Source organism: Triturus cristatus, chromosome 4_1 (genome assembly GCF_964204655.1).
Source record: "Triturus cristatus chromosome 4_1, aTriCri1.1, whole genome shotgun sequence".
Classification (NCBI taxonomy): Eukaryota; Metazoa; Chordata; class Amphibia; order Caudata; family Salamandridae; genus Triturus; species Triturus cristatus.
Window position 1 is genome coordinate 124753948 of NC_140585.1, and position 72089 is coordinate 124826036.

Genomic DNA, 72089 nt, shown 5'->3' on the forward strand with positions numbered 1-72089 from the left:
TTGGTGCACAGTTCCCAGCAGGGCCTTGTGTACCCCACAACAGAGCCCGGTGTCAGATATCTTGTCAGTCCATTTCCACTCCCTGTGAGGTGAGCATGGTTCAGTGTGAGCTTGCTGGGCCATGTAGGTGGGTGGGGATTGTCTGTGACTGCAACTCCCATCATGCTCTTGGCTACACCCCCCTTCCTAGCATGCCCATACTTCCTTCCTTTTGACTTTGCTTCCCTGTGAGGGAGTGTGGCAGCAATGGCAAGATGGCTGACAGTGCAGTCCTGTTGTTTGTTGGTGCACAGTTCCCAGCAGGGCCTTGTGCTCCCCACAACAGAGCCCAGTGTCAGACATCTTCTCAGTCCATTTCCACTCCCTGTGAGGTGAGCATGGTTCAGTGTGAGCCTGTTGGGCCATGTAGGTGGGTGGGGATTGTCTGTGACTGTAAATCCCATCATGCTCTTGGCGACACCCCCTTCCCAGCATGCCCATACTTCCTTACTTTTGACTCTGCTGCCCTGTGAGGGAGTGTGACGGCAATGGCAAGATGGCTGACAGTGCAGTCCTCTTGTTTGTTTGTGCACAGTTCCTAGCAGGGCCTTGTGCTCCCGACAACAGAGCCCAGTGTCAGACATCTTGTCAGTCCATTTCTACTCCCTGTGAGGTGAGCATGGTTCAGTGTGAGCTTGCTGGGCCATGTAGGTGTGTGGGGATTGTCAGAGACTGCAAATCCCATCATGCTCTTGGCTACACTCCCCTTCACAGCATGCCCATACTTCCTTTCTTTTGACTCTGCTTCCCAGTGAGGGAGTGTGACAGCAATGGCAAGATGGCTGACAGTACAGTCTTGGTGTTTGTTTGGCTACAAGTCCAAAACGGGCCCCTGTGCTTCACACAGCAGAACCCAGTGTGGTGTATCTTTGGGTGATATTTCAATACAGTGTGAGTCAATGCATTATCCCAGGTGAGTTGTGTGGAGTTTGTGTTGAGGGGTGTGTGTGACGAAACATGCTGGTAAGTATGGTCAGAGCTGTCAGTCCTCCTTCCCACCAGGCCAGACATCCCACCATGAAAAGTGCTTACATTGCAGGTCGTGCAAGTTGGCTGTCAGGATGTCAGGCAGTGGTGTCTTGCTTCTGATTTGAGGGCCTTGTGCTCCCCACAGCAGGACCCAGTGTCAGCCATCTCGTCAGTTATTTTCCACTCTCTGTGATGTGAGCATGGTTCAGAGAGGCCTTGATGGGCCAATTGGGAGGGGGAGCATTATCTGTGACTAAAAACCCCATCATGCTTTTGGATACACTCACTTCACCAGCATACCCACTATTCCTTCCTGTCAGTCAGCTTCACTGTGAGGTGGTGTGTTTGTGGTGGCAAAGTGTCTGACAGTGTTTATTTATGTTGGAAGGCGGGCCTCGGGGGGTCGGAGAGACCACCCAGAGGGGCCCCCACACTGCACGAAGTAGCCGAGCGCTGCTGAGAAGCCTCCGGGGAGAGGTCCTTCTCCTATAACGTACTAGCACAGTAACACCACCACACAGGACTCAAGGGGATTCAGCAAGACGAGCAGTTCTTTATCAGTACTTATGAAGTTACGATTATCAATATTTACAAGGGGGGGATCGAGGGATCCACAAGAGTCTCAAAGTCTTTGGTAGGGACGGGGTAGCGGGACAGTCTTTAGCAGCCGCTTGGTACGAGGGTACCTGGAGCCCAGTTCTTATCCCCACGCTGGAGGGCCTCCAGATCTCGGAGGGGTCGAGCCGCGACGGCGTCAGCAGGGCTCTGGTGTTCAGTCCGTGGAGTTCGAGCCGCGACCAGGTCAGCAGGGCTCTTACGGTGTCTTGGTTCAGCTCGAGCCGCGACGACGTCAGCAGGGCTCCGAGGGAGGTTTCAGCGAGGTTGGGCCGCAACAGCGTCAGCAGGGCTCCGATGTTCCGTGAGGCTTCGTGACCTCAATAAGGTGGAGCCGCGACGCAGTCAGCAGGGCTCGTGGTAGAGTTTCAAGCAAGAGTTCTTCTCCGTTGGGTCGGCCGCGATTCAATCAGCAGGGCTCTCGACTCCGGGATACAACTGCTGTCCTGTTGCAGGGTCGCCCCAGATATAGGTCTGGAGCCCTTTGATGTCCGGACCCTTGCGCCCGGGGGGGGCGGAGAGGCCAGGCTGGGAGAGGCCAGACGCCCAGCGGGAGAGGCGCCAGGCCCAGGAGAGCTGTGGGGCAATCGCACCTAGGTGTGGGAGGACGGTTGTGGGTCCCATCGATACTGCCCTCCGCCGGGAGTGGGGAAGTGTTCACGTGGTACCCCCTGGCCAGTTGTTGGTGCCTTGATGTCGGGGCTTGCTGGGGCCGAGGCCGGGTTGAGCGGGGTCAAGTAGGCTGGCGCGCAGAGTTACGTACAATCCAAAATGGAGGAGCCCCGAGGTGCAGGGGACCTCGTGCGGCTTGGCGAGGGGGAACAGGACCACGCCACGAGGCCGGCTCCAACAATTTAGATTTGTGCCACTGCCTTGCTCTATGTGTTGGTAGGTTTGTACATGTCATGACACAGTTACAAGTCACTATGAGATGGCAGGTATTGTGTTTTTCTGATAATCATGTTGGGATGATTATCTATTGGTTACTGTGGTTTTGCTAACGGTGCATGGTTTCACTGTCCCCTTGACAGTGATGTGTGTGTATTGCCACACAATATTGAGTATATTGGTTGTGTACTCACCAGGCTCTGGTATGTCTGATAGACCATGGACGCTCTCTAGTGGTAGGATGTCCCACACCTTCTCCTTCCAGGACCTGAAGTATACTGGTTTGGCAAGAGGGCCACCACCAGTGCGCTGACTCAAGGCGTGGTCCTTCTTGATGAGCTTCTTGACCCTCCTGCGCACATCATACGCCTGTTCTGGATGTCAGCCTTTGTGCGCAACATTGGTGCTTGTGCCTTGACCTTGTCCACAATCCTCGCCCACATCTTTGTTTTCTGTGACATGGGGGTCCTTTGGACCAATGTACCAAACAAATGTGGCTCTACTCTGATGATTTCATCTACCAGGACTTCTAACTCACTATCTGTGAACTTTGGATTCTTCTTTGGGGGTGTGGTGATTGGTGGTGGTGAGTGATGTGTGTGTGAGGGTGCAAGTGAGGGTGGGTGAGTGTCAGTTTTGCTAGGTGTATGTGTGAGTGCTTTTGGAGAGGTGCTAATGGTGTGAAGGTTGTGTGTGTCTGTGGTTGCTCTAAAAAATATTTTATAGAGATCACGTAGTGTGGTGACTAGATTTCAGCGAACTGGCATTTCTGATGGATTGAGTAGATAAGTCCACCAAGCCCTAAATAGTGAGCACGTAGTCAGGTGGTGCACCGACACTCCAACTTTATTTTAGCAAATAAGAGCACGATATAGGCACAATAGCATTAGAGACTTACAAATGTACATAAAGTATAGATGTTTTATTGTCTCTCTGAATTTTCTATAGAAAATCTACTGGAGTTGGAGTACAAATACGTACAGGTGGGTGCATTAGGCCTCACGTTTGGGTTGCATGTAGCACATACACTGACACACTGCAGGGACCTTAAAGATAAGGAACAGAAATATATCGCCCTGACGAAGGCCCTCAGACTCGACCGGGCTACCTACATGGGCCGAAACATGTTGGCACACAGTTGAGGGTACATTTGAATGGAATTACGTTCAAAATAACCCCAATATAAAGTTTTTAATGATACCAAGAGTACCCTAGAATAAAGGATTAAATAGGGGTATACTCGTAGGTACTTTTAATTCAAATCTGGTTCCCTGCTTAACCAGTTACTCATTTATCTAAGCACTCCCATTACATCTTTGGTTGAGTTCGCCCAGAGAGTACCATCTACTCTGGGTGTGGAGTATTTGCCTATGATGAAGCATGTCACTATTATGTGAGTGAGGCTTTTACTTCAATATCTTTGATATTCCACCTGACGAGTAGGTATTGGAATAACACTTCATTACATCTGAAGATCGTGTGATTCTATCTTTCTAACAACAGTTGCTGATTGTGAAAAAAAAATGTCTGTGGTTGCTGTCTGTTGGTGTTCTCAGCTGGCTGTTCTCTTGAATTTGTAAAGGATCATGGTAGTGATTTGTGGCCTTTATATAGGTGGAGTTGTGGGTGTGTCTTTGTTCCAAGTTTTTTTTTCTCAATATTTATTGACTTTGTCATCGCTTGTTTGGTCCTTTTTTAAATATTTTTTCCTTTGGGTTTTTTAGGCATGAAGGAGACGTTCTTCTGACCGAGACGGACGCTGATGTTGGCTCATGCGGGCTTCTCCGTGTTTTTCACGCTGACTATCTTCTGTGTTTCATACGCGTCAGTCGCGGAGATCTCTATTGCTTCAGGTCCCTGTTTTCTCTGCGTGTTGGTCATGCGGCTTGGGCTCCTTGCAAGTCGGTCTGGTTTTACACGCATTGCATCGTACTGCGTGGGTCGGACATCGCGGGTATGTGTTGGTCTGGTTCATTCCTGGTGTGTGTCGGTCGGTGCGAATCACGTCCCGTTTCCATGCGAATCACTGGTTTGCCTACGGCTCGGTCGTACGGCTTGTATTCCATAAGTGTTGGTTGTAATTCATACGCGTTGCATCGTACTGCACGGGTCATACGGCGCCGGTCCGTGTCGGTCGGTCTCCGTTCCCGGTCCATGTCGGTCGGTACGTTTTACAGCCGGAATCGGAATCAGCCCCTTAATAGAGCACCTTTTTAAACTAGAACTCTGAGCCCTGAAATTTCACTGACAAATGTCCTGGGTGGACAAGTGTCTCACAAGAAGAATATATCAAATAAATGATAACCACATTATGTCTAAGAGGGACAAGCCTGCTTCAAAGAACTGCCTGTAATCAGCAGGTCACATACCAACCCGAAAATCACCCTCAGCGGCACCTTCATTTACAGACCCCTACGTCTTTTTCCACCATTCAGCGATTCTATCATCGACTTCATCGCGCCCCACAGTCTTGCCTCCACACATTAGATCCTACTCAGTGACCTCAGCTTTCACCTGGATAAGATACCTCATCCCTCCTGGAGAATCTTGCCACCGTCGGATTCAAACAAATGATCACCTCCCCAACCTACTCGGTAGGACACACACTCAACTCCATCTTCTCCGCCAGTGACAACATCACCTTCAGCCACCCCTTCGAGCTCATTTGGACAGGCCACCTCTGCGTCCACTTCTCCTTCACCAAACACACCGTACACCACCACGCCCACAACTAACATCGCAGAAGTTGGAACAAGGTCACAGAAGAACAGCTCACCACCTCCCTCAGCAAAACCGCTCCACCGACATCCACGGACACTAATACCACAGCATGCAACCTCTACCAATGTATTTCCAGCTGTGCCAACACACTGGCGCACCTAAAGACAGACAAGACTCCTAGAAAACCAGCTAGTTCGCTTCCCCTTCAGTGAGTCTAGATGCACCGATAGACGCGCGAGAAGAGATGGAGGAGCTGCAAGACCCAGGAAGACCAGTCAGCCTGCAAAACCGCTGTCACTGCACACCACCCCCTCATTAGAACAACAAAGAAAGCGGCCCTATGAGAAAGGATCAACGCCAATGCACTTAAAGCAAAGAACTTTTCACCTTGGTCAAAAAATTCGCCAAACCCAGCACAGAGACAGCAGACATCCCACCCTCACAAGACCTCTGCAACAAGCTCGGCACCATTTTCCACCGCAAGCTTAAGGAGATATTCAACAGCCTTGATACCCAAGACCCTCCTACCCCACCCGTAACCACTCCACCGGACATCAGACCCCAGCAGACACTACTCTGCTGGACTCCCTTCACCGCTGATGACACCCTCAAAATCATGAAGAGCATCCACTCCAGAGCACCCTTGTACCCATGCCCACACCACATCTTCAACCTCTACCGCACCCAAACTCTACGGCATCATCAAATGCTCCATCAACTCCGCCACCATTCCAGAAGACTGGAAACACGCAGAGATCAACTCTTTGTTGAAGAAACCCTCTGCTGACCCGACAGACCTCAAAAACTGCAGACTCATTTCTCTGCTCCCCTTCCCAGCCATTTCATCGAGAAGGCCATCATCGCCCAACTTTCTGAGTTCATGGAAGCGAACCACATCCTGGCCCTCTCCCAATCTGGCTTTCGAAAGAACCACAGAACCGAGACTGCCTTCCTCACCACCACAGATGATGTCTGCACCATCCTCGACAGAGGTGAAACTGTAGCCCTTATCCTCTTGGACCTCTCAGTCGGCTTCACTACCGTTTCCCACCGCACCCTATGCACAAGACTCCATGACGCCGGCATCTGTGACAAAGCCCTAGAATGGATCTGCTCCTTTCTGACTGGATGAACACAGAGTCACACTGCCACAGTTCCACTCGGAGCCCACAGGGATCAGCTGGGGAGTGCCGCAGGGCTCCTCCCTGAGCTCCACTCTCTTCATCATATACATGGCCCGCTTGCTTCCATCATCAGGACCCATGGACTCAACATCGTCTCCTACGTCAAGGACCCCAAGCTGATTCTCTCCCTCACCAATGAGTCCACAGTTGCCAAGAACAACTTCAACGAAAGGATGAAGGCTGTCGGCACCTGGATGAAAAACAGCTGCCATAAGCTCAACTCAAAGAAGACCAAAGTCCTCATCCTGGGCTCCAGCCCCTCCACCTGGGATGAGTTCTGGTGACCCGGAGCACTTGGAACCCCCCCCACAACCCAGACCATACATGAAACCTCAGCATCATACTGGACTCCTCGCTCTCCATGAACAGCCAGGTCCATGCCATCTCATAATACTGCTTCCACAAGCTTACACCTGTTCCGAAAGATCTTCATGTGGATCCTCACAGAGTCCAGAAAGATGGTCACCCATGCATTCAACAGCGGCAGAATCGACTAATTCAACACACTCTATGCCGGCATCAACCAGAAACTCCTCAAGAAGCTGCAGAACATTCAGAACGCCTCTGTCAGACTCTTTCTCAATATCTCCCACCGCAGCCACATCACCGGGCATCTCAGCAAAAGAATCACCTTCAAGCTCCTTACACAAGCCTACAAAGCCCTACATGATGTGGGACCTGTGTACCTTATCCACCACCTCTCATTGCATGCACCCACAAGAGACCTCCTCTCTGCCCAACTGGCCTGGCCACCATACCACGTATCAGCAAGACCACGTCTGAAGGAAGATCCTTCTCATACCTCGCAGCACAGAACTGGTACACCCTGCCTCTACACCTCAGGCATTCACCGTCTCAATTCAGGAAGGACTTCAAGAATTGAAGAAAAGAAGTGCCTTTGACGGATCAAAAGTCCTCCCCCTCTAGCGCCTTGAGTGAGTAGTCACGCTTTCAAAACACTTGGCTGATTAAAGATGGGGCAGTGTCAGCATACTTTTCAGCTCTCCTTGGGTAGCAAGCTGCTCACAGGTTCCTACCTGCAATCATAAGCAGTTCAGTGAGATTTTCTCTTGGTGCAACCAACTGCCTGTTCCCAGCAAGTCATCAAAGTTTGAATCCTTGCAGGATAGTCCTGTCGTTTCTTCTTATGTGGTCAATAAAATGAGTACTATTGAGGTAGGTGGCAAATGAAAGAAGTAATGCAGTTTGCAATGTTTGCTATAAAAGCCAATTATTAGTTCACGTAATACATACAACACTCTAATTCACATATAATGTGTTTCATATGCACATGATATTTTCTTTGCATGTAATGGAAAGAGATGCAATCGCCACTGCTGAAATCCCCCACTTAATTCATTGACAGTCGTTGGCAGACCCTTTGGGTGAGTGGGCATAAACAATTGTTGAGCATAAGGATCCCCAGACTGCATCCTGGTTCAGGTGGATCATCCCACTAGGTACCCAGAAGCAATTCCTCTGAGGACGATAACTGCACCTGCAGTGGCAAAGGCCCTGATGGGAATTTGTACCTGGGTGGGTTACTCAAGAAAGTTGTGTCTGGCAGGGGCACAAACTTCATGTCTGCATGCATGCGGTCCATGTGGAAGAAGTGTGGAGTAACCTACAAGTTCTCCACTCTTTACCATCCACAAACAAATGAGCTGTTTGAGGGATTCAACAAGCCCCTGAAAGACTTGATTAGAGGCCTACCTGAGGGTTTGAGAAATAGGTGGGACATCCTCTAACCTTGCCTGTTGTTTGCCTACCATGCGGTACCACAGAAGGGAGTGGCTTCAGTCTCTTTGAGTTTCTGTACAGGAGCTCTAAGTCTTGTGAAGGAGGGGCGGAAGAAAGCTCACAGGAAGACTCCCCAGGATGTAGTTAGCTACATGCTGGCCTTCAACAGCTAGATGGCTAAATTGTGGAAGCAAGCTTCTGACAACTTAGAAACCAGTCAGACTGTGATGAAAGAATGGAATGACCAAAATTCTAACCACTGAGGAATTGCCTGGGCAGAAAGTTTGGGTGATGGAATCTGTGGAATTCAGGGCCCTCCAGGACTGTTGGACTTGGCCCTTCGAGGTGAATGGAGAGAAGGATGAGTCTACCTAACAGGTGGACCTCAAGACCCCCAGGCAGCACCACAGGGTGATTCACATCAATAGCCTCAAACCTGACTTTGAGAGGTCTGCGATCACCATGAGGTTGGTGACAGATGGAGAAGTGGAAGAGGAGAATGAACATCTCCCTCGAGGGATGGGCCTGTGGAGGGAGTAATCCTTTCCCCCACTCTAACTCCTGAGCAGCAGAGGGACTGTCATCGAGTATTGGGACAGTACTCTTCTCTGTCCTTCCTGGACTACCCACCTGTGTACCCATGATGTGGGTATAGGGGACAACCTCCCTGTTAAGAATAAATCTTACAGGTTGTCGGATAAGGTGATGGCTAGCATCAAAAGTGAAGTTTCTAAAATGCTGGAATTGGGGGTGGTAGAAACTTCCAGTAGCTCCTGGTCTAGTCCTATGTTTCTGGTACCAAAAGCTGCCCCACCAGGCACTGCAAATGAACTGCGGTTCTGTGTGGATCATAGAGGGCTGAGCTCTGTGACAAAGACTGATGCTTATTCCATCCGAGTTACTAATACCAATTTTGTGTGATGCCCTTTTGACTCAAGAATGTCCCTGCCACCTTCCAGAGGTTGGTGAGCCAGATACTTGCTGATATGGAGGCCTTCTCAGCTGCCTATCTGGGTGAGAAAGCTGTCTTCAGTAGCAGTTGGAAGGACCACCATTTTCACATTCAGGAAGTGCTTAAGGCTCTGCAAAAGGCAGGCCTGACTATCAAGGCCAGTAAGCTACAGAGAGGGCAAGGGTCTGTGGTGTACTTGGGGCACCTGGTGGGCAGGGAAAAGGTACAGCCCCTCCAGGCCAATATAAAGACTATCATGGCCTGTGAGCTTCCGAAAACCCAGACGTAAGTCAGAGCATTCTTGGGTCTCACTTGGTACTACAGGAGGTTTGTTAAGAGATATGGCACCATCGTTGCCCCCTTGACAGCACTGACTTCTAAGAAGCAGCAAAGAAATGTGATTTGGACAGAGGCACGCCAAACTGCTTTTGACTCCCTGAAGGAGGCCATCTGCACAGCTCCTGTGCTCAAGGCCCCTGTCTTCTCCAAGGAGTTTATCATTCAAACAGATGCCTCAGAACATGGCATAGGGGCAGTGTTAGCACACCTAAATGAAGAAGGCCAGGACCAACCTGCAGTGGAGGTACATCAGCTATGGCGGAGGAACCTTGCCCTACTGCTCAAAAGGAAAAATAAAATGATAATAGCGTATTGTTACTATCATTTTATTTTTCCTATTGCAGTCAGTGGCTGGGTGGGGCGGGGCTGGCCAGAGCAGTGGGTGAGTGTTTTGTTCACATGAAATGTTTGGCCAGTCTCTTTGGCAAGTCAAACAGCTCATGTGCACTTTGCATGTTCCACACCAGGCTGCATTATGCAGCCTGTCAAGGAATATGAACAGGCTCGCTGTCCCCGTCTGAGCGCCGAACCACAGTGCTCAGACCAAACACAAAGCTGCATTGCAGCGTTGTGATTGGCTCAGGGAAACCTGTGTGCATGGGTGCTTCCTGCTCCCTGTCGGAATTGCAGGAAGAAGTAGGGCCGGTTCTACCATTGGGCAAGACTAGGCGGTCGCCTATGGTGGCAAAGGGCTAGGGCAGCAAAAGGGGGAAACATTTTTTAATTTGAAGGCAGCAGTTCCTGTATGTGAGTGCAAGCGCACCTGCTTGTACATGCTGCGCCGCGCACCCTAGCATAGTGGTGTGTGGAGCGGGCTGGCAGTACCAGTGTGCAGGTCCCCAGGGCCGTCGATCTTGTAGCGTGGGAAAGCGCTACCAATGACGGCCCAGAGAATCATTTTTGGCCAGTCCCCAAGCGGTGCTTTACGCAGCAGCCAGTGACGGTGACTACTCGCACCACCCTCTCTCTCCGTGCGCGGGGGACAGACTGTGTGTGTCGCTGCTCTGGTGCCTAGGAAATAAAATAACCGAGTCACGTAATTGGATTTTAATTCACGAATTTCATTTGTTTTTAAGCAGGGCAAACAGGTGGCTAATAGCACGTCACACATAAAACAAATATATGGCTTATTTTTTCCATCACGTCAATCTGAAATTCGTTGTTGGTTTTTTTACCCCAAAATAAAGGTTCGGTCTTATTATGGACTGGAAATAGTGAAAAAAAGACCATAGCCATAATTTCTTTTCTAACCTGCAATAAAAACAAGTTCACATTGTGCTCTGCTGAGGACAAGGACTAAACACATCTCACATGAACCCAGAGGTACTCCTAGGGCTTGCTGGCTTGCCACCTGTTTCTGAAGTCTCGGGGTTATAAAAGACTTCCTACATTTCTGCTGATGTTGCTGGACTCTGCCATCAGTGAGTCCTACCCTTGTCTGAGATACCCCTTCCAGTCCTGGACTTCAGAGAAAGGTTTCTGTAGTTTTTTCTACATTGACATTGACTCGGCAGCGGCTTTGTGTTGATCGGAACTGACGCATTGCCTTTCGATGCCAATGCAGCACCTGCTTGATGAAAGCGATTCTACAGTTGATGCACTTAGAAGATGACGGACAGCGCAGGTCAATGATAACACAGTGCCTGCATTATACAGGTGTTTGTCGACGAATCTTCCATCGACCGCGTGCTTCTGCTCCAACGCTCATGTCCATCCACAGGACCGACGATTACGTGGCTCATCTTCGACACCGCAACTCAAGTCCTTCACAAGGATGCTTTGCTCTACTCAAGGTAGTTTTCAGCAGGACCTATCTAAGGGGCCAATTAGGATGGTGGAAGGATCACCACCACCGGGCCGGCGGTGGCGGTCCTTCCGCCGTCACACAGCGATATTCCCACTAGCAGGCACCGGCCGCCATATTACAATGCTGGCGTCAGCCAGGTGAAGGCTGGATTCGGGGGCCCGAGGCGGGACACCTCTGTGTTGGGGTGTTGTACTGGGGGGGTACCCATGGTACCCCACTGCATTTCCATGCACTAAGTGGCAGGCACCGTAAGGTGCCGGCCACATGGTGCAGAGAAATGCAGTGCATGCCATATTAACATTGCGTACGGTGCTGCAGCCAGCAGCACCGTCCGCAATGTTAAGTGCCCTGGATGCACCCGCCACTCTAGCGGGCGCATCCTAATTGCAGTGGTAGGACTGCCACATGTCTGGCGGGCGGTGCCGAACACCGCAACAATGGCGGGCGGACTCTGCCCGCCATCGTAATGAGCCCCTAAGTCCTGTAGCCAGCCTGCCCTCCACCCTCCGGCATGAACGTTGGATTTTCCCTGGTCTAGCGCGGCCTCAAGTAACCTTTTAGCGCTATTTAATTTCTGAGAACTTTTTGGGGTTTATTCTTTAAAAATTCATGACTGTGGTTCTACTTGTTGGATTTTTGTCATTTTGGTCTTAATTTTCTCATACAAATATTCTTTAGTTTTCTAAACCTGTGTAGAGTCTTTTCATGGTATTTTAATTGTGTTACTGTGTGTGTTTGTGTGTTGCACATATACTTTGCACGTTGCCTCTTTAGATAAGCCTGCTTGCTCTGTGCCAAGGATCACTTAATAATATCGAGTACATAAATATCCCCATACACAAATATCGATACAGAAATATCGATAATCAAAATATCGACATCTTATCTTTAAAATGTAAAATACAAAAATATCGAAAAAATAATATAGATGTTAAAAATATCGATGTTCAAAATATTGTTTTTTCATATATAAAAAATAATGTTAAATACATTAAATGCTAAAATGAACTTTAAAAAAATTATTCAGATGTAATGTACATTTTAACAAATATAACAAATACATTTAATTTAAAAAATGTAAACGTAAATATATAAAATGTAATACAGAGCAAATCCTGGATCGCCACCATCTTCCAACGGCGCACAAACACAGGTGCGGACCACTTCAAGGGATGTTTCCAAAATGCAGTGTTTTATTTAAATCGCAGATACACGGCAACCAATCAGGCCTGACCAGTGCCTCAGCATGACGCGTTTCGACCGAAACAAATCGGTCTTGTTCACATATAAAATGTAATATATAAATGTATATTTTCTGTAAAATAATTCATAAACTAATAACTTTTATTTATTTTAAAATATTATAAATATATAAAAATTAACAAATAATTATATATTAATACATACACCTATACCATAAAATCTCATTAAAAACATTATGGGGTCCATTAGGATGTAGGGCGGTTGGACCACCACTGCGCTGGCGGTGCGTAAAAATGCCTTTTTCCACCCGCTAGCAGCGGACATCACACCTGCCATATTAGTATGGTCAAACATAGGCCAATTTCCGACTGCCGTGGTGCGACGCGCACCGCCATCAAAGTGCGCCCGCCATCGCGGAGCTGGGAGCCAATGCAGACCCTCCGCCGTGCCCCAGTCCCCAAATTAGGGTGACTCAAGCAAGCAGACGCACAGCAGCGGAGACACCACCAACCAGAGATGGCGGAAACTCGACAGCGGAGTGCGAAACCAGAGTCCCGATCCACACCACCCGGACACGACTGCAATGGACCCAGCTCTACACATCTTTCCGGTGCTGTACCTGCTAAATCACCAGGAACTCATGGACCGCCGCGGATGACGCCGCAGGTACACAATAACACAACACACAACACACAACTCACGGCCTGACACAGGGTCCAAATCCACATCAGACACCCTAGGGGGGACAGGGACACATCCCCAAGGGCACCAACACATCACCCACCTGCCACAAATTCACCCGGCTGCATCCTGGACACACAGCTACCGCCACCATGCAGCAATGTCCCGGTCACGTCACCATAGCGGCGAACAGAGCAAATACATGCGCAATGCAGAAGGCAGGGCCAGTGCCAGGCATGGGCAGGGCATAAAGACCACAGGGCCACACCCACACACTAGCACATCCCATGAAGGCACATTCCATGTGTCCTCCCTGTGTACCCCATGCACAACAACAAGCCAGGGCAATACATACCCTGCACCACACAACAAACAATCATGGAGACACACAATGCAAATGGACACACAGCCTGCATAGTCATACATACATATCATAGACTGACACACACACACATACACACCCCACGTGCCACCAGCAATGGAGCACAACAAATAGGGAAACCAAAGTGGGCTGCACACAAATGGAAGGCAATGGAGACACACAAAAAACATGTGTACATCACGTCAACACAAGGAACAGAGCACAACACCCTTACACCATCAAAGCACACATGGCTGGCACAGTCAGTGAAATCAAACCAAACCACAGACAGCTCAGTGCAACAACACAGGGAGACAGCAAGGCAAACCATGTATAGGCACAAGGATGAAAGGATGAAAGGAAGGCCCTGAAGTCAAACTGGGAACAGCCACACATCCATACAACTACTTCACAGGAGTACACCAGCAGCACTACACACAGGGACCATCTACACACCTCAGGACTGACAAACACAAGTAAGAATCTATACACATACCCCCCATACCCTCCTCACACCAGCAGCATACAACAGCAGTGCCAAACACACTGAAGGCTGGCAATTCTTGACAGGCAATACACACACAAACAACCACACACCCTGGGCTCAGCCACAAAGATCACACAGACACACACACAGGGATGCCACCACAAATGTGGAAACAAATACAACAGACAAACACATAACCCAACTGAAACACACACAGAGCCACAACAACAACAACAGACATGCCCTGTGCAGCTAAACTGGGGAAAGGCAATGGGAGCACAGACACAACAAGAGTGAACAACCTCATCACTCAGGAACAATGCACATACAACATTCCACAACACACACAAGAAGTGCACCATCACAGCCACAGCAAACAAACAACAGATGCACAGGCAGAACAATCACATAGCAAACATAGCACAACATCAGGGGATGCATACCAGGCAATCACAAGGCAACATACACACAGCACAGCAAGCAAAACAAGCTGTGTGTGCACACCAAGCATACAAGGCACGCACATCAGTGACAGAACAGCAACCCACACAACACCGTACAGCACAGCACAAAGACAACAGCACACCCAGGAAGTGAAGCAGTAACACAAACAACACACATACATCCAACACAACAACCAATAGATGCACAAGTTTGGGACACAAAGGTGGAAACAACTTGACCACAGGACTGGGCAGCACACACAGTTGAACTGCATAGCAGCAACCATGACTGACAAACAGCACCAGAATATCACACATGACCCATTGGGGAAATGCACTGAGTGACACATTGACCCTGGACAAAGAACTGCACCACAAAGCACAGTGGCACAAATGAAGTTATGGGGAGGCACACACACATATAAACCAAGGGAACAGTTCACACCAAAGTGAAGTGTACTGCATGTCAGTAGGGGACATGGCAGGAGTGTACCATACACAAAGAGAGGGAGTGCAGACCCACAATGGGTAGGCAGCTGAAGCACAGATAGGGGATGGCATGACAACACACATAACATGCCACACTGGAGGCAAGAAGGCACCATGGGACAGCAAGGCATGAGAAAACACAACCACAATGGCAGTGTGGAGCAGAAGGTCTGCACAGACGCCACAAACAGCCACCAGACACAGGGATGTGCAACAAAACACCACACTGAATTGCCAGTAACACCCTCTGCATACTCACAAGTGACAAAAACAACAAGTAGGAGTCAGACAGAACTGCAAGGCCACACCAACACACTGCACAGTGCACAACATACAACTCACACATGGGCATACAACCACATCCACAGGGATGAACAATCAAAACAACAGGCACACAACTCCTGGGTGACACATGTGTGTAGTTGACATTGCATAGGCATGCACACATCAACACTCCCCACAAACTCACCCCCTTCACACTGCACAATACCTGGCCATCCAAGAGCACGCATGGAAAGTAAGCCATGGGACTAGGATGACTGGCCATCACAAGATGAACACACACATACACCACTGGGCACACATATAGGAAGAACACACACATGATGACCCTGGACAGCCTGCCTGCAATACTGTGTGCAGAAACCCACCCTGTGCTGGCAGTGCCCCCCAACCTGACATGTCTACAATAGAGCCAACATTAACTAATCAAGTAAATGACCACTGCCAATCATTCGAAATTGACACCATTGCCACCACAAGCATCTGGGCCAAGAAGAACTGAAGACCCTGTCACCCCTGAAAAAAAGAGAGCAAGTGAGCCCAAACATTGACCATGTTGAAGTGCCACACAGACCATGTGGCACAGTAAACCATTTACACACAGCAAAATAACTTTATTCAGTAAGGACACTGACAAAATAGACAACTGGAGCAACTGTCTTTATTCACAAATTGCACAGATACGCACCATGAGAAGAAAAGAGTAAGGCACAAAATGCAGAGCATGTCCATGAGAAGCTGCACAGGCAAAGGCAAAACAGCAGTGAACAACAAGGCCAGTGGCCAGGGCAGAGTGCAGAGTACGTCCATGAGAAGCTGCACAGGCAAGGGCAAAACAGCAGTGAACAACAATGCCAGTGGCCAGGGCACAGTGCAGAGTATGTCCATGAGAAGCGGCACAGGCAAGGGCAAAACAGCAGGGCCAGTGGCCAGGGCAGAGTGCAGAGCATGTCCATGAGAAGCTGCAAAGGCAAGGGCAAAACAGCAGTGAACAACAAGGCCAGTTGCCAGGGTAGAGTGCAGAGCATGTCCATGAGAAACTGCAAAGGCAAGGGCAAAACAGCAGTGACCAACAAAGCCAGTTGCCAGGGCAGAGTGCAGAGCATGTCCATGAGAAGCTGCACAGGCTAGGGCAAAACAGCAGTGAACAACAAGGCCATCGGCCAGGGCAGAGTGCAGAGCGTGTCCATGAGAAGCTGCACAGGGAAGGGTCCAACACAGCAGTGAACGGCAAGGCCAGTGGGCATGACAAACTGCAGACTGAGTCCATGAGAAGCTGCACAGGGAATGTGTGCGACTGTACCTTTCCATGGCCAGCAACACAGTCATGGGGCAACAATGTGCAGCACAGGCCCTCCTGTGTGAGACACAGGTGTGTGAGGGTGACTACCACTAAGACTTGGCTCTCAGGTGGACTGGGAGCTATCTGCGCCTCAGGGACTGTCGGGGCAGTTAAAGGGGGAGAGAGCGGAACAGCTGAGGTAGAGCGATCTGTGTCTTTGCAAGCTGGAGGGCTGTTGTTGGTATAGTGGCACATGGAGGTAGAGTCATGCAGACAGGAGTCACGGTGTGGCTGGGAGATTGTGGAGGGGTGCCCTTCCACTTCTTGGGGATCCTAAATGGCTTGACTGACTGTGGATCAATGGGAAGTGGTGTGGGCACAACAGGCACACTCACCACCACTGCTGCAGCAGGTGCAGGCGCTGGCAGCCACTCTGGTGATGTGCTGGACCCAGCGGAACGCTTTGCCTCTGCCCCCTTCCCCTGTTTACTAGGTGTCACCCCTACAGTCCCCTCCGGCCCCTGCTTCACTGGGCTTGGAATGGGAGTCGAGGTGATTGGAGATACTGTCTTTGAGCCCTTCCTAGGTGTACCCTTGGCATGCACCACCTCTTTGGTGGGCACAGACACTGTACGATTATCTTTGCGCAATGTTTTAGGGGCTGGAGAGTCCTTGGATGGGGATGACACTGAGGCATGTGTGCCTGAGGTCTGCTGCTTTGCTAATTGTCCACTGGTGTCGCCTGATGGACTTTTCGCCCTGTGCTCTGGGGTGCCTTTGGTCTTCTGTGGGGATGGTGTCTGCGCCCTGGACCGCTTGGGTTGCTGCTGCTGTGTGCTCCGTGTGCTGTATCGTGCCTTTGATGTATGTGGACCGTGGTCACTATCATCAGACGTGGCCAATGCCTGGGTGGTGGACAAAGGGACTGGAGCTGGACTGTGAGAATGTGCCTGTTGCAGGGCAGACATCACTGTTGATGACAAAGCCTGGACTGTCCGGTGCAGCTCACCCACTTCGGAATGTATGCCCTCCATGAAAGCAACCACCTGGGCCAATTTCTTGTCGTGGTCAATGAAGGCATTTAGGAGAGCTGTCTGGCCTACACACAGCTGGTGCAAAAGGTCCACAGACTCAGCACTGATGCAAGCAGGGGGGACCTGGGCAGGGGCAGCGGTACCAGGGGTGAAGGACACTCATCCCCTCTTACTGAGGCGGACACGGGCAGCACCAGAGGAAGTGGCTGGGAGGGTGGGCAATGGCTGCTTTGTGGTGGAAGTCGATGCAGAGTCCCCGTTTCCTGTGCCCTCCAACATGGATGCATCCCCGCTGGTATCGGATGATGTGGTGCTTTGCGTCTCAGGCTGGGACAACTCCAGAAGACTCCTGCCCCCCTCTGATGTGCAGGTGGCATCTGTGTCACTGGGCTCCTGGGCAGCTGTGGTGCTAGTTTCACCCCCAGTGGTATCCGTCTCCTGTCCCTCCGTAACCACAGGTGATGCTGCATGGGAGAGAGAGATGTAGGGTCAGGTAAGTGGCAAAAACAGAATAAACATATGCAAGAAATGCATGACAAAAGTTGAGCAAATCTACATGTTGCACACCACCCTGTGCAATCACATCGTGCAAACTCACTACATAGACTCAAGCAGTGTATGGAAACTGGAAACTCAGGCATGAGTGAGCCATGTGATGACCACACAGCACAACACCCTGCTTGTGTCTCTGTTCAAACAGACACACAACTAGTTCTGAGCACACCTAGGGACATGATGGGGGCACACAACTTGTTGCCAATGACAGAACTGGATGTAACAGGAGGGGACAACACAGACCCAGACTACAACATGACAGTCCACAATAGACATTAGCCCATGCCACCCACCATATCGTACCTTGGGGACAATAGAATACTGCACATTGCTGTAAGATATCTAGCCCTCCCCAATATTGGTGCATGCAATGGACGCATTGATGTACGGACAGTCAGATTGGGCACTCTGCCGTTCCCTCCCATGGGATTCCCAAGACTACACCAATGCAGAAGAAACCTGAAAAGCACAACTCAGAATGTAATGTGAAGGCACAGCTTCCAAATCTACTTTGTAAGTACAGGTAGGGCAAATGCATGCCACAGGCACCCAGGCCAGCAGCCACTTACATGCCGTAGCATCACACTACCAACATCACAGAGGCCAGCGCTGGCACAGGCTCTGTACATGCAGCCACTCCTATCCAAAGTCAGACTACCCAAATGCTCACCCCTGGCTGGCTGCTGATGCTCCTTCAAACGTGCATCCAGCTCAGGCTGTGTCACCACAAAGATGTGCCCCATTAGTGGTGTCATGCTGCGCTGTGCTAGACGCCCAGTGCGAGGAAGCAGCCCCAGGGTCCAGCCGGCTGATGTCATCCCATCTCTTGTGGCAGTGGGTGCGCCGTCGGTTTGAGACCACACAGGGCTTGCACCTTCGCTGCAATGGCCCTCCACACGGCCTTACGCTGGTGTACCTTGTGCTGCAGGCATGGGAGACAAGAGAGAGAAATGATCAGGTACACAGTGCCATGTACCGACATCTTTCAGTATAGCAGCAAGATACAACAAAATCACATATCCAACGATAGATTAATCAGAGACTATAGTACAGCCCACTTGTGACCCCTGCATGGGAAAAGCTGATGTTAAAGCATGCAGGTGTGAGGGGGAACACAGTCCCTGCACATCTCACACACATGCAGGATGCCAGCACTGAAACCTTCCTGCCTACATCTCCAGTTAATTGTTGGGTTGAGCAACACATACATCACATATCAACCTGTGTTTGGGGGTTGACCCACTGTGTCCAAGACTGTGCAGCCCTCAATGTTCCTGCCCTGTGAATAGATAACTGTGTCATGGATGTCACATTGAGGACATGATCTCACAAATACAAAATGTCCTTCACAAGGGCGGTTGTGTGCAATCTACAGTGCTGAGATGGCCCACAGCTGGAGTGCAATGTGAAAAGACTGATGTCATACTCTGTAAGTGAAGTGATGTGTCCTTGTCTTTGTAGATGGGGACTGTGCTGTCCAGCTGGGCTCACACTGAGATGGACTACAGGGGCACACACAGCCATCCAGCCAAGCAATAACTGTCCTGACTACAGCATGAACAACCTTCTGTGTCACTGTATGGCTGACAACACAACACAGGTTACTCATACTAACATGTGCAGGGAGGGAAAGCTGTGGCATTGGGTACACACACCCTCCCACTGGAGACAGCATGTCAGGCAGTGCACGACACTACCCCACACTCCCAGGCACATACTGCATCAGTCCACTAGTCACTACATGTGTGGCCCAACACTGGTTAAGACTCACCACGACATTTGGGGCACCATATAGCCTTGGGTACTGTGTGAGCACCTCGTCCACCAGGAACTCCAGCTCCTCGCTCGTGAAGGGACTGGCACGGATCTTCCCTGTCCTTGCCATCACTGTGGACGTGAGACAACAGCAGAGGATTTTGGTGGCAAGTGTCCCCAGGCAGCAGTCCCTGGAGGCAGCAGCAGGTGAGGGGTGTCAGGCAGCAGTCCCTGTAGGCAGCAGCAGGTGAGGGGTGTCAGGCAGCAGTCCCTGGAGGCAGCAGCAGGTGAGGGGTCTTAGGCAGCAGGCTCTGTGAGCAGTGGCAATGTGAGGCTCATTCCCACATATATAGTCCCCTGGGGTCGTTTCAAAGGTGCCAAGCTACAGCAATTGGTGGTCCATGTCTGCCTCTTTCAAATGCATCCAATGACCGACTCCGCGGTGGCGGAGCACACCTACAGCGACCTTCAAAATTGCATCATGCCACCGCTATCGAGCTTTGCATTGGCTCTAAGGCGAGCTCCATGGCGGTGTAACACTGCTGGGGCCCGGGGTGCGCTACCGCGAAGGTGCATCTTTCAAATGCAGCCAATGACCGCCTCCGGGGTGGAGGAGCACGCCTACCGCAATCTTCAAAATTGCATCATGCCACCGCTATCGAGCTTCGCATTGGCTCTAGGGCGAGTTCCATGGCGGTGTAACACTGCTGGGGCCCGGGGTGCGCTACCGCGATTTTAGTGGCGGAGCATGCCAACCGCCATTTCCACATGTCTCCATGCCTATGACTAACCCTGGGCGCGACACTACGCTTCGCCCACGTAGTGTACGTAGCGCTGCCTGCTTCGCAGTTTTCGAAGTAGGCGAAGCAGGCAGCGCCTACGCACACGCGAGGGCGAAGCGTAGCTGCCTGCCGCCCACCACCCGCCTCCCGCCCGCCCTACTTTTAAAAGCTAAAATAAATTTGTAATAAAGCAAATTAAAGGCACTTAACTGACGCGCGGCATCTCCCGGGGCTCCCTCTTCCTGGTTTTCAATTTTCCTGACAAATGCGCATGCGCGGATGCCCGCGCATGCGCATTTCTCGCAAGAAATGCGCATTCGCGGGCCTCCACGCATGCGCATTTGTCAGGAAAATTGAAAACCAGGAAGAGGGAGCCCCGGGAGACGCCGCGCGTCAGGTAAGTGCCTTTAATTTGCTTTATTACAAATTAATTTTATCTTTTAAAAGTAGGGTGGGTGGGTGGCGGGTGGCGCGTAGTGGGGCTACGCGAAGCGCGTAGTGTGCGTAGATTCGGGCACACTACGTGCTGCTTCACGTAGCCCCACTACGCCCACTACGCCCACCCTTACCTATGACTACTGCACTGGTGTGAATGGGGATGCTGGTGACACACCGCCGGTGCCAGGCGGTAGCTACCGCGATATGGGTGCCATGCATTGACACGAGGCACCTCCATTCTGGCGGCAGAGCATGCCAAATGCCATTTCCACATGTCTCCATGCCTATGACTACTGCACTGGTGTGAATGGGGGTGCTGGTGACACATCGCCGGTGCCATGCAATGGTTTGTGTGTGTGTAATGTACATTTGTCTGTACCCACTCACATCTCACTTGAGGAATTGATGTTGGTGTAGGCAGGACAGTATAGTCCTGGACTGTACAATGTGTACACATGCCAATGTGTTGAGGTCCAGTGACAATCACAGCAATGCTCGTTTCGATAAATGTTGATCTAATTAGCATTGACTCGCATGTCTCCTCATGAACACATTCATCATTCCAGCGCCTACTGTGGTCATTGTGTGGTGGATGTGTGGCAGGTTGTAATGACGCATCAAGGTGTAACCGGTACAGCAGCTAGGTAGGAGACAGTGGTTTTGATTAGTTACACATATGCTGGATGCTAGACTCCCAGGCGTGCACATGTGTACTGTGGTCATATCCCTATGTGCATTCACATAGCCAAAGGTGGTGTTTGAGGTACTTGTCTTGTGTAAGTTGACACGTGTGCCCTTTGTGTAGCTGAAGGTGTCCCTCCATGTAAGCTGGTCTGTTAGTCACTCTAGATGTCAGTCATTGTTGTTGTTGTGTAATCCAGAACGTGATATGCTGTGCACATCTCTTGGTGTATTGTATTGACATGTGTCCACTATCATCTCCAATAGGAGGAGGCCAAATTTGATTTGTCACTTGACTGTGCTGGAGGACATGGAGGATGTTGCGATCATACGCAAATTGCGCCTGTACAGACTCACCCTGAATAACCTTTGTGATCTGTTGGAACCCCACCTGCAGCCACGCAGGACATATGCAACAGTTTTCACCCCTACTTATAAGGCGATGGCAGCCCTGCATTTTTTGCCACAGGATCGTTCTAGGAGACTGTGGCCAGCGCTGGTGGGATGTCACAACCGATGTTCAGCATGGTGCTGCGTGATGTACTGTCCGCCATGATGCTATACAAGGACAGATACATTCATTTCCCCAGGGGTGCTGAATTGCCAGCTGTGAAGTGAGACTTCTATCCCCGTGGACACATCCCCAATGTTGTTGAGGCCATTGATTGCACCCATGTTGCTCTTGTGCCACCACAGGCAAGTGAGCACCTTTACCGCAATCGCAAGCATTACCACTCCATCAATGTGCAGGTAGTGTGCCTTGCAGATATGACCATCTCGCACGTGTGTGCCAAATTCCCAGGCTCGGCCCACAACCCCTACAACCTGAGGAACAGCATAGTGCCCCAGTTGATGGCTAATCTTCTTCTAGAGCGTGCATGGTTTGTGGGTGAGTATGCCTAGTCGTGTGGCGTGCTGTGTGTGTGACCTGCTCCCCTGAGACTCTGCAACATTGTAATGTCTATTTGTGTTTGTCATACCTAGGTGACTCTGCATATCCCAACTGTCCCTGGTTGCTGAGCCCACTGCAGAATCCCAGGTCCCCGGCTGAAGTCCGCTACAATGAGGCCCATGGGAGGACACGTCGTGTGGTGGAGCGCACTTTTGGCCTGCTCAAGTCACTTTTCCAGTGCCTGGACAAGACCGGAGGTGCACTGGCATACTCGCCCGGGAAGGTGTTTCAGATTGTTGCATGCTGCATGCTCCACAACCTAGCCATTCACAGGGAGATTCCCCTGCTCCTAGATGATGGTGAGGACCCAAGGCCCCAGCCTCCAAAACCAAGCCGTTTCCAGTGATGAGGACAGTGGAGAGGAGGAAGGTGTTGACCTGCGTGAATAGCTCATCAGCCGCTACTTCACTTGACGGTGGGTGACAATATGCAACATACCCATTGTCTGATGAGATTGCTGTTGTCGTTAAGGGGCATGTGAGAATTGTAGCATCAGCCAGTTGTAGACTCAGTGGTGGTTGGAAATGTTTCTAGGACATGTCATTTGGGATAATCAATGGGACGTGTATGTTGACACTTGGGGGCCATTGTGACATGTGCATGTTGGGTTATCCTGGTGTTAGAGCTTGTGTGATGTCTGTGATGCCACACCCAGACCAGTGACAGTTGTTCTGTTGTGTTTCCCTAGGTGCCTTCGACTTCTCCTTGCCTACATACAGACCATGGTCCTGGTACATTGTGATCATGTTGAAGACTGTACACCCTGCAATAAAGACGGAGCAGACATAACATGTGTCTGAGGATATTTTATTTACTATGGTGAGATGCAAGGGGGTGTACATTTTTGCACGGGGGAGTGAGTTGGCAGTCATGGTAGATGAGATGGTCGAGTAGTCACCACATTGCTGTGGTGACCCAGTCCAACAGGCAGATGCCATTCACAAGGCAGTGTGGGGAAGGACAGTTCAAAGAGTCAATGCAGTGGTGGAGAGGGTTGCCATCATGGCTGGCTCCGTGACTTGCGTCTGGCAAGTGCTTGGCCTCCAGATACTCCCAGGGTCTTCTTGGGATGGCCCCTTCGTCGTTGGCAGGGGGGGCCCTGCTACAGGGTCAGTGGGGTCTGAGGAATCACCCTTCTCTGTGGGCGCAGGGAAGGAAGGTGAACTGTCATTGTGCAGCCCACCAGAGGGAGGCAGATGTGTTGTCTGGGGCGCATGCCTGTCCCTCAGTACCGCCACTTGCTGGCCCAAGAGGTCCACGATTTGTCCCATGCGGCTGTCGATGGACCTCACCAGCAGGATGAGCTCATGCAACAGATCGTCCGACCGGCCCGTTCGTCCCTGGGCCTTTTTGTATGCGCCCAGGACCCTGGTGATGTGTTCCAGGGAGTGGGTCCCAGCCTCCTGGTGTCCTTGGGTGACCCTGCCCCTCCCACCTGCCCTGCTGTCACGGACTTGTTGCCTCACCACTGTGGGCACCCGCATCCTCTCCCTTCCCTCCTCCATGGGTGGTGTGTGCGGGGCATCATCTGGGACAGGGAGGGTGTTGTAGGCAGCACTGGTAGTGGTGGTGGTGGTGGTGGCAGTGGCCGCACAGGCCATGACAGCAGGGGTCTGCTGTGGAATTGTTGTTGCCGCAGATGTGGTGGGGGGGACGCTGGGGTCCTGGGACCAGATGGGCTGGCCTCGAGCTCATCGTCCATGGAATCCTGGGAGTCAACATCCGAGAGTCCTTGTACCGGGGGTGGCGACTGGCTCTGCAGGTCGCTGGTGTTGTCCTCGGCAGTGAGTTCTTGGTCACCTGTGGGTCAGATGTGAAATGGTCATTGCAGTGCACCCAGCAAGCTTTGGGTTAGCTGTGTGTCAATCACTTTTTGTACACTGCACAATTGACATATTATCACATTGTTGACTGTGTGCAGTACTGTGCTCTCTGACATGATACAGTGGTACAAGCATTACTTGTCCATGGTGCGAGGTGTCAAGGCATACTATGAGACCCATATCCAATTGAGGTTTACTGGGACTTGTTGCCATCTAGGGCCTGGCACAACATGTGTTTAATTGTGGACTCATGGTTTAGTTGTCTGACCTAGCAGACGTCACTTCTGGCCATGGACTGGCCATTGTCATCTCCCGCATCCCTTTGTCCTGTCATGTGCATATCTTGATTTGTGCCACCACACATGCTTTCATATTTTGAGAATGGTCCTTGTTGCACTTGCCCCATGGTGATGCACATGTAACTAGTTGCTGTGCATGAATGTGCCAAGGCTTTCTTCTACTTGTACATTGGTGTGTCACACTTTGGTGGTTGTGACAGTTTCCTTGGCTTACAACCCCCAGACACACTCATTGTGAAGATGGCTACCTACCTGTAAGTTTGTTTGGTGTACTGCAATGGCATCCAACTGCTCCTGGGTAGGGTGGGGGAGGGATCCATTGTGCTCCGGTGTGAGACAGGGGCATGGTGGGAGTAGTAGTGCAGCCCTCCCAGACACAAACACCCTCCCAGGGAAGATGGCTACCTACCTGTAAGTTTGTTTGGTGTACTGCAATGGCTTCCAACTGCTCCTGGGTGGGGTGGGGGGAGGGATCCATCCTGCTCAGGTGTGCTACAGGGGGCATGGTGGGAGTAGTAGTGCAGGCCCCCCACCTCCAGACACCCTCATTGTGAAGATGGCTACCTACCTGTAAGTTTGTTTGGTGTACTGCAATGGCTTCCAACTGCTCCTGGGAGGGGTGGGGGAGGGATCCATTCTGCTCAGGTGTGGGCCAGGGGTCCTGGTGGTTGTTGTAGTGTTGTTTGCCTGTACGCATGCCCCCATGGTTATGTTGTTAGCTATGTTTGGGGTGAATGGGAGTGGGTGAATGTTGTATCTGTGAGCCATGTTTTTGTGAGTGTGTGGTGCAGATGGATGGTGTGTGTCCTAGGTGGTGTAGCTTTGTAGTTGTGCAAGGCAGTACATATCAGGGTGGCGGTAGTCATTTGTTTGTACTTACCAGCCTCCACTCCCCCAGCTACTCCTCTGAGACTCTCTGGATGCAGTATGGCAAGCACCTTCTCCTCCCATTGTGTGAATGTTTTTTGTGGAATGGGAGGGCCACCGCCAGTCCTCTGAGCCAGCTCACGGTTCTTGCTCCTCCTCTCCTTGACCACCCTATTCAGATCATGCCACCGCTTCATGATCTCCTTTTTTGATCTTGGGGTGGTCCCTACTGCATTGACCCTTTGGACTATCCTAGCCCACATTTGTGTCCTTGTGGCTAATGGTGTCTGTTGGACCAGGGTACCAAAAAGCTGTGGTTCCACTCTGACTATCTCATCTACCATGACCTTCAACTCACTCTCAGTGAATTTGGGCATTTTCTGTGTGTCCATGGTGTGTGGTGTGCAAAGTGATTGTGGGGCAGAAGTGTGAGTGGCGAACACCACTGCACTGCCCCAAACCCTGAAACATCACCTCCAGCAAGACCCCCTACACTGCTCAAAAACGACTGCCCTAAAGCCTGAAACACCACCCGCAGCAAGACCCCCTACACTGCCCGAACACCGCTGCTCTGACCTAAACCCTGAAACACCACCACCAGCACGACCCCCTACACTGCCCGAACACCCCTGCACTGCCCTAATCCCTGAAACACCACCCCCAGCACGACCCCCTACACTGCGCGAACACCAATGCACTGCCCTAAACTCTGAAACACTACCCCCAGCAAGACCCCCTACACTGCCCGAACACCACTGCCCTAAACTCTGAAACACCACCCCCTGAAAGACCCCCTACACTGCCCGAACACCACTACACTGCCCTAAACCCTGAAACAGCACCCCCAGCACGACCCCCTACACTGACCAAACACCACTGCTCTGCCCAAAACCCTAAAACACTTGCCCCAGCACGACCCTCTACACTGCCCGAACACCACTGTACTGCCCTGAACCCTGAAACAAAAGCCCCAGCACGACCCGCTACACTGCCCGAACACCACTGCACTGCCCTAAACCCTGAAACACCACTCCCAGCAAGACCCCCTACACTGCCCGAACACCACTGCACTGCCCTAAACCCTAAAACACCACCCCCATCACAACCCCTATACTGCGCGAACACCACTTCACTGCCCTAAACCCTGAAACACCAGCTCCAGCATGACCCCCTACCCTGCCCGAACACCACTGCTCTGACCTAAACCCTGAAACACCAGCCCCAGCACGACCCCCTGCACTGCCCGAACACCACTGAACTGACCTAAACCCTGAAACACCAGCTCCGGCACGACCCCCTACACTGCCCGAACACCACTGCACTGCCCTAAACACTGAAACACCACCCCCAGCACGACCCCCTACACTGCCCGAACACCACTGCACTGCCCTAAACCCTCAAACACTACCCCCAACAAGACCCCTATAGTTCCCGAACTCCACTGCACTGCCCAAAACACTGAAATATCACCCCCAGCAAGACCCCCTACAATGCCCGAACACAACTGCCCTAAACCCTGAAACACCACACCCAGCAAGACCCCCTACACTGCCTGAACACCACTGCACTGCCCTAAACCCTGAAACACCACCCCCAGCACGACCCCCTACACTGCCCGTACACCACTGCACTGCCTTAAACCCTGAAACACTAACCCCAGCATGACCCCCTACACTACCCAAACACCACTGCCCTAAACCCTGAAACACCACCCCCAGCAAGATCCCCTACACTGCCCGAACACCACTGCACTGCCCTAAACCATGAAACACCACCCCCAGCAAGACTCCCTACACTGCCCGAACACCACTGCACTGCCCTAAACCCTGAAACACCAGCCCCACCACGACCCCCTACACTGCCCAAACACCACTGCACTGCCCTGAACCCTGAAATACCAGCCCCAGCATGGCCCCCTACACTGCCCGAACACGACTGCACTGCCCTGAACCCTGAAACACCAGCCCCAGCACGACCCCCTACACTGCCCGAACAGCACTGCACTGCCCTAAACCCTAAAACACCACCCCAGCACGACCCCCTACACTTCCCGAACACCACTGCACTGCCCTAAACCCTAAAACACCACCCCAGCACGATCCCCCACACTGCCCGAACACCACTGCACTGCCCTAAACCCTAAAACACCACCCCCAGCATGACCGCTACACTACCCAAAGACCACTGCACTACCATAAACCCTAAACACTACCCCCAGCACGACCCCCTACACTACCCAAAGACCACTGCACTAAACCCTAAAACACGACCCCCTAAACTACACAAACACCGCTGCACTACCCTAAACCCTAAAATACTACCACCAGCACGACCACCTACACTACACAAACACCACTGCACTCCCCTAAACCCTAAAATAATACCCACAGCCTGACCCCCTACACTACACAAACACCACTGCACTCCCCTAAACCCTAAAACACTGCGCCTACACTACACAAGCACCACTGCACTAACCTAAACCCTAAAACACTACCCCAGCAGTACCCCCTACACTACCCAAACACCACTGCAATACCCTAAACCCTAAACCACTACCCCCAGCACGACCCCCTACACTACCCAAACACCACTGCACTGCCCTAAACCCTGAAACACCAGCCCCAGCACGACCCCCTACACTGCCCGAACACCACTGCACTGCCTTAAACCCTGAAACACCAGCCCCAGCATGACCCCGTACACTGCCCGAATACCACTGCACTACCCTAAACCCTAGAAAAGTAACAACCACCCCATGCAGAATCCCCCTTACCTCTCACTCCTCGTGGTTCCTCTCTCCTCATGGTTCCTGCTTCATGTCATCTCTGAGGGGCGGTGCACGTCGTTGTGAGGAAACGGAACAGCCTCTGTTTCCTTACAATGACGTGGACCGTCTACATTTTTTTTGAACTCATGGTCATTTACCATACATACCTTTACAACAAAATTTGTTGTAAAGGCATGCGTGGTAAATGACCATTTGTTCTAAAAAAATGTGTAGTAATGACGTCGCGATGTACAACGCATGTGTGGTAATGCATGCGTTGTAATGGTATCGCGAAGTAAAAAAGTCGTTGTAACGGCTGTTTACCGATCGAAGCTGGCCCCTGTTCTTCAGTGAGTCATTTATTTGATAAATTAGGAGGAAGGAATGTGTTTTTTTACCGAAAAGTGCATTCCCGGCTGTTGTATTGTGAAAGTGTCCACATGGTCTGGTTTCACTTCCATTGAGAGAGTGGAAGAGTCTGTTTGGATCTAAAGGGTTTCTGCTGTTGGACGGGGCCGGCGCCACACGTCATCAGAAAACATAGCTAATGGAAAGCGTTGTCCTCGAAGTGTGGAGCAGTGCCATGAGAGGTCAACGAGTGTGCGTCCCACCGCAGTATGACCGTACCCCGTGACCCATGTGCCGCCTCCAGTGTACGGAAGGCAGAAGTGGCATCCATCGCAGGTCCTCTTGAAGACAGCTGTATCATTAATTCTACATTTTGGAACTAGGGCATTTTAACCTTGTTGTTCCTGCCAGATACAAAGAGAAGATCCTGTGTTATTCAGTGCCCTTGTTACCTTTTCTGTGGGTAGTGGTGCTTGTCACTTCTCTACCCCGCCGGTGCACACGACTGGGCTCCCCACCTCGTGTGCCATCTGCAGGGCCTCTGTCCTCGGATCACTGGTTTTGGTTTCTGGAGTGGCAACATAAACAGTTGCTTCCAAAGGACTAGCCTGAACACTTAGGTGAATATCCCCTGCGCCAGCATTCTGCGGAAATTCTTTCCTAGTTCTCCATGTCATAATGGCTCTGCTCGCGACACCGTATGACGTCATAGGAGCCATAAGATGACCTCGTCGGTGTGCTGATGTCAGTTCCACCCATTTTTTCCGTGCCACCGAGGTATACAGGTGGACCGACACATTTTCACATGTATACATAGTATACTAAATATATATATATATATTATCTACTGGCGGTCGCCAGTAGATAGTTATAGTTAGGACCGAGTTCCCATAGAAAATCTGAAAATTCTATTTTGAATAACTTTGGTGGCGGTTGACTTATCTTCGTGAAATTTTCAAAACTAATAGGGCGCTCCGCTCAGCTCCTACCCTGAAAGTCTCGGGGTGATTTGTCAAGCGGGGGCCGAGAAAAAAGGGGGGTCCAAAAACGCGTTTTCCCCATGCATTTTCCCATAGGACCTTTAGTCGAAGGTACAGCCCGACCGGCTGAACAGAATTACTTGAAATTTGGCAAAGAGGTAGTCCTCAGGTCAGGCATGTGCCTTTTGCATATATGGTGTAAATCCGTTCAGTAGTTCCTGAGAAAATCAAAACTAAAATCACATATATATCTGGGCGGAGCCTAACCACACATCTCATCGTGAGATCTGATTGGCTGTCAGCACTTCCTCCAAGAAGTGTTGGCAGCCATCTTGGGACCAATATACATAATAGCACCTCATTAAAAAGCATTGCAGTTAATAGAAGGTTTTAAGACTTTAGTTACATTATAAATCATTTGTTGATGGTACCATACTCATTTTAGGAATTGTGGTTTGTTCTAAGGTGATTTTACCATGTGAAAAAGCCTTCTGCTGTGATATCATGAATCATGTTTGAGAGAAAACTATTTTCTCATGCTTTTCCCACAGAAGTTTGGAAGGTGATCTATAAGCTAAACTGAGAGCATATTTTCTGTAAATTCACATTATCTTTCTCAGTCATGTGAGAATGAAGTCTGACATTCTCAGTAAAACATGTACATCCAACAAGGGCAGAGACTGTCAGTTGATTCCTTTGTGTTCTACTGCAGCTTCCCAGAGTGTTCTAAAGAACAACTAGAGCGCTAACAGTCCTACTTATGACAAACGTATAGCACACCTGAAGCCATCTTGGTTGGCATAAAGTGGTAACTCTTAAAACATTTAATTTAAAAAGGAACAAAATGAGGGGGTTCATTTTGCCATAGAAAGTATGATTAGTGCTGCAGAAAGAAAAATTAGGGCACATTTTGAGTGACTTCTCGAATACTCTTCTATTTCATTAAAAAATTCTCACATGCAGACTGAAACATGCACTTTCAATACCAGCAGCAGACTTCCCTGGTGAGCAGTAGCTTTACTACAGTGATCTAATAAGCAACTATAGTGCTAACATTCTGAATTTATGGCAAATGTGTGACACATCTGAATGCCTTCTTGATGGAATCAAAGTAAAAAACTGAAAGTATTACCTACTGAGGAGACTGTAGTAAATGAGGAAATTAGGAAACATCATAACAAATAAGTCTCCCAAAATGGCCACCAGAGACAAAAGAGCCCGAATGTAGCCCAAATATCACCCAGATGTAGCCCAAGTATAGCCCAATGACAGAATGTCCCAGAGTTCTAACGAACAACTAGAGCGCTAACAGTCTTACTTATGACAAAAGTATGGCACACCTGAAGCCATCTTGATTGGAATAAAGTGGTAACACTTAAAATATTAAATTTACAAAGGAACAAAATGAGGGGGTTCATTTTGCCATAGAAATTATGATTAGTGCTGTAGAAAGAAAAATTAGGGCACATTTTGACTTCTCAAATCCTCTTCTATTTCATAAAAAAATTCTGACATGCAGACTGAAACATGCACCTTGAATACCAGCAGCAGACTTCCCTGGTGAGCAGTAGCTTTACTACAGTGATCTAATGAGCAACTAGAGTGCTAACATTCTGAATTTATGGCAAATGTGTGACACATCTGAATGCCTTCTTGATGGAATCAAAGTAAAAAACTGAAAGTATTACCTACTGAGGAGACTGAAGTAAATGAGGAAATTAGGAAACATCATAACAAATAAGTCTCCCAAAATGGCCACCAGAGACAAAAGAGCCCGAATGTAGCCCAAATATCACCCAGATGTAGCCCAAGTATAGCCCAATGACAGAATGTCCCAGAGTTCTAACGAACAACTAGAGCGCTAACAGTCTTACTTATGACAAAAGTATGGCACACCTGAAGCCATCTTGATTGGAATAAAGTGGTAACACTTAAAATATTAAATTTACAAAGGAACAAAATGAGGGGGTTCATTTTGCCATAGAAATTATGATTAGTGCTGTAGAAAGAAAAATTAGGGCACATTTTGACTTCTCAAATCCTCTTCTATTTCATAAAAAAATTCTGACATGCAGACTGAAACATGCACCTTGAATACCAGCAGCAGACTTCCCTGGTGAGCAGTAGCTTTACTACAGTGATCTAATGAGCAACTAGAGTGCTAACATTCAGAATTTAAAGCAAATGTGTGACACATCTGAATGCCTTCTTGATGGAACCAAAGTAAAAAACTGAAAGTATTTCCTACTGAGGAGACTGCAGGAAATTAGGAAACTTCATAACAAATAAATCTCCCAAGATGGCCACCAGAGACAAAAGAGCCCAAATGTAGCCCAAATATCACCCAGATGTAGCCCAAGTATAGCCCAATGACAGAATGTCCCAGAGTGTTCTAACGAACAACTAGAGCGGTAACAGTCTTACTTATGACAAAAGTATGGCACACCTGAAGCCATCTTGATTGGAAAAAACTGGTAACACTTAAAACATTTAATTTACAAATGAACACAATGAGGGGGTTCATTTTGCCATAGAAATAATGATTAGTGCTGAAGAAAGAAAAATTAGGGCACATTTTGAGTGACTTCTCAAATCCTCTTCTATTTCATTAAAAACTTCTGATATGCAGACTGAAACATGCACTTTTAATACCAGCAGCAGACTTCCGTGGTGAGCAGTAGCTTTACTACAGTGATCTAATGAGCAACTAGAGTGCTAACATTCAGAATTTATGGCAAATGTGTGACATATCTGAATACCTTCTTGATGGAATCAAAGTAAAAAACTGAAAGCATTTCCTACTGAGGAGACTGCAGTAAATGGGGAAATTAGGAAACTTCATAAAAAATAAATCTCCCAAGATGGCCACCAGAGACAAAAGAGCCCAAATGCAGCACAAATATCACCCAGCTGTAGCCCACATGTAGCCCAATGACAGAAGTGTGCAAAACACTTATTTTTTGAATATGAATATTTGCAGTTTTATATAGTGCAGACTTGTCAGGTATTGGAGTGCTCTACATGAGCATTGGTTACATCACACAAGACCAAATTCATTTTGGTTGTAGACATGGGGAGATTAAGTGATTTGACCAGAATCACAGAATGTTGAGCTGAAGCAGAAACTCCAACCTGGTTCCCCAGTTGCAAAGTCTGCAGCTCTGGAAGAAACACCACATCCTCTCCCCTAGGTGCAACATTTAATCAAGTGGTCAACTGGATAAAAAAAACATAAAGAATACAAATAGTGTAAAAGTTCTTTGTCGCTATTTGAAAACTCAGAAAATATGTCCTTATTTTTGTTTTTTAGAGCACTAACCAGAATTTTGATGCAAATAAGACCCTCTCATATATGTAATTTCTAAAGGAAATACTCTAGGTATTACAGTTTTGATTACATCAAGATGACGTCAGGCGTTCCACACTTTTGTAATAAATATAGAATTTTAGCAATCTAGTTGTTCATTGGGATACTGTTGAGAGGCAGAGGCCAGGGGCACGGACTCTGAAAATTGAAGGCAGGTAGGAGAGTGCAGATGCAACAATTTGACCACACTGGGCAGGCAGGAAGGGCAATGGCAGCACAACAGACTATGGAGGGCAGTGGAAAGGGGGGCAGGGGCAACAAACCAACAATACAGGACTGGCAAGAGAGGCTGTGGCAATATAATACACCATTGTGGGCAGAAGGAAGAGGCAGTGGTAGTACAACCATACATGCCAACAGACCCGTTTCAGCCAGGAAACGTCCAATGTTTTTAGGCTCAAATGGGCTTTATTTGATCTCTCTCCTGTCTACAATCTCCTCTTTTTCAATGTAACTCAAAGGGGAAATTCAATACCCCAGTTTTTTTTCAAAATCTCCCTCTTACCAAGTTCAGATATTCGCAAGTATGGTACATTGGATCATGGTAGGCAGGAGGAATTGGGGAAGGGACATGGACTTGGATAACAGAGGACAGGAGGGACATGGAGAGGTGCACCAAACTGACCCTACAGGGCAGGCATCAGGGTTTGCAGCAGCACAATACACCACACAGCGCATGCGGGACAGGAGTGCAGCACAACAATCCATAGAAAGCAATAGGGAGGGGACAGGACCATGCACATGGACAACAGAGAACAAAGGGGAAAGAGGCAATGGTAGCTAGCTGACCATAATGGGCAGACAGGAGAGAAAGCTGCAGCATAACAGACCATAAAGGGCAGGAGGGACGGATCAGGGGCATTACAATACAGACAAGCCAGGAGGGAGGGAATAGGGGTCTGCACATGGAAACAGAGGGCTGGGGGCAAGGGGGCAAGGCAGGAGCAGCAAGATGACCATGGAGGTCAGGCAGGTTGGGCACTAGAAACAAAACACACCATGGAGAGCAACAATGAGACTATGATGGCATACACACAGACCATGGAGGGAAGGTGTGAGGGGGTCGGGGCAGCTAGCTGATCACACAGGGAAGGTAGGAGGAGCCATGGCAGCACAGAAGACCATGCATGGCAAGCAGGAGGGTTAGTGGCAGCACAATGGCTATGATGGGCAAGAAGGAGGGTGCAGGGGCATGCACAAAGGACCATGGAGGATAGAAGGGAGCGTCAGGACCTGGGCACAGACAAGAGAGTTCAGGGTAAGGGGCCTCACAACAGACCGCGCGGGCAGGCAGGAGGAGCAGTTGCAGCACAACAGACCAGGGAGGGCAGAAGGGTGTGGCAGTAAAATGGACCATGGAGGACAGGAGGAAGGGGATAGGGGTATGGCATGTGGACAGGCAGGGTGGAGGTGGCAGGGACAGGTTACAGTCATCTGACAATGCTAGGCAGGTGGGAGGGGAGTGGCAGCTCAACAGAACACTCAGAGTAGATAGGAGTGGCAGGTCCATGGAACATGGTGGGCAAAAAGGATGGAGCAGGGGCATGCACAAAGACATCGGAGGGCAGGGGGAAGGAGAATAGGGGCAGCAAGCTAAGCACAGAGGCTAATCATAAGGTCAATGATGGGCCATAGAATTGGGCAATGGAGGGCAGGAGGAGTGGACTGGTACATCATGCTAAATGGAGGGCAGTGGCAGTGCTCCAGCGCGGAGTGCAAAATCCCTCCCTACCGTTGCGGACCAAAAGATCTCACACACGCACACTATCCATACATTCGCTGGTGGGGCCCATAACACCAACACACACTCACCATCAGTCCGTACGAGAGGCGATTATCCTTCCAAGTGCTGGATAATGAGGGAGGAAGATACCACTTTACCCTAATGAGCAACAAACCTACAAACCCTTCTTATACTCATTAGGCCCTAGATTCTACATTTGGTATTCCCCTCATGACCGGGATGGATCTGCTAGTTGTAGATTTAAGTGAATTTCTAATACTCTAATTAACCTTTTCATTAACACATTTCAATGAATAAACAACCCAACTCATTTCTGTAGATGTTCAAATCCAAATTTATATTAATATTGCAGATTAAATCATTCATTTGATCAAGTTGCCATTCATATTTACCTATTCTGGCTAAAGTCGTCCTCTATGTCAAATCTGGCAATCTCACAAATCTATGCCCATCAATTTAGCAGGTTAAGTTCATCAGGATTTTGGGCATTAATTCAGTCCATCAAAGATTCAGGCTAACAGCTGTCCTGCAGTGTCACCGTCCTCTTCGTCAGCATATCATCAGGAAATCGAAGGAGCGACCCTCCAACCTCTCTATTCTATGGGTTTTATAATAATTTCAATAGCAAAATGTAACAATATTGAGTTTTAAACTGTTCTGATTGGCTGATCAGGGGTCAACCTCTCCGTTCCCATAAGGTTTAGTCCATGTTGTCAGCATACTTGCTGGTTCCGGTTCTTTAATAAAGCCTTTTGTCTGTAGCGCTGGCACCTTTCCCAGTGGCCTTGATAAGTACAGCTTGCCTGGGGTCAAGACATGGCCATTGTTGCTCATCTTTTAGCGCAGGCGCACTTCACCCAAGCCTGGTTCAGCGTCTGCAGTTGACTTAGGCACCAAAAGCAGCCATAATTTGATAGGCCAGAATAGTCAACTTACGCAAAGAAACACAAAAACTTAATTAATACATAGAAATGACTAATTAAATGTTATTCCCTCGCTAATACCCATATGTGTGTGTATTTATCTAGCCAAAAGCAACACTCAATGTGGTTTATACTTACTAAATAAAGCACGAATCACAATTTCATCACCAAAGCGACATATATCATGCAATGTTCTAATTATCTATCATGAATATGCGTACAAAATTTAGTTCACGTCATTAATTAGGCCATGCAGATGCAAATCCCACGTGTATTTCGGTCATTAATAAGGTTGATTAGTAATTTCCACATCACTCCTAACCATTAGTACGATTATGATTAATTAATTAATCTAATTAATAAAACGACATGCAAAATGGGATGGGTATACAAAAATTTTGGATAACCCGCTCCAGCAGCAGCACATCAGACCATGCATGGCAGGAGGGAGGAGGCTAGTCCCTGGATTCAGACAACAGAGGATAGGGAGGAGGTGGATGGGGCAGCAAGCTAACTGTTCAGAGAAGGTGGGTATTAGGAACTTTATTGTTTTTAAAATGTGTGTCTGTGCAAACTACTTAAAATATGAACAAGTATGCAGCATAATCTCACTTTTATTCAGGAAGAAGAGGACGTTTGTGACTGTGACTCCGGGCTCACTTGGCAGAAACACCCCCTGACCCTCCACCCCCCATCGCAAAATGTAATGCCCGTGAAAAGGGTAGGTGGACGCAGTGTTATATAGAACATAGTCCTGAGAGCACGATTGAAAATGAAAACTAGATATAGTATATGGTATAAACTATGCACCAAAAAGTGTGACATAAGATGAACCGGGGCGTGAAATATAATATGCAATACATTGTGCGCAATGACAGATTCATTGGAGAGCGCGAGATAGCACAGGCACTAGCGCGTGCTATGCGATATGCGCCTTGGAGTGTAAAATGCACAGGGCAGTGTTGTGTAACCTAACTAGTCTCTAAAGTTGTAATATAAAATATGTACTGGGGAGTGTAACGTTGCATATGCACTGTGACAAAGATATGGATCCCAGATTGTAATATGTATGGCATAGCGCTGTGCGTTATAACATAGGCATCGAGGAAGGCACGTTAGATGGGACAATATAACCCGTGCGAAGGCAAGTGTGGCATGACATATTCACGGGGTGGTGTTACAGTGCACATGGGCTAGAGAGTGTCATAGCATACACACTAGCTGGTGGAATACAACACAGAGGTGTGAGGCACTCGGCGGGCACTGGTGGGTGTAACATAGCATTGGGCTCAGCCAGGAGCACGCTGTGACTCTCAAGTGAGGTTCGTCTCCTTTCCAGAGAGTAAAATAAAAAGTATTACACATCCGGCGGTGGATGTGTGTTTTATTAACCGTGAGGGGGATTTCATGCATAGTTTGGTCGAATTTTTGTCGATTCCCCTTTGAATGGCTTGGTGTGCGTGTATATTAAATGTGCCTGTCAATACCTACCCATGTTTGTATAAATAAACGACAAGGGTGTCTACTTGGAGAGTACCCACCGGCGGGGGTGCCGAGATTAGGCACGGTAGGGCGTCAGACACGACAGAGCTTCACTAGCGGTGTAAATACATTCCATGTGGATTCATTCTATGCATAGTCGCCTTTTAATGAATATCACGCAAATCGTCATGGTGATAGGTACATACGGTTTGTCCAGCATGTCCTAGGTGTTTCTATAAATATATATATATATTTTTTTAAATAATAAAAAACAAAGGCCGGCTCCGGGGGATGGGGTCCCCGGGGCCATAAGTGGCCTGAGGAGGGGGGCAACGCAGCCCCCTCCTAAAGAATTGTTTTAAAAAAAGGTCATGACCCGGGGGTTGGGGTCCCCGGGGCCGATTAAGGCCTTGAGAGGGCCAAATTTATTTTTTTCAACAAAAAAAATTAGGGTGCAGGCCCTGGGGGATGGGGTCCCCAAGGCCAGTAAATTAGAAAAAGAAGGGGGGCCACACAGCCCTCCTTCTTAAAAAAATCAAATAAATAAAAGACCGGCATCGCGCCGCAGGCCCCGCCCCCTCCTTGCAGCACTCTGCAAACGCGCCCCCTGGCGAGTTGTAAATTGGGGAATTAATTCCTCTTCAATACTGAGGGTCCCTGAGGGCCAACTAGCCCAACAGGCATCTCCAGTATGCGTCAGGGAGCTGCGCTGCAGACAGGTGTTCTGAGGCCAAGCCCCTTTTTACACCTCTCTGCAACGCAGCTCTGTGGCGCTTACTGGAGGTACCTAGTGGGCTAGTTTGACCCTAGGGACCCTTAGGATTCAAGGGGACTTAATCTATCAACTTAGAACGGCCACAGGGCACATTTACAGAGTGGTAAAGAGAGGGGATGGGGCCTGAGGTGACGTGTGCAAACACGCCCTGTGGCGCGTTTTAAGTTGGGGAAATAATTCCCTTTCAATCCTGAGGGACCCCGGGGGCCAACTAGCCCACCAGGTGCTTCCAGTAAGCGCCACTGCTCTGCATTGCAGAGAGGTGGTGCAGGCCGTGCCCCTTTTTACACCTCTCTGCAATGGCGCTTACTGGACGTACCTAGTGGGCTATTTTGCCACTAGGGATCCTCAGGATTCAAGGGGACTTAATCTCCCAACTTAAAAAACAGCCACAGGGCGTGTTTACAGTGGGGAAGGGAGGGGACGGGGCCTCAGGTGATGTGTGCAAACACGCCCTATGGCATGTTTTAAGTTGGGGAAATAATTCCCCTTCAATCCTGAGGGCCCCTGGGAGCTAACTAGCCCACCAGGTGCTTCCAGTAAGCGCCACTGAGCTGCGTTGCAGAGAGGTGGTCCAGGCCGTGCCACTTTTTACACCTCTCTGCAACGCAGCTCTGTGGCGCTTACTGGAGGTACCTAGTGGGCTAGTTGGACCCTAGGGACCCTCAGGATTCAAATGAACTTAATCTCCCAACTAAAAACGGCCACAGGGCGTGTTTACACAATGGTGAAGGGAGGGGACGGGGCCTGAGTTAACATGTGCAAACAAGCCCTGTGGCGCGTTTTAAGGTGGGGAAATAATTCCCCTTCAATCCTGAGGGACCCTGGGGGCCAACTAGCCCACCAGGTGCTTCCAGTAAGCGCCACTGCGCTCCGTTGCAGAGAGGTGGTCTAGGCCGTGCCCCGTGGCGCTTACTAGAGGTACCTAGTGGTCTAGTTGGACCCTAGGGACCCTCAGGATTCAAGGGGACTTAATCTCCCAACTTAAAACGGCCACAGGGCGTGTTTACACATGTCATTTGAGATGTCATCAGTGATGTCACGGACCATGTCATGAGTGATGTAATATGTGACATCATCAGCAGTGCATTGCGGGCGCGCGAGTTATAGTTAGCTGAACTAACTATAACGGGGGGAATTTCAATGGTTTTCTACGAGTGAAAAGTCCAGCTAACTATAACGCCCCTGAAACCTATGTTTTTTTCAGTGAATTTCTAAGGTTTTTTAAATGCTAATTCCTAACTATAACATGCCCGAAACCTATGGTTTTTTCAGTGACTTTATATAAACATACATATACATATACATACACACAAATGCATAACCAATAAAGGCATAAAGAAATAGCAACAGATCAAGCATTTCTCACTATTAAAACATTAGTATGACTAAGACATATTCAAAACATTCATGCCAAACAGTAAAAGCATCTTTTTGGTAGAGGCAGATGGGCAATGGGGAGGCGGGTGGAACAGTTAGGAATCCACAGGCAGATACTGTATCCACCAGAAAAAGCGTTACCGAAGGTAAGTAACTTGCTCTTCTGATGGATACTTCTGCCTGTTGATTCCTCACTTTTTGAATAGAATCCTCAAGCCGTACCTCACCCGGAGGAGGATGTCCACCAGACTAGACCAAAAAATATTGCAAAACAGATCGAGCAAAATGGCCATCCCTCCTAACCTCCGAATCCAATAATAATCAAATAATTTTTAGTCAAAATTATATTGAAAATAATACTTTAAAAATACTTTTATTAATAAATTTAGACAAACACTTAAAGGAAAACTTTTATTTATAATTAATTTAAAGATATTTCATACTTTACAAATTACGCCGAAGTCGCGACCCCAGCGCGACTTTTCAAAACGGCTACCGGAATGTGTGCAGCCATCGTGTAGGGTGCGCGAAGGGTGCGCGACTTCTGTATAATATTAAAAAAAGAAAAAGAATGAATATAGTTTTCCTAACTAAAAATTATTCACAATTTTTTTAAATATATATTCGCTCTTAGCCTTCCCAAAAGATTGAGCCTCACTCGAACATTTACCAAGGTGGCAAGCCTTTAATGAAGAGTATGAACAGTCAGCTGAGGCAGTTACAATCACACGGCCATAACGCGACTTGCCTGACGCGTTTCGAAGGAATCTCCCTCTTCCTCAGAGGCAGTCGGTCATAGATGCACGCTCCGGTCACCATCCATAAATGCGAAATACGCCCCCTGATGGGTGGGTCAATTGTCCCCAAAGCCTTATGGTTACTGGAGTCCTGGAAAATATAACCCTTGATGGTGCGTTAATTTCCGTGCCTTTCAAGCCCTCAAATGGGCCACCGCCCTCAGATGCTGCTCTAATCCCAGGTAAGTGCTCCACACAACAGCTCTGAATATATCCTGCTGCATGGCCCCCTCACATACCGGGGTGGTGCAGCTCGACGGCTGGGCGCCGCCCAAAATATTCGCTCTTAGCCTTCCCAAAAGATTGAGCCTCACTCGAACATTTACCAAGGTGGCAAGCCTTTAATGAAGAGTATGAACAGTCAGCTGAGGCAGTTACAATCACACGGCCATAACGCGACTTGCCTGACGCGTTTCCTGGTTTTTTCAGTATATATATATATATATAAGATGTACACACTGGGAGGAAGCATGCTAGCTCTGTCTCTTTCTTCTTATGACACCGTAGTACTTCTTTGTATGGTTGGTCAGTATGACTCCCTGGTGGCACATTCTGTATATTTCTGCTGAAGCATGTGTGCTGTCGATGCTTCGTTCAATGTGCTTCTGCATGTGTGTGGTGTGGATTCCACGGTACACCCAATCTCTTATCCACATCCCTATATCTAGCTATGGTTTTGTATATCTCGGCATGAGTGACATCTGTCTCTATACATATCCATCTTGGTATCCACTGTTGTGTATGCTTATTTTGTACGGCCTGACTTGGTGTACTGTTTTGTCCTTTCTCTAGGACATTATTTTTTGCAGACCCATGGATCCTGTGCATAGTTTTGCTTTGTCTCTTATTGCAGAAGCTCATGGATTTCTTCCATTGTGCACTGGCCATTCGACTCTCTATGATTTTCCTTCTTCTCTTCCTTGGAGGTGAAGTCTCGAACTGTCTTCTGCCGGACTATGGTGCCATTGCTTTTGTTTGTTGATGCTCCATTTCTGTAGCTTACTGGTCTAGTACCAGTCATGTTTGCACTTGCGGTCTCCACCTGTTTTATACCATCTTCTTGGCGGACTGGTTCTCTTACGGAAACTGGTGGTGTTGAGTCGCAAACCCGCCTCCAATGGGGTATAGCTTTGGTATTTTTTCTTCGGTAACGATGTATCTGGTAGAGACACAGTCTAGCCGCAGATTCCTTAAAGCCCACCCATCCTCCCCGCTCAGCGAGGGCCTTTTTTTCAGGTTGGGTTCTACTCTCTGGTTCATTCTACCAGTGATATTGGTCTTCTCCCGTGTTAGTCTACTTCGCATCCTTCACCTGGTCAGGTTGTCGTCTTCTTCTGTTTTACCTACGGCTTCTCCACCCATTCTCGCAAATGAGTGGTGGGCTCATACGTCCATACATGCCCTTGCACCCTGGTTCTTTCCAGTGTGGTAGATGCTCATGTCCTTCTCCCCTCCCTTGCCCTCCCTGATGTTTTGTCTGTTAGTTTGGGGTCTATTTGACTCTGTTGCAGTCAATTGATCATATTTGTGGGCGTGGTTGGACATTCTCTGTTGTTGCAGAAATGTTATCACTTGCCTTACACCTTCCTGCTGTCCAGGTCTCGTTGTCGTTTACCTTGGCATTCATGTGGTTGCAGACTGCTTGTCGTTTGCCGCATCATTCATTTGCTGTTTTGACTCATTGGAGGGTCTCTTTCTTCGCTTATGCAAGACTGTTTCTGTGGTGCGAGTACTCTGCTCTCGCCCTTCCGGCTCTTCCAGTATGTAGTGTTCTTCTCTACAATGCATTGTGATGTTTCTCATCATCATTTTCTTTTTCTTTTATTATCATTTATTATCATTGTTGTCTCAACAGATGTTTAACCATTTTGAGCCCACTGCTCCCACATTCATTTTTAGTATTGGCTCCGTGTTTTGGCACGGAAAAGTTTCACAGTCGAAAACTGACAGCACACCGGGAGGGACTTATATAGCTCCACTGACATCATATCTGTGGACGACGTCAGGGCAGAGCCATGTGACGCCATCCCCCGGCACGCATAGGTACTGCTGAAAAATCTCTGGATCCAGACTGGCACCTGGAGGATATTCTAAGTTAAGGAATCTGCGGCTAGACTGTGTCTTTACCAGATACATCATTACAGAAGGTAAGTAACTTGTTTGTTTGTTTTGGAATATGCATCCTGAGTCATGCACAGGATACCTTTATGTCATAAAGCTTGAAGTTGGAGATTTGTCTCTCAGCATTCCTCTAGGGATCAATCCATCTGCCTTACCCTGCCCCAAATACTCGTTGCTCCTACATCATTTTCTTACATGGTAGCCGGTGATGCCCTTAAGCGTCTGCTCATGTCTGCTTCTTATTTCTGTTATATTGAACAGTAAATAATGTTTGCATTCAGATTCCAGAAAGCACATGCAAGCTGCAGCTGTTGTATCTTCTCAGGTTCACTGATACAGAACTGAGAAAGGAAGTTTATAATTGCATAGTAGCTTCACTGCCATAATGAAAGCAAGGTGGAAAACCCCTTCTCTGGCTTATTAATAAGTGCAATAGAAAATCTGCGGCAATTGAGCCCATACAATGTTAAAAGTTGAAAGGCTCCTGAGTGGAACAGGCCTGTCTTCTAGGCCCTACTCTTATCATTCACCTTAATTCATTCTATGCACAAACATTAGCTATTTAAACATATATCAGTGCCTTTGCTATACGTATTATACAATTAATTAAAGTTATGCTTCACATGTCAGCCCATCTTGTGCTAAATTGCTATGTTTGATAACTTTAAACCCCTGTCTTGTAAGTCAATTAATCCTTCACAATATAATGTCAATACTACTAACCAAAATGTGGAGTGGAGCGTAACGCTAAATAGTTGTACTTTAATCATCTCTTGGATGATTCCTCTTGGTCCTTTAATCATCTAAGGAATGGGTCAATTCATTTGGGCAAAATGTAGGAAGCAATTTGTCCAGTACTTTAGACCAGATGATTCCTCTTGGTGCAACTCTTGAGGGAATCAATGAGGGTGACATTGTGTTCTGGCTAGTAGTGCTGCCCGTCTCCTAATTGTCTTAAAACAACAACCCCTAGCAGAAATGCTCAAGTGCATGTTAGTTTCATTTTCAGTGCTGGCACTCAATTTGATGTGTGCAGCATTTACTTGAGTCAGTATCCAGAGTTGTTGTTTGATTCACACTTAACCATCACTTTTGTCTATGCCTTCTACATTAGTAGTGAAATCACAGAAAGGTGTCAAGGGAGGTTTATTTTAAATATTCGCAATAAACCTGAGACCACTAATTCTGAGCTTTTTGAGCATTTATTCTGCTTAGTTTTGATAATTCAAAAAGACATTCATGAATCAATTGGACATGTCTTTTAAAAGGAAACACCACATTAGTATATCACACAATTGCAACACATTTGTATGCGTGATTTAGAACCATTTCTTTTGTGAGACAATATATACAACACATACATAATACCAAACGTTATTTGTGACAGAAATATATAGAGAAAACCAATGATCACAAGACAAACATCGATAAATTATGTTTGCTAACCTGAAATTAAACCAGTCCTGCATTTGCACTGAAAACACAAGACGGACAATTGCTCATTCAAAGACACGTCTACTGTCCTGCCTGTGGGAGGGTGGGGATGAATATCCTACTTAAGGGTGTTGACATCCTAGAAAAAGGGGGAAATCATTTCTGTTCAGTCCCCTCGTGTCACCCCCTGTTATACCGTTAGTAGTGTCATGATCAATATTACTTTACCCAGAATTATTGGAGCCAATACAGAAAATAGAGTAGGCGTAAAATATCCAGAAGTCCTTGAAGATGTTCCTAAAGAATATCTACATTGACTCAGTAATCCTTTACTGACTGATATTACGATTGAGATTATTTATGACATGTTAGAAGCAGGTGGAATAGTATCAAATCTTTTCATAAATATAGGTCGCTTGTATTAGCTGTGTCACTAATTTTACACTGTGTTACCTGCGATGTATTATAATCTTGTGCTGATTTCAATTATAGATTGCTTTAATAGCAATGAAACTATACTAGCAATCTAGTCAAAGTTTATATATGAGAGCTTGTTCGTATTTTCCCCCTAAAACAATGTCTTATGGTGGTGGAAATAATTTATACCCACATGACTCAACCGGTTCATTCTTGGTAAATGGTTGTACCCTTTCCTTTACAAATAAAACATGAATTTTGAATTCTGATATGAACCATTTTCAATATGATGGATAGTCCTGTAATGATTGGTTTTGGTGAGACAAGCTGTAAGCATTCGGGTTTTTAGTATTACATTCATTATGTATCATAATCTGCATATTAATAAAGAACCCAAAAAACAGGTGCATTCATCTATACTTAGGAAAATGTATCGATTTTCTAATAAGCAATGGAGAACATACAGAATTTCCTAGGGGAAATATGCATTTGCATTATCCAACTTGTTGTATCACCCCATTTCTCTTCTCATTGAAAACCTCCAAAGTATAGATCATTTATAGGCAGACAAAGTATTCCGTGAATAAGCCACATAATGCTAGGCTTTTCAAATGGTGTTTTGGAAATAGTAAAAATTGCTGGACCAAGGCTAACCTATATACTTAGGGGCCAACTTAGAGTTTGGCGGGTCGTTTGCCTGTCTGCCATATTTAGAGATCACAGCCGGTCCAGCAGTGATCTCTATGCCTTCAGAGGAACCACTATAGCAGCAGTTCCGCTGAAGGCACTGCATGTTTGGTGTTGGACTGCCGAATTTTAGGTGGCTGCATACTGTGCTTTTGTGTTTTTCAAAAACAAACTCCCGAATCAGGATAAAAGGATGACCATTGGCGGATGCTATGAAAAGGTGTGGGTCTTAGAGGAGAAGCGGGCTCTGTGTTGTTAATGTGCTGTCAGATCTTCAGTATTTTTACATGCTATATTGTCTTGCAAAGCGTTCTGCTTCTGTTGCCAGCTCAATTGATGGTGATGGGATAGTACTGGGCTAATAGGATGAACAGGGGTGGGCAAAACGTCTGGGTGAATTTTGAAACAAGCGAAATTTGCCCATTTATTTCTGGCCTGCATAGGAAAGGGGGCCAAAAAATGCCAAAGGCAAAATGCACAGTTGCTTTTACAAGCTCTGTGAGGGTTCAAACAACAAATTTAACGTAACAGGAACTTCCTAGTATCAGAGTTACTTCTGGGTTATCATAAACTGAGCATATTCAACACTGCGAAAACATGGCTCTGTGCCTCACGTCTCGAAGCTGTATTGGCTTTCCGCTCCTAAATAGTTTATCCACTCTTGGCTTTACCGTCCAACACTTTTGTTGTGTGATTCCTTCTCAGTTTAATGTCAGTCCAGTTCCTGCCCTTATACTTGCATCTGCCACTGTTCAAGTCTCCATGCTTTCTGCTGTCCTCTGGGATCAGCACTGGCATCTAGCATGACGTCTGGTCTCAACACTTTTCCCTCTGTCTTGGAGCACGTTAAGATTATTGCAACATTCTTAAAAGATGCTGTAATATATCATGCCTGCCTGGTACCCAACTCTCTACTACTTACCTTCCTTATTCCAAACACACCCCACCAAATTGCAACCAAGGTAGGCAGTATACCAGTTGGGAACCAACACTAGTAGTGAAAGGGGTTCACCAGCACCACCCTGCAAAAGCAAGCTCTACTGTTTCTTCGCTCCCTTCCTTTTATCTCCTTCTTTCTTCGCTGAGGTGAGTGAGTGTTCAGCACCTCTAGAGACAATCAAGTAAGGCCACAAGTCACAGGGAGTCTAAATCTCAATTTGAAGCTTGACAGTTTACCAGGTTCATTATCGGAGATGGACTCTTCCGAGACTCTACTCAATAAAATGACTCAAGCCAGTTAAAAAAAATTAGCTAGTGAAGAGAGAGAATTCCTTTTAAATTGCAGCAATCAAATCTTGGCATCACCTCAACCTTCAGCAGGTCTCACTATAGCCGTGGACTCCTTTTCTAGTCTTGGTACTAGTTTTGTGGGAAATCAAACAGTGAAAGATGGGGAATCAACTGTATGCCAGGTGGTAGCACACCCACTATTGTGGGTGGGAATGGCAAGAAACCCTTTTCTTTATACAACCCTCACAGAGACGTTTTAATGTATGGGGCAAAGTGGGCTCTGGCCCAGGGCCTCAGCCTTTCAAGGGGCCCCCTGACAGAGTCAGCTCCGTTCTCCAGAGTTTTGCCCTAATGACCTTGAATATTTCTCAAACAGATTGTTTTAAATACTGTTTTCCTTTAATATATTTTTTATGTACCTGATGTGTGAGTCTAGTGCAGCCATTTTGCAGAGAAATGTTGTGTTTGTTTCATGAAATATACATTAAAAAAGTTTATTTTAGATCAAAACAAGGCCTAACATATAAGAAATGGGAGGGCGTCACAGAGATTATTTGCAGTAATATTGGTGAGCTGCTGCTGTGTTACAATATTGAAAACACACATAACTATCCCTGAATATTAGATGTAAACACATTTAGGGCCTTATTTATAAGAAGTGATGCATCGCTGTGTGAAAACAGGGATGCGTCACTTCTTAGTGCGCCCTCCTTGCAACATGATGGATGCGTCATATTTACTGTATGATGCATCATGTCGCAAGGAGTTACAGATACATCAGTATTTCTGACATATCTCTAGGCGCAAAAGTGATGCATTGCTGGGGTGTGTCTGAAAATAGACGCAAGTCCAGCAATGTGTCCTTTCACATGTGGCAAGCCCCATGTGAAAGGGCCTGCATCAGTCTTACGCCTGCTGTGAGGCAGGTGTAAGATATTGACGCAATGACGTCCTAGAAGTGGTGCACTGAGTTCTCAAAGATTTCAATGTGCCACTTCTATGAGGCTTTTTGCGGGGGAGAATCCACCCTGCATACATTGTACCTGGCGCAGGTATAATGTGGTGCAGGCAGATCTTTTGGCCACCAAGAGCTCCAGTCAGGCGTTTCTGGATTATTTTATGTTATGTTAGTGGGTTTATAAAGCGTGACCGCTGCCCCAGCACAGAGTCGTCCCGGCACTGACAGCAATGAGGTGACCAAGATCAGGGAGGGCCCAAGGAGGCCTACGAAGTGGGAAAGAGAGGTTTTGATGGCTTTCCTAAATTCGAGGAAATGATGGAGCCCCCACATGCAGGCCGGCAGCGTGTTCCAAAGGATGGCCGCTCTGTTCCGGAAAAGAACTACCTCCGGCACGAACCCTCCTAACCCGGGGGACCACCACCAGGTGTTGTCCCATGGAGCATAGCTGGCAGGAGGGAACATAAGGTAGAAGCAAGTCGGTCAAAATATTAGAAGAGGCAAATTTCAGAACTTTAAAGGCTATACAGAGAGCCTTGAACTCAATCCGCCTAGCCACAGGCAGCCAGTGGAGACAGCGAATAGCGTTTGTCACTGAGCAGGCTCTGTGCAGACCGAGGAGAGATCTTGCGGCCACATTCTGAACTCTCTGTAGCCTATGTATTTCTATCTTGTTTGCTCCCAGATACAGTGAGCTAGCGTAATCAAGTCTTGACATAATCAAGGTCTGGATTATAATTTGCCTGGTGGGGAGGGGCAGTGCCTAGGCTCTTGGGCCACCAGAGCTCATTGCATAGACCATGGTCCTTTCCTATCAACAACACCGCCGACTTGTTGGCATTAAGTTGGAGGCAGTTGGCGGTCATCCACTCGGCGACTACCCCAAGATCACCTTGAAATTTAAAAGCATTGCTTGGAGTCGCTCGAGAGAGCCACCACCAACTATGTGTCGTCGGCATAGGAGACCATGGTCAGCCCTCTGCTCTTGGCTACTGCGGCCAGAGGTTGTACATATAGATTGAAAAGCAGAGGGCTCAGGGAAGAGCCCTGTGGCACCCCTTGCTTGATGGGAAAGATGCCAGAGGTATACGGGGGAGCTATCACCTGAAACATCCTATCAGCAAGGAATGAGGCCAGCCACTTCAGGGCTGAACCAACAATTCCAGCCTTCTCCAGGCATCGCAACAGAATGGCGTGGGACACCGAATCAAACGCGGCACTGAGATCCAGAAGGATCAGTGCCGATGTTTGCCCAGCATCCACAGCTGTCCAAAGATGTTCTGTCACCGCCAAGAGCACCGACTCTGTGCTGTGGCCAGGGCGAAAGCCATTTTGGAAAGGGTCAAGCCTGTTATTGGAATTCAGGTGGTCCGTGAGGAGGGAGTTAATATAATATTACCAAAGAAAACAACTTCAGTTTTGTCAGGATTGCACTTCAGCTGATTGATCTTAAGCCAGTTAAAAACCTTTGTGAGGCAAGACCTAATCATTGCCCTATTAATGTCAGTTCCTTTTTCACATGTAAAAATCAGCATAGGAAACAATTATGGCACCCTCTTCCTCTACCAGAAATGCAAGGGGGGATAGATATATATTAAAAAGGGTAGGACTGAGAATGGAGCCCTGAGGGACAACTACATTCATGGCCGGAACCGGGGCTGGGAAAGGGGGAGCCAGATGTCCTGAGATCGGTTTGCCAAAAAGGATGACATCCGTGTTAAGGCGGTCCTCCCCAGGCCGATGTTAGCAAGTCTCTCCAGGAGCTTCTCATGTGGGACTGTATCGAAGGCTGGCGACAGATCGAGCAGTATCAGAACAGCCTTGCCCCCCTGGTCCAGCTTACCTTTGACAAATTCAGTCACTTCCATCAGAGCGGACTCCGTACTGTAGTTTGCCCTAAAACCGGATTGGGACTCAGGAAGGAGCTTCCCATCTTCAATGTGTTTTTGGAGGGCCTTGTTTACATGCTTCTCTAATACTTTGGAGAGGGTCGGAAGAAGGGAGATTGGCCTGTAGTTGGCAGGGTCCGTCGGTTAGGCGGTAGCTTTTTTTATCAGTGGGAGAATCTTAGCATTCTTCCATAAATTTGGCATGTTGCCTGAGGAGAGGGAAGCATTAAAGAGCTGGTTTACCATGGGGTTTATGTTGGGAGCTAATAGGTTCAGGATATTCACTGGACATAGGTCGGTAGGAGAGTCAGAGTTAATGCTTTGGAGAAGGGTCAGTGACTCTTCAAGCTGAAACTCAGGGAAAGCTAGTAAGATGGAGGATCCAAGAAGTAGAAGGTCAGTTCTTCCTCTGAGATGTTAATGAAGGCTGGTTGGATCATGGAGATCTTTTTGTGGAAAAATTGAGCTATTTGCTAAGACCATACTTCCGTGCATGGCCCTTCCTTTGTGTCGGCTTTTGGTGCGGTAAAGGATTTAACTATGCTAAAGATTTCCTTACTCTTATTTTGGGCATTTTCTATCTTGGTTTTAAAGAAGTTTTTCTTGGCTGCCTTCACAAGAATGTAATGAGCTTTTAAGGTGTCTTTATACACCTTCCTGGCCTCAGGTAGATAGGATTTACGCCATTTCTGTTCCATTTTTCTACAATTTCTTTTGCTAGATCTGAGGGAATCGTTAAACCATGGAGCTGGTGGACCAACCTCTTTGAGGAGCGGGAAAAAACCGGTACCGCTGCACCAATGTTGGTTCGGAGCCATGAATCTATTGAGAGGGCGTCCGAGTCGGGGCAGCTAGACAGCTCTGGTGAGGAACGACCGAGGGAGTCTGCTAACATCAGGATGGATATTTTATGGAACGTCCTGTAATTAGGGACCCTCTGCCCTGCGTTAGCCCGAGGGGCTGTGGCAGAGTTGGAAACAACGAATTTTAATAAGAGGTGGTCAGACCAGGTAATGGTAAGAGGTAGGCTTACTGATATGTCAAAGTTGTGAAAGATTTGGTCTAGGGTATGGCCCCTTCTCATGGGTGGGCGAAGAAATAGATGGAAACATGTTGCAGGCCTGCAGCATCTCCAATAAGGAAATTGTTTGAGGGTCATTTCATTTCATTAAACTTTATTCGGTGTGTAGAAACAACCATAAAGGTATACAGAAAATACAGTACATCGCGAGTAGTTCATAACATAAAAACTCATAAAATGTCATATAAAGATAGTACAATTACATCAAATCATCAAGAATTCAGCGCTCCATGGGAATAATTATGCTTTTACGTATATTAGGTGCATTTATAATAAAAAGCGCCATGTTAAAACAGACCCTAGCATCGCTGAGGTCGGACAAAAATTTTGCCGCAGCAAGATGTGATCCACCACCAAATGCGAGCAAAAGTGGTTTAAGGTAGTACATTCTGAACCCAGTTTAAAATTAGCAAAACAACATAAAGTGCACTGTGCTCTGTTTACTTTGTCCATCGGCTGGGCATGGAAACGTGTTTGAGGGACAGGATTTCATTATGGGAAAAGCAACCAAATGATGGACAATACCCAATCTTAGTCTAACTAGGACAAAACGATGCATGGGATTGTGTATATAAGTCAGCTAATCCTGGCAGCCCTCTACTTGGTTAAGCGTTAGATAAAACATAACTGATGGTTTCTTATTCTCACTAACTAGTCGGGTTTCCCTCCTAATCTTCATATATAAGTTTCTCTGATGGACAATTTACTAAGTGATAAAACTTGAAGGGGGCTATTCTGGATTGACATATTAAACATGTTGCTATACACAGAATTGATATAGGTTAGCCAAGGGATCATGATTGCGTTGTCCAATTTAAGACTGTCTTGGATAATTGCTTTGGTAAAGCTGGTTTTGTCTTTGGACCATAGAAAATGCCAAAGCAATAGGGGGTGTGATGCGACTACATCTGTGAGGTACTGTAGTCCAACTTCTCTGTGAATAATCTCAGATGAAGCCGAGGTAGGCAGACAAAGTAAGAGTTTTAGGAAACCATTTTCCTTAGTCTGCAAAACTTTACTATTAAAATAACCCCATACACCAGCCCCATATGTTGCAATGGATAAAACCCTTGCCTTATAAATTTCAGTCATCTCCTTAACTGGTCTGGAGCCCAGCTTGGCAGAAAATCTAAAAATGCCATGTGTACTTCTGTCCATTTTACTCTTAACATTAATGAGTTCACGAGTCCAGGAGCCATTACCAGAGAAGGTAATGCCCAAGTAACAAAATGAATCAACAGAAGCCACTGGTAATTTATCCAAAAGGAATGATCTACATTTTTTAACCTTGGACCGACATGCCATTGTGTAAGTTTTACTTTTGTTAATGACCAGTTTCCGTGCACCAATAAAATCCCCAAAAGCATTCATTAGACGTTGCAACCCCAGAGGGGTCCTGGCCGGCAGGACCGCGTCATCTGCGTACTGTAGTACCAGAATGGGGCGTCCATCCACTTGTGGGACATCAGCATGGACAGTTTGCAAAGTCTGATCCACCCCATTAATAAATAAAGAAAATGAAATAGGGGCTAAAACAACCTTGTCGAATGCCACGTTTAACTGCAAAATTATTAGTGCATTCTCCCAGAGAACCGTTGCACTATAGGGGACCCCCCTCTAAAGGCTAGAGGGGAAAGAACCAAAGATCACTAAATATGCTCCCTCATAGCCTATCTATTCCTTACATCAAGGACTTGCTCTCTCTTGAGCTATCTCATGCATATAATCACAACAGTGTCACTTGACATTTAAATTTTCATTACTTTTATTATTTCATTGCTTTATATATTTTATAACATTTCACTTTTCTTTTTCTTTTTATGTATATCTTTCTTTCATTCCAATAGAAAAAACTGATTATGAAAATTCATACAAAAAACAAAATCATCACAATAATTACATAAAATTTCACATGCACAAATCCATTTAATAGAAAAACAACCCCTGGACTAACTTCAATAAATACATCCTTATCACAGCCATTCGAACACATACATACTCCCACAAACTTCCTACAACCAGCATCTGAGCAAGGTAGAGGTTATGTGTGACGCAGAAAACCTCCACAACCAAATAGATTTTTATGTTCAGAGCACAAGGCTCAACATAAGGTCGACGCGTTTCGGCGGTATATGAAGAGTAGTTAGACCACCTTCATCAGGACCTTTCCAGATACCCACATCAATATCACAGCAACCAGGGGACAGGGTCAAAGGATTTATGGATTTATGGAAAATTGACAAATGGCAGCTATTCATATAGTTTCATTATAAGCGAAAGAATCCTTATTCTCGGCAAGATCTGCCTATATTTCCAAGGCAAGTTCCTTAGCAAATGCGTAGTTTCAATATGTATTAGTCCTGGGGCCCAATGCGCGAGGAAGCCAAGCTTTTTCCAAATGTTGTTGATAGGCAAGACCATAGAAGACCTTCTACGTTTTCTTTCATCAATTTGTATTCCTCAATCGATTTTTTTTCTTCCCCCACTTATATCTGTTAGAGTTTCATAGTTGTTACACGACTCGTGCATTCTGCTTCTCAAAGTACGGATGTCTGCACGCGATGGCCCACAGTTCTCCAATTGAGAACCATAATTGCTTACCAAATTCTCATACAGTCTGGCCAGGAAACTCCCAATTGGTCTAGAGCAGTGGTCTTCAAACTTTTTTGCTCAGAGCCCCCCCAAAGCAAAATGAGTCGGGCCCCACTGCAAAACTTTATGGCAAGGATCGGAAAACAGGAGATGCAGGGCTGAGCGCAGAGGCAGAGCTTTTGAGATCATATCATGGATACTTTTTTTGTGGCTCATAATCCACAATAAATGTGAAACATATAATAGGGAAAATCATCAAACAATAACAGAAATTGACTAAAAACTGTTCTCTCCATAATTTGGTTATTGTGAGCCCCTCACACTCCTGGGCTCCAATGCTACTGCACTTACTGCACTAATGATAGCTGAGGCCCTAAGTAGAAGTCTACCCTTCTCTGCCTCTTTCACAACTTACCGACCATGGCTATCACTCCAATCTTGAATCAGGTTATCCATCCCTTTTTTGGTTTTTGGAGGGAGGACCTGGCCCAAGGGCATTGGAAAACTTTACAAAAGCACCATATACATTACACAAACACTATTTCATATTCATTCATCATATTTGTTTTATTTTAGGCATTGGACGATTAAGTGATTTGAGTTGCGCTGACATGAGGACCTGAACTATGTTCCAAAGTAGGTAGCTCTCGCCATTAGGCTACAACTCCTCCCTTTCAGAAAAAAAGAGCTCCAGCGTGTTGCCCCCACCTTTTTGCAGCAAAGGTGGTCTCATCTCTATATGAAAGGTCCTTTTCAAAGCTTGACTAGTATACTTTTTGCTATATTTGGGTATTAAACCGGTATTAATGAGGTGAAACCTATGCCCAGATAGTTTTTACCAAATGTAAAAATGACAAAATAACAAAATAAATGTATGACAAAATGTGCTGTATAACATCACATAATTTTCCTTTTCTTTCCACATAATTTAGTCAACCCTGCCACATAATTTGGTCCTCCCCTGCCGCATAATTCCAGTGAGCCTGGCTGTAATTGGCCTCATGACGCTGGACCCTATGCAACTGGGTAAGCAAGACATACAAAAGCTGCTGAGGAGCTAATATATGCTCTAACTGTTGGAGTCAGAGTGCTTTTTACCACAGGCATGGAAGTTGTAGCTCATAAATACACTAGTTACTATTTCCCACTGTAAAAACCAGGATTCAAATCGGCGACTCTCTGGTAAGACAGAAATCTGCAGTTATTGCTTTAGCTAACTGAGGTTTATAACGTAAGACAGTATATTTTCAAAACATTTGTTTCATTTGCTTTGTTTTTTCATTTATTGTGTGTGCGTGTCTGAAGACATGTGGTCTAGGGGCACCCATACCAAGCAAGGTAGTCCAAAGAGTGAGGTGATCTACTAGATCAAAAGCGCTGCTCAAGTCAGCGAAAACAAAGATATAATCTTCCACCTTTGGCACGAGTATACTTGCCTATAAGCAGGTCAAGATTCACGCATTGCTCGATAGACCCTAGGGCTTTCCGGAAACCAAACCGCACAGGTGAGAGAATTGAACAGTCCCAAGCCCATTCTTCTAATCTTTTCAGTAATACCTTGCTCATCACTTTAACAGACGAGTCTAACAATGAAATTGGTCTGTAATTTTTGGGGTCTGATTTATTGCCCTACTTATGAATATGAGCTATGATAGATGCACCCCAAGTAAGAAAACCAACTATGCTATGAATGGGGGGGGATAAGGTACAGCGGAAGCCTAAGGACTCTGCATCCTCGATGTTTTCCATTGGGATGGGAGAGCAGTCTAGTTTTTTATTGTAAATTATGGTGACATCGCCCCCCTTCCCACTCAGTCTGTCCCTCCAAAGGATTTTATAACCCGTAGGAATGGCCGAGGTGACAGTAGGGTTGGAGGCTTCAGACAGGCAGGTCTCAGTGAGAAATAAAAGATCAGGCTGTTCGTCTAAAAGTAGGTCATAAATGTGTGGTTCATGCTTTTGCATAGAGCAACAATTTAAAAGGGTGGCCTTTAAGTCCTCTGTTTTCTTACTGTTTTTACACTTATTGTCGCGTGGGAGGATATTGGGTGCGAGTTTCCTGGGCTCGAGGAGAGACCAGTTGCACTTATTGCATCGAAAGTCTACCTCCAAGCTCATATCAGCCGCTGTACACTGACATAATGGTAGCTGCCTAAGGCTATGCAGTTTTCCCTATTGTAATTTAGTGGAAGAAACTCACCGGAGGGGAACTGGGCAGCATGGCTGGCGCCGGACGCCTCTGCGAAGCTGACGGGCGCAGACGGGCTTGTCTGTTTGCATCGGGAATATATAGGCTAATGCCTGTGATGCAAACTGGATCACTAACGCAGCTGAGGAAGCGGAAACTGCGTGGGCGGAAGTGAGGAGCCCGATAGTAGCCCTAGCCCTCCACACAATCTGCGTATAATCCGTGGTGGACCAGGACTGGAGGAAAAGCGAGATGCGAATCGGAGCAGCTAAGGAGGTGTAGGCAAGCAGAATCAAGTGCAAGTGTGCGTAGGTAAGAGAAATTGTTAAAAAAGCACAGAGTAATTCAGCCACACATATAGAATTTAAAAAGTATCAAAAACCTAGTAGCAGGGCAGGATACACTAAATCCTACCACTGTCAGCTGTGTGCGTCCGTTTGCAGCGGGACTATATAGGCTAATGCCTATGATGCAAACTGGATCGCTAACGCAGCTGAGCAAGTGAAAACTGCGTGGGAAACAGGGACTCAAATTGGATCAAAAATTCAAAGCTGTTCTGAAAAGGGGCCCCCAAAATATGTTTGGCCCAGGGCCCCCAAAATCCTTAAGATGTCCCTGAACCCTCACTCAAATAGTCACATGCTTCATCATCGGGTTCACCTCAGCTCCTAAAGTTCGGGATGGGCTCAACCATATTCCAGAGAGCACTTGTGAAGATTGGGAGTATGGGGGCGTAGCTTTAAAGATAAAATTCCTCACCCACTTCAAAAGTATCCTTTATTACTGGGATGGGAGGGAAGGTTGAAAATGTATAAAGGGCTAAAAGGATGCAATGATCCTTTGACTCTATATCACCAACATGTTTCAGCCCTGTCCTATCGGCCTGTGAAAGGTCCTGGGCTTTCGTCAGGGTGGGTAGCGAAGAAGTCACTCCCCTAAAGACGTGATTGACGTGCGCATACATTTTGCATGTGAGAAAATTAAAGGAAGGCATATACTCGCCACAGCATTATTAGGGAATAACCTGCAAGAAAATACATGGTACAGGAGTACTAGCTGTAAAGCCAGGTTTTAGGCGTACCGTTGCAGTGATACTTCATAATGCAGTCCCCAAGCAAAAAAGTGCCTACTTTGATGATCAAGGACGTCTCAAACTAGGATTGTGCTTTGTTTGGTGATCCCAGTAATTTAAACAAGCACACTCGCTCTTGTATCTTTGCATTCAATATGATACAACGTGTGTTCATACACGTAATCTTATTCGCAAATTTAAACCTTGAAAGAGGTCTACTCAGACTCATACTAACAGTCAAAACATCTTGTGTAAACAATATGTATTTTCTTTAAAAGTGCTACTAAAATTTAGTATTGGGGTGGTAGAGCCACTCACCCAATTTCAAGGGGGCACCAGCTCCCATGGGGGCATGAGAGAGAGGCCTTGTAGTCACACTATTTACAGAAATTGAGAAAATGCCAGAATTGTATTTAGTAATTTGATGCTGATAGACTTGTCAGCATGGAGGCAAGCTCCATAAAATAATGCATCTGGTAAGTGCCACGGACTCGGCGAAGAAAAATCAAAGCCAAACTTACTTCGTCAAATGTCCCATCCATGCACCGAACCTAGTATCAGCTCAGCTCCCCTGCTTGCAGTAGCTGAGAATGATTAGGTTCTCTGTTTAAGTATCGGAGCCTGGCCGTGCCTGTTTCATGATCGAGAATGGTGGGACACGGTGCTTCCGTGTGTGGCCCCGCCCGCTGCTGCGTGGAAGGAGCTGATTTGCTGCAATGCAGAGGCTCGTTAGTATCGGACCCAAGACATGCCTGCTTCATGATAGAAATTAGAGACACGGAGCTTCCATGTGGGGCCCCACCCGCTGAAACGTGGAAGGAGTTTATTTGCTGCAATGCGGAGGCTCGTCCATTGCTTTGCGCATAGGTATGAATGGTTGTTATGTTACGTCGACAAACTGGAGCGGCACATCCGCTCGCTCAGACCGAAGGGCGTATGTCAAAAGTGTGCATGTATAAAATACACGTGTGATGCATTTATATGTAAAACGTAAGATAGTGGTTATTCAAGAACAAGGTGGATTATGCGTACTGTAGTTATCCACTTAGAACTACCCAGAAAGGGCTACCACGCTTAACAAATATATTTATATGTGGGTAGTGTTAATGAGTCATGTCTTTGAACTCACGTCTTTTGGAACTCAAGGGGAAATATATACAAAAAAAAGACAGTATTGTTGGTGCAGCGGGGTATTTTTCTGTTTTCATGAGGGAAGTGCCCAATACTACTATTTGGTAAATTCACATAGGGTCACTGGGAGTGACATGAGTAGTGTTGTTGAATGGTGTTTAAGGTGATGTAGGTATAGAAATGCAACCCATAGGTGAAAAAACCTGTAGTTTGGAAAATAACATACTTATGATGAGTCTATTCTTTGTTTGGAAAACTTTTTTGGGGCTCTGAAAAACCAAACACGTTATGTGTATAAACATGTTTGGCCTGTCTCAATAGGTATTCCTTTCATATGTCTATTGATTGGGCTTTAGACAATAAGAGAGTGTACCATGTTGTACTGTTGTTGAGCTGGTTCCAGGGGATGTCGCTGTTGAGCCCTTTTTTATGTGTCTGCAAACGATGCACCCAGCGTTGGTCCTTGGTGAGGAGATTTTTTACTGATCCCAACTTGTGGTAGTTTTTCAAAATTTGACCATCTGAGGTCAACATCCGTGTGTTGCATTTCCAGAAAATGGGTGGTGAGCTTATTTTTTTGTTTGAATATCTTTATTAGCAAATTTTTTTTTTCCTGGTACGATACATCCATTGTCAAACATCAATAAGCATCACTTTCATTATAACATCTCCTATTCTATGGCACTGTGTAGAGAAATCGGTGTATGTCCTTCACATAATCTTGGTGTCATTGGTATCTAAGTGTATGGATGCTCATCCAGTTGTTGATCGTCTTGGGCACTTACGACCCGCACATTCTGTCATCTCCAATCGAGCGCCAGGATAAAAGTGTTCGGTATGCCTATTTCCGACAGTAATCCACAGTGCGGCAGAGGTAAGAAATTTAAAGCAAAATAAATAAAAAGTAAGCAACACTTATATAAGAATGCTATTCATTGTGGATCGCAACTCTTGAATTATACCTTAGAACATGTCTAGAATAAACAGATCCATATATATATATAAATGTCGCATCTGCTCACAAAATATCTCCTTGCTCTTTTTTATAACATTTCAACCAAATTCTTTTAACAAAAAAAGAAAAAATCTAAGCAAACAAGAGGTGTCAATATGCTGAGGGAATATGTGTCCAATACCTGGTATGTCTTTTTAGGCGTTGCCATGTCTAGATTAGTGTGTCGTTATTGAGCGTGGGCTGCTACTTCTATTGCCTATGCGGGCGTGTGGTCGCCAGGGTTACTTCTGCTTCCGTTTAACATCTTCAAGGAATGCGAGGCTTTGTCTGATCTAACCACTGTGGTTGGGATAGCATACAGGTGCAGCACATCTCTACTTTCTGGTGATACATCAGGTGCTAGGCCCCACCTGCTGTGCGGGCAGTGTCTGCTGTAGGGCACCGGAGCACACGAGCGTTCTGAGCAGATCATCCCAGGTCTGTGCAATGGAATGTTTCCTCAACCCTGCCGTTTCTTCCCTGTGTAGGGTGGTGCTCTCTGCCTGTGCCCACACTTCTAGGGACTTCTTCCAGTGTGATACCTCTGGCGGATCCTTGTGCTTCCATCTTTTGGTTATGAGTCGTTTCGCTGCTATGAGACCTAGGTCTCGAAATCGGAAGCTCGCTCTATGTGCCTTATTTCTTTTATAGAAACCCAGGATACAGACCTTCCAATTGGCATGTACTTCCATGTTAGTGCAGGTAGTGAGCGTTTCCGATATCGCACGCCAGTAAGTGTGAAGCTTAGGGCAAGACCACAGCATATGTAACAGGTTAGCACCCAGGAGGTGGCACCGTGGGCATTCAGAGGTGTTGATATTAAAATATTTGTTAATATTATCTGGTGAAAGATACGCCCTAAGTAATTTTTTTTTTTTGTAAACATATTTTTATTGCAGAGTTATAAACAAGGCAACCAGTAAGTCAACCTGTGCACACTCGGCTTCACAAAGCTCAGCTGCCCCATACGCCCTAAGTAATATATATGTTTGTATTAGTTTGAATCTTGAATTACGCGGTACATGTGTGGCACTGGCTAAAACTTGTTCCCAGTCTTTATCTGTCCAGGGGCGGACTCTGTCTTCAGTCCAATATGAGCGAAGCCTCTGTAGCGGCTTCAATGTATGACTGCGAAGGGCTTGCACCAGCCAGTGTATTATATGCGACCCCTCCCCCATTACATGTAGGTATTGCAATAATTGATGCGCCGGCGGTTCATTTGTTATGTCCCCCCATGCTAGAGTAAACGTCCGTGTAATAGTTGCATATGTGAGAAATTGGCCCCTTGGTAAACCAGTATCTGCTGTTAGTGTCTCAAAAGTCAACAAGGTACCATCTACGTATAGATCTACAAGTATCTTCACTCCCGCCTCAATCCAAGGCATCAATGCCGTGTCAGTTATAGAATCTCTTCCCCTAGGCGTCCCTATAAGTGGTAGTGTCGGTGCATAGGGGAGTGTGTCTTTCGTGAGGTGGAGGCTTCTCCTGTAGCATCTGTATGCCAGCTCCATATATATCTGCGTCGTCGGGGAATTTTCACCAGTGGGTGAAACAATCCGCATATCTGAGTCTGCGTCCAGATTGTTGTCTCCGGCGCCGTGTCCATTCGATTTTTCCCGCTTAGCCACTTCGCGACCCACTGTAGTTGTGCGGCTATGTAGTAGAGCTCCAGATGTGGTACTGCCAGCCCTCCACTTTCCGAGGGTGCGTACAGTTTCTGTAATGCAATTCGGGGGTGCCTTGTATTCCAGATCAAGCCTCGGATTAACCCCTCCAGGTCTCTAAACAATCTAACTGGGACATATACCGGAAGATTCGCTAAATAATACAGGAGTCTGGGTAGTACTATCATTTTCGTTAAGGTGACGCGGCTCATAACATTGAGCGGCAGCGTCCTCCAGAATTGCATCTGTGCTCTTATAGAGGAAATGGCTCGAACTAGATTACCCTCCTGCACATCTCTTGGGGACCTGTATATATATATATATATATATACATACCAAGGTATCTGATCGTAGTCAGATACCAGTTTAGCGCAGTCTCGTTAATTACTATATCTGCCTCAGCCACACTCTCACAGAAAGAGTAGGCGCCTGACTTGGCCCAGTTTACCCTGAGGCCCGACACTGCTTCAAACCTGCGGAACAATGCTGAAATTGCAGGCGGCACAGCATGCAAATCTCTTATATATAATAACAAATCGTCAGCATATAGTGACACTGCGTGTAGTCCGTCGCTTAAAGGGATGCCCCAATCCGCGCCACCATCTCTCGATGTATGTCATTCTGGGTATGTACCTCAACCCCCTGTACCGTTTGTATTGTCGTCACAGGTGCGGCGGCCACGTCTTGTCGTATCAGCCATGCCAGCAACCTGCCAGGTTTGTTTCCCATATGATGTGTGCGCGCGGAGTGCGCTGCATAGTTTAAATTTCGGAGTCGATCGAGCAATCCCGAGTGTTCTTCTCCAAGGTTCTCTAGAGGTACAGCATTGCCATCCAGCGCTGTGCCCTCCTCTCCGAGTAGTGCAGTTTCTAGGCGTGTCAGATCTGCCTCCAGTTGTCTCCGCATACCCACCTGTGCCCCAAGGCAGTCCCCCCTGATGACAACTTTGAATGCATCCCACTCTATCTGAGGGGTCGTGGCAGTGCCGATGTTGTCCTCAAAGTATCGTGTGAAGTTGGCCGCTAGTAGGTTTCGAAAAGGTGCGTCCAATAGCAAGTCTGGTTGTAATCGCCAGGTCGGAACTGGCGGATGAGGATGTTCCCATAACATCTCTATTATATGTGGGTTATGGTCAGAGTGAGTCCTGCCCAAATAATAAACTGTTGATATGTGGGGAAGCAATGCATCCGAGAGCATGTAGCGATCCAATCGCACACGCAAGTCGTGAGCCCCTGAGTAATAGGAATATATCCTATCCTGGGGGTGGCGGTGTCTCCAAGCGTCTTTCAGACGCCACTGTGTTGCCCAATTGTTCAGTGCCTTCATAGCATGATATGTGCTTGTGCCCAACTAGCAATCGTCCAAACTTCCAATTGTAGATAACAGTCAAAATGATCCAGGGGGGTGCACTTCGTGCTGCTCTTCTTTTTTACCCACAGTTCGTGCGTCTGGCCCCCCCAGAGGCTCCCCAACAGCAGGCAGATTTACTATACAGACGAGGCAGATAGTCTACAGTAGTGCAGGGATTCTCTCCAATGGGAGTGTATGTGTTTATGCCCTCAACTTCAACTGTGTACAATCAAAACCCATTGCTCCCCTGTATAACATTCTGTTAGTTACTTCTGTAAGTGGACCAAGTAAAGTTTTAGTGCCATGCCTCACAAACATTAACATTGCTGCCTTTAGCGTGCCCCCACACAGCTACCCCAATACCTCAGTTTGTGTGTCATTCAAATGCAGGATCCTACAGTGGTCACATAAGGAGGTCCGCCGTCTGCGGGGTGACATGTGGGTGTTCATTTGAGTCTTGCGATTCCGGCAGGCCATATATCTGTTCATCATCGCTAGACAGGTCCCGCTGACTGGAGCCAGACGGCGGCGACAAAATGGATCTCTCCGTTTTGGCAGTGCCGCCGTTGCAGCGCTATCCGGAGGCCACTCACCTGTGAATGTATCCAGCCAGTCCTCCGCTCCCTCTGGTGTATCAAAAAAGTGTGTTTTGTTGTTAGCGACCACCCACAGGTGGGTCGGGAATAACAGAGAGTATTTCAAGTCATTTTGCCGGAGGCGCTTCTTCACTGCCATGAATGAGAGTCTCTGTCGCTGTACCTGAATGGTATAATCCGGAAAAAACATTATTTTATGATTATTAATTTGGACATCTTGGAGCTTCCTGGTTTCCTGCAGTATAGAGTTGCGGTCTCGAAAGTTGAGGATCCGAAGGAGCAGGGGTCGTGGGTTTGATCCCGCAGGGGGGAGGGCCTCGTCGGCACCCTATGAGCGCTTTCTATGACAAAGTGTGGTGAAAGGGATCCCTCCGGAATTAGATCTCTGAGCCAAGTTTCCACATGTAAAGCTGGCTCTCTCCCTTCCCAGCGTTCCGGAACACCTACCACACGTACATTGTTGCGTCGCGCCCGACCCTTGGAATCCTCAGCTCTGCCTTCCAGGAACTCCACTCGTTTTAGCAAGTCTTGTATATGCTTATCTGATTGCACCACCTGCGGTTTGACGTCAGTGAGTGTAGATTCCAAAGCAGTGGTACGGTCCGTCAATTTCCGATGGTCTGCATGTAAGTGAGTGAGGTCAATAGCTACCTTGTAGATTTTAGATTCCAGGGAGGTGCGGGTCTGATTCATAGTTTCTTCCAGCCGCTCCACTGCTGCGAGCACCGCATCCGGCTTGTTTGCCGTTTGATCCGTATGCCCCTGCTTTGTCATCTTGGGCTTAGTTGGCGGCGGTAGGGTCTGCGCGCCCCCTGCTCCGGTCCGCGTCAGGGTGCCCCCGACATCAGATGTAGTGACAATGCACCTATGCAGCTTTACACCCCGGGTCGTCCCACCGCAATGCCTCCAGGACTCAGGTGGTACTGCAGTCTTTGTTTTATGAAAAGCAAGTTGTGTCCCTCAAACAGCCAACGGGTCCCGTTTGTCTCTCGCCAGGGACCTCACTACAGTTCGTACTAAGGGTTCCCAGACGGTTGTACACAGTCCCGAGATCTCAGGCAGGGCTCATCATCCTATTCGGCCACAGATACTGCCCATCATAGTAACTCAATCCCCATTGCCACTCACAGGGGCCGCCGTGCGACACCCATGGATAGAAGTTTTTACCAGTAGTGTGCAGCAGGTTGTCTCTTCAAAACAGGGGGGGACACTGTTGATCAGTCCGGTTAACTTATCTCCGCCTTTGCCGCCTTGAGGGACAGGTGGACCATGGGACCCCAAGGTGGTCACATAATGTTAACAATTCAACTGGGTCCCAGTCGTGTTCCTCCTGCCATCAGCGTGCACATGTATGGGCAACAAGGCGCAAACATCCGTCGCCTTTTTGTTTCCAGTGGGGGCGGGCTCACTATCTTCCAGCGCTTCGTGTGTGCTCAGTTCGCTCAATTTGTGTCCCGTCACATCTCAGCAGCAGGGGAGCCCTCCACCTGAAGCGCATCAGGCCCCAGCAGAGCACTCAACACAGGCAGCGCCCGCCCGCGCCGCGTCTCCTCATTTCCCGCATCAGTATATGGCACACCAGAGGGGAATCAGAGCCACGGACCACACAAGCAGCACTGCCTGGCCCCTGTCTCATCTAGTCACTTATCCTCAGGCATTTACGTAAATGGGTCGCGACACTGCTCGTCATGCTGCAAATAACCCCAAAGGATTCTGGACAGTGTAGTGGCTACGGTGAGTACGCCTACGCCACGAGTATATAGAAATATAATGCCATCCCTGGACACGTGTTTCGAGGTAATTGCCTCTCGTCAGCAGGGAGCAGGTAGGTATGCGGGGTGCCGATGACTGCCATATATATAGGTAAAATACCTTCCAAGGCGCGCAGGTGCAGACACCGGGCTCGTCAGCCAAAGTCGCTCGAATGAGCTATTAGTAATTTACGTAAATGGGTCGCGACACTGCTCGTCATGCTGCAAATAACCCCAAAGGATTCTGGACAGTGTAGTGGCTACGGTGAGTACGCCTACGCCACGAGTATATAGAAATATAATGCCATCCCTGGACACGTGTTTCGAGGTAATTGCCTCTCGTCAGCAGGGAGCAGGTAGGTATGCGGGGTGCCGATGACTGCCATATATATAGGTAAAATACCTTCCAAGGCGCGCAGGTGCAGACACCGGGCTCGTCAGCCAAAGTCGCTCGAATGAGCTATTAGTAATTTACGTAAATGGGTCGCAACACTGCTCGTCATGCTGCAAATAACCCCAAAGGATTCTGGACAGTGTAGTGGCTACGGTGAGTACGCCTACGCCACGAGTATATAGAAATATAATGCCATCCCTGGACACGTGTTTCGAGGTAATTGCCTCTCGTCAGCAGGGAGCAGGTAGGTATGCGGGGTGCCGATGACTGCCATATATATAGGTAAAATACCTTCCAAGGCGCGCAGGTGCAGACACCGGGCTCGTCAGCCAAAGTCGCTCGAATGAGCTATTAGTAATTTACGTAAATGGGTCGCGACACTGCTCGTCATGCTGCAAATAACCCCAAAGGATTCTGGACAGTGTAGTGGCTACGGTGAGTACGCCTACGCCACGAGTATATAGAAATATAATGCCATCCCTGGACACGTGTTTCGAGGTAATTGCCTCTCGTCAGCAGGGAGCAGGTAGGTATGCGGGGTGCCGATGACTGCCATATATATAGGTAAAATACCTTCCAAGGCGCGCAGGTGCAGACACCGGGCTCGTCAGCCAAAGTCGCTCGAATGAGCTATTAGTAATTTACGTAAATGGGTCGCGACACTGCTCGTCATGCTGCAAATAACCCCAAAGGATTCTGGACAGTGTAGTGGCTACGGTGAGTACGCCTACGCCACGAGTATATAGAAATATAATGCCATCCCTGGACACGTGTTTCGAGGTAATTGCCTCTCGTCAGCAGGGAGCAGGTAGGTATGCGGGGTGCCGATGACTGCCATATATATAGGTAAAATACCTTCCAAGGCGCGCAGGTGCAGACACCGGGCTCGTCAGCCAAAGTCGCTCGAATGAGCTATTAGTAATTTACGTAAATGGGTCGCGACACTGCTCGTCATGCTGCAAATAACCCCAAAGGATTCTGGACAGTGTAGTGGCTACGGTGAGTACGCCTACGCCACGAGTATATAGAAATATAATGCCATCCCTGGACACGTGTTTCGAGGTAATTGCCTCTCGTCAGCAGGGAGCAGGTAGGTATGCGGGGTGCCGATGACTGCCATATATATAGGTAAAATACCTTCCAAGGCGCGCAGGTGCAGACACCGGGCTCGTCAGCCAAAGTCGCTCGAATGAGCTATTAGTAATTTACGTAAATGGGTCGCGACACTGCTCGTCATGCTGCAAATAACCCCAAAGGATTCTGGACAGTGTAGTGGCTACGGTGAGTACGCCTACGCCACGAGTATATAGAAATATAATGCCATCCCTGGACACGTGTTTCGAGGTAATTGCCTCTCGTCAGCAGGGAGCAGGTAGGTATGCGGGGTGCCGATGACTGCCATATATATAGGTAAAATACCTTCCAAGGCGCGCAGGTGCAGACACCGGGCTCGTCAGCCAAAGTCGCTCGAATGAGCTATTAGTAATTTACGTAAATGGGTCGCGACACTGCTCGTCATGCTGCAAATAACCCCAAAGGATTCTGGACAGTGTAGTGGCTACGGTGAGTACGCCTACGCCACGAGTATATAGAAATATAATGCCATCCCTGGACACGTGTTTCGAGGTAATTGCCTCTCGTCAGCAGGGAGCAGGTAGGTATGCGGGGTGCCGATGACTGCCATATATATAGGTAAAATACCTTCCAAGGCGCGCAGGTGCAGACACCGGGCTCGTCAGCCAAAGTCGCTCGAATGAGCTATTAGTAATTTACGTAAATGGGTCGCGACACTGCTCGTCATGCTGCAAATAACCCCAAAGGATTCTGGACAGTGTAGTGGCTACGGTGAGTACGCCTACGCCACGAGTATATAGAAATATAATGCCATCCCTGGACACGTGTTTCGAGGTAATTGCCTCTCGTCAGCAGGGAGCAGGTAGGTATGCGGGGTGCCGATGACTGCCATATATATAGGTAAAATACCTTCCAAGGCGCGCAGGTGCAGACACCGGGCTCGTCAGCCAAAGTCGCTCGAATGAGCTATTAGTAATTTACGTAAATGGGTCGCGACACTGCTCGTCATGCTGCAAATAACCCCAAAGGATTCTGGACAGTGTAGTGGCTACGGTGAGTACGCCTACGCCACGAGTATATAGAAATATAATGCCATCCCTGGACACGTGTTTCGAGGTAATTGCCTCTCGTCAGCAGGGAGCAGGTAGGTATGCGGGGTGCCGATGACTGCCATATATATAGGTAAAATACCTTCCAAGGCGCGCAGGTGCAGACACCGGGCTCGTCAGCCAAAGTCGCTCGAATGAGCTATTAGTAATTTACGTAAATGGGTCGCGACACTGCTCGTCATGCTGCAAATAACCCCAAAGGATTCTGGACAGTGTAGTGGCTACGGTGAGTACGCCTACGCCACGAGTATATAGAAATATAATGCCATCCCTGGACACGTGTTTCGAGGTAATTGCCTCTCGTCAGCAGGGAGCAGGTAGGTATGCGGGGTGCCGATGACTGCCATATATATAGGTAAAATACCTTCCAAGGCGCGCAGGTGCAGACACCGGGCTCGTCAGCCAAAGTCGCTCGAATGAGCTATTAGTAATTTACGTAAATGGGTCGCGACACTGCTCGTCATGCTGCAAATAACCCCAAAGGATTCTGGACAGTGTAGTGGCTACGGTGAGTACGCCTACGCCACGAGTATATAGAAATATAATGCCATCCCTGGACACGTGTTTCGAGGTAATTGCCTCTCGTCAGCAGGGAGCAGGTAGGTATGCGGGGTGCCGATGACTGCCATATATATAGGTAAAATACCTTCCAAGGCGCGCAGGTGCAGACACCGGGCTCGTCAGCCAAAGTCGCTCGAATGAGCTATTAGTAATTTACGTAAATGGGTCGCGACACTGCTCGTCATGCTGCAAATAACCCCAAAGGATTCTGGACAGTGTAGTGGCTACGGTGAGTACGCCTACGCCACGAGTATATAGAAATATAATGCCATCCCTGGACACGTGTTTCGAGGTAATTGCCTCTCGTCAGCAGGGAGCAGGTAGGTATGCGGGGTGCCGATGACTGCCATATATATAGGTAAAATACCTTCCAAGGCGCGCAGGTGCAGACACCGGGCTCGTCAGCCAAAGTCGCTCGAATGAGCTATTAGTAATTTACGTAAATGGGTCGCGACACTGCTCGTCATGCTGCAAATAACCCCAAAGGATTCTGGACAGTGTAGTGGCTACGGTGAGTACGCCTACGCCACGAGTATATAGAAATATAATGCCATCCCTGGACACGTGTTTCGAGGTAATTGCCTCTCGTCAGCAGGGAGCAGGTAGGTATGCGGGGTGCCGATGACTGCCATATATATAGGTAAAATACCTTCCAAGGCGCGCAGGTGCAGACACCGGGCTCGTCAGCCAAAGTCGCTCGAATGAGCTATTAGTAATTTACGTAAATGGGTCGCGACACTGCTCGTCATGCTGCAAATAACCCCAAAGGATTCTGGACAGTGTAGTGGCTACGGTGAGTACGCCTACGCCACGAGTATATAGAAATATAATGCCATCCCTGGACACGTGTTTCGAGGTAATTGCCTCTCGTCAGCAGGGAGCAGGTAGGTATGCGGGGTGCCGATGACTGCCATATATATAGGTAAAATACCTTCCAAGGCGCGCAGGTGCAGACACCGGGCTCGTCAGCCAAAGTCGCTCGAATGAGCTATTAGTAATTTACGTAAATGGGTCGCGACACTGCTCGTCATGCTGCAAATAACCCCAAAGGATTCTGGACAGTGTAGTGGCTACGGTGAGTACGCCTACGCCACGAGTATATAGAAATATAATGCCATCCCTGGACACGTGTTTCGAGGTAATTGCCTCTCGTCAGCAGGGAGCAGGTAGGTATGCGGGGTGCCGATGACTGCCATATATATAGGTAAAATACCTTCCAAGGCGCGCAGGTGCAGACACCGGGCTCGTCAGCCAAAGTCGCTCGAATGAGCTATTAGTAATTTACGTAAATGGGTCGCGACACTGCTCGTCATGCTGCAAATAACCCCAAAGGATTCTGGACAGTGTAGTGGCTACGGTGAGTACGCCTACGCCACGAGTATATAGAAATATAATGCCATCCCTGGACACGTGTTTCGAGGTAATTGCCTCTCGTCAGCAGGGAGCAGGTAGGTATGCGGGGTGCCGATGACTGCCATATATATAGGTAAAATACCTTCCAAGGCGCGCAGGTGCAGACACCGGGCTCGTCAGCCAAAGTCGCTCGAATGAGCTATTAGTAATTTACGTAAATGGGTCGCGACACTGCTCGTCATGCTGCAAATAACCCCAAAGGATTCTGGACAGTGTAGTGGCTACGGTGAGTACGCCTACGCCACGAGTATATAGAAATATAATGCCATCCCTGGACACGTGTTTCGAGGTAATTGCCTCTCGTCAGCAGGGAGCAGGTAGGTATGCGGGGTGCCGATGACTGCCATATATATAGGTAAAATACCTTCCAAGGCGCGCAGGTGCAGACACCGGGCTCGTCAGCCAAAGTCGCTCGAATGAGCTATTAGTAATTTACGTAAATGGGTCGCGACACTGCTCGTCATGCTGCAAATAACCCCAAAGGATTCTGGACAGTGTAGTGGCTACGGTGAGTACGCCTACGCCACGAGTATATAGAAATATAATGCCATCCCTGGACACGTGTTTCGAGGTAATTGCCTCTCGTCAGCAGGGAGCAGGTAGGTATGCGGGGTGCCGATGACTGCCATATATATAGGTAAAATACCTTCCAAGGCGCGCAGGTGCAGACACCGGGCTCGTCAGCCAAAGTCGCTCGAATGAGCTATTAGTAATTTACGTAAATGGGTCGCGACACTGCTCGTCATGCTGCAAATAACCCCAAAGGATTCTGGACAGTGTAGTGGCTACGGTGAGTACGCCTACGCCACGAGTATATAGAAATATAATGCCATCCCTGGACACGTGTTTCGAGGTAATTGCCTCTCGTCAGCAGGGAGCAGGTAGGTATGCGGGGTGCCGATGACTGCCATATATATAGGTAAAATACCTTCCAAGGCGCGCAGGTGCAGACACCGGGCTCGTCAGCCAAAGTCGCTCGAATGAGCTATTAGTAATTTACGTAAATGGGTCGCGACACTGCTCGTCATGCTGCAAATAACCCCAAAGGATTCTGGACAGTGTAGTGGCTACGGTGAGTACGCCTACGCCACGAGTATATAGAAATATAATGCCATCCCTGGACACGTGTTTCGAGGTAATTGCCTCTCGTCAGCAGGGAGCAGGTAGGTATGCGGGGTGCCGATGACTGCCATATATATAGGTAAAATACCTTCCAAGGCGCGCAGGTGCAGACACCGGGCTCGTCAGCCAAAGTCGCTCGAATGAGCTATTAGTAATTTACGTAAATGGGTCGCGACACTGCTCGTCATGCTGCAAATAACCCCAAAGGATTCTGGACAGTGTAGTGGCTACGGTGAGTACGCCTACGCCACGAGTATATAGAAATATAATGCCATCCCTGGACACGTGTTTCGAGGTAATTGCCTCTCGTCAGCAGGGAGCAGGTAGGTATGCGGGGTGCCGATGACTGCCATATATATAGGTAAAATACCTTCCAAGGCGCGCAGGTGCAGACACCGGGCTCGTCAGCCAAAGTCGCTCGAATGAGCTATTAGTAATTTACGTAAATGGGTCGCGACACTGCTCGTCATGCTGCAAATAACCCCAAAGGATTCTGGACAGTGTAGTGGCTACGGTGAGTACGCCTACGCCACGAGTATATAGAAATATAATGCCATCCCTGGACACGTGTTTCGAGGTAATTGCCTCTCGTCAGCAGGGAGCAGGTAGGTATGCGGGGTGCCGATGACTGCCATATATATAGGTAAAATACCTTCCAAGGCGCGCAGGTGCAGACACCGGGCTCGTCAGCCAAAGTCGCTCGAATGAGCTATTAGTAATTTACGTAAATGGGTCGCGACACTGCTCGTCATGCTGCAAATAACCCCAAAGGATTCTGGACAGTGTAGTGGCTACGGTGAGTACGCCTACGCCACGAGTATATAGAAATATAATGCCATCCCTGGACACGTGTTTCGAGGTAATTGCCTCTCGTCAGCAGGGAGCAGGTAGGTATGCGGGGTGCCGATGACTGCCATATATATAGGTAAAATACCTTCCAAGGCGCGCAGGTGCAGACACCGGGCTCGTCAGCCAAAGTCGCTCGAATGAGCTATTAGTAATTTACGTAAATGGGTCGCGACACTGCTCGTCATGCTGCAAATAACCCCAAAGGATTCTGGACAGTGTAGTGGCTACGGTGAGTACGCCTACGCCACGAGTATATAGAAATATAATGCCATCCCTGGACACGTGTTTCGAGGTAATTGCCTCTCGTCAGCAGGGAGCAGGTAGGTATGCGGGGTGCCGATGACTGCCATATATATAGGTAAAATACCTTCCAAGGCGCGCAGGTGCAGACACCGGGCTCGTCAGCCAAAGTCGCTCGAATGAGCTATTAGTAATTTACGTAAATGGGTCGCGACACTGCTCGTCATGCTGCAAATAACCCCAAAGGATTCTGGACAGTGTAGTGGCTACGGTGAGTACGCCTACGCCACGAGTATATAGAAATATAATGCCATCCCTGGACACGTGTTTCGAGGTAATTGCCTCTCGTCAGCAGGGAGCAGGTAGGTATGCGGGGTGCCGATGACTGCCATATATATAGGTAAAATACCTTCCAAGGCGCGCAGGTGCAGACACCGGGCTCGTCAGCCAAAGTCGCTCGAATGAGCTATTAGTAATTTACGTAAATGGGTCGCGACACTGCTCGTCATGCTGCAAATAACCCCAAAGGATTCTGGACAGTGTAGTGGCTACGGTGAGTACGCCTACGCCACGAGTATATAGAAATATAATGCCATCCCTGGACACGTGTTTCGAGGTAATTGCCTCTCGTCAGCAGGGAGCAGGTAGGTATGCGGGGTGCCGATGACTGCCATATATATAGGTAAAATACCTTCCAAGGCGCGCAGGTGCAGACACCGGGCTCGTCAGCCAAAGTCGCTCGAATGAGCTATTAGTAATTTACGTAAATGGGTCGCGACACTGCTCGTCATGCTGCAAATAACCCCAAAGGATTCTGGACAGTGTAGTGGCTACGGTGAGTACGCCTACGCCACGAGTATATAGAAATATAATGCCATCCCTGGACACGTGTTTCGAGGTAATTGCCTCTCGTCAGCAGGGAGCAGGTAGGTATGCGGGGTGCCGATGACTGCCATATATATAGGTAAAATACCTTCCAAGGCGCGCAGGTGCAGACACCGGGCTCGTCAGCCAAAGTCGCTCGAATGAGCTATTAGTAATTTACGTAAATGGGTCGCGACACTGCTCGTCATGCTGCAAATAACCCCAAAGGATTCTGGACAGTGTAGTGGCTACGGTGAGTACGCCTACGCCACGAGTATATAGAAATATAATGCCATCCCTGGACACGTGTTTCGAGGTAATTGCCTCTCGTCAGCAGGGAGCAGGTAGGTATGCGGGGTGCCGATGACTGCCATATATATAGGTAAAATACCTTCCAAGGCGCGCAGGTGCAGACACCGGGCTCGTCAGCCAAAGTCGCTCGAATGAGCTATTAGTAATTTACGTAAATGGGTCACTACATTATCCAGAATTCTTTGGGGCTATTTGCTAGTATGACGAGCAGTGTCGCGACCCACTACGTAAACTATTTAAAGCTCTTTCGAGCGACTTTGGGCTGACGAGCCTGGTGTCTGCACCTGCGCGCCTTGAAAGGTACTTTACCTATATATTTTGGCAGTCTACTTGGCACCCCGCATACCTACCTGCTCCCTGCTGACGAGAGGCAATTACCTCGAAACACGTGTCCAGGGATGGCATTATTTCACATACTCGTGGCAAAGGCGTACTCACCGCTGCCACTACATTATCCAGAATTCTTTGGGGCTATTTGCTAGTATGACGAGCAGTGTCGCGACCCACTACGTAAACTATTTAAAGCTCTTTCGAGCGACTTTGGGCTGACGAGCCTGGTGTCTGCACCTGCGCGCCTTGAAAGGTACTTTACCTATATATTTTGGCAGTCTACTTGGCACCCCGCATACCTACCTGCTCCCTGCTGACGAGAGGCAATTACCTCGAAACACGTGTCCAGGGATGGCATTATTTCACATACTCGTGGCAAAGGCGTACTCACCGCTGCCACTACATTATCCAGAATTCTTTGGGGCTATTTGC

The 72089-nt window shown here is 47.9% G+C and overlaps 1 long non-coding RNA gene across 2 annotated transcripts; it reads right to left on the reverse strand.

The window, feature by feature from the left end:
* Positions 1 to 15843: 15843 nt before the first annotated feature.
* On the reverse strand, positions 15844 to 56578 carry LOC146847551 (uncharacterized). Of its 2 annotated transcripts, XR_014981132.1 has the most exons (3): positions 56425 to 56578; positions 18742 to 18993; positions 15844 to 17980 (listed from the first exon to the last, which is right to left on the reverse strand). It is a non-coding gene; the product is annotated as an uncharacterized LOC146847551 (long non-coding RNA). The 2 variants fall into 2 exon arrangements; XR_014981133.1 differs by lacking the exons at positions 15844 to 17980; positions 18742 to 18993 and adding an exon at positions 23471 to 24479.
* Between the last annotated feature and the right edge of the window lie 15511 nt (positions 56579 to 72089).